Source organism: Leiobunum rupestre, chromosome 3 (assembly GCF_980474605.1).
Source record: "Leiobunum rupestre chromosome 3, qqLeiRupe1.1.hap1, whole genome shotgun sequence".
NCBI classification, from domain to species: domain Eukaryota; kingdom Metazoa; phylum Arthropoda; class Arachnida; order Opiliones; family Sclerosomatidae; genus Leiobunum; species Leiobunum rupestre.
In genome coordinates, this window is record NC_143386.1 from 20,644,025 (window position 1) to 20,716,113 (window position 72,089).

At 34.9% G+C, this 72,089-nt stretch overlaps 1 protein-coding gene across 1 annotated transcript; it reads left to right on the forward strand.

The window, feature by feature from the left end:
• Positions 1-23,688: 23,688 nt before the first annotated feature.
• Positions 23,689-45,931, forward strand: LOC149949780 (putative glutamate receptor). The gene is made up of 8 exons (XM_090169501.1): positions 23,689-23,830; positions 36,449-36,545; positions 38,158-38,248; positions 39,237-39,398; positions 39,463-39,616; positions 40,617-40,837; positions 42,379-42,677; positions 45,607-45,931. Exons 1-8 carry the CDS (start codon positions 23,689-23,691, stop codon positions 45,827-45,829), a joined length of 1,389 nt encoding a protein of 462 aa, XP_090025627.1. The 3' UTR covers positions 45,830-45,931.
• Positions 45,932-72,089: the final 26,158 nt, after the last annotated feature.

Consider the following 72,089-nt stretch of genomic DNA (forward strand, 5'->3'; position numbering starts at 1 on the left):
TTCGTTCCGAGAAGAGTCATCAGTCGACGTTAAAACATTGAGCTTCTATTGAATGGAAACCATACAAACTACTTAAGGAATATTTGTGAGATTATACACTTGTTTAAAACAGACAACGTAGCAGAAAAAACCTCGGAAGATACACATTCACCTCACATTGTCTAATCCGGTTACTTAAAAACTGCTAGCGTTATCTAAATGTGTTAACTGATCTGCTATTCCAATTTAAATACGTAAGTCGAAGAGCTATTTGCGGCAGTTTTTAGAACAAGATTATTTTTAATTTTAGGGTGAAATAAACGTAACGTTAACTTTCTGATTTAATGTAAATTTTATTATTATTCAGACTACTGGAAATCAGCTAATTGTGTAAACTGTAGATGGTTATAATATTCGGTAAATCTGATTTGGATAGTTTTGTAAAAATATAGGTGTTACCAGACCGAATAACAGTGAACCTATCGTGGTTGAAAGCGCTACTGTGGGCTAACCATTGCAACAGCGTTAAATCTAGGAGCAACAAACACAGCACCCCACACAAGGAGAACGCAACCCGTCAAAAGTCATGGATTTTCTTGTGCTGCCGTCGGAAGGGGAAAATTCAGAAATTGTCTTCCCCCCGCCCGTAAAACGTTCAGCGTAAAGGCTCGTGACGCTCGTCGAATGAAATTCGTACACAACCCTTCGTTAGCGTGTTTAAAGGCTAGCTGCGTTCTCCTTGTGTTTGTTGCTCCTAGGTTAAATTAACTAAAGCATAAGCATAGCAAATAGAAGAAAAAAAGCAGAATGAAGCTTCTAAATGCGGATAGATGGGCGATCAAATTGAATCTCTTTATTTAACGTGTGAGTAACTTTAACAACATTTCCCAAATTAAATTGATCAAAATCTTCTCACAAACCAAAGTATATTTTCAAATAAAATGCCAACGATACGACCTTAATATAATAGTAACCTAATTTAACCTTAACCTAACCTAACCTAACTTAAAGCCCACTAAATTAATCTAACCGTAACCTAACTTAAAGTAAACCAATTTCACCTTAACTTAACCCTAACTTAAAGTAAACCAATTTCACCTTAACTTAACCCTAACCTAAAGTAAACTCTTTTCACCTTAAATTAACCCAAACTTAACCTAACCTAACTAAAAGTAAACGTTTTTAACCGTCCCATACACGAACTAAAACAGAGCGAAGAATTAAGCTGAGCAGAGACCAGGTAAAAGAAATTCCAAATCTGCCTGACGTAATCGTATAATTCAATTCAAATTAAAATACAGCGCTAACAATTTATATTACGCGATAATATAGTGAACCACCTGGTACCAGTAAAACCACTTAAAAATGTAAAGTTTACTTTCCTATGTGGTCCGAAATAGCCAAAGATATAAGCCTCTCGCCCAAGTCACGGATTGAGGTCACTCTCAAATAATTCTATTTTAAAAAAGGTATTGGCGAAAAATGATTAATTAGCTAGTTTATTCTTTAAATTGAAACCCTGTGAATGTTAAGAACCAGAGTCTGACACTAGATGGGGCTATACTGCACGGATGATATTCAGTCCGATCAGAGGAAAATATGAATGAAACCTCAATTGTTAAATAATTCCTACCTATATTAAAATAATAATTTATGAAAATAAATAAAAAGTCCAACTTTCTACCTCAAGCCAGTTTCTGACAATGTTGTCCGTTTTACACCAACATTGGCTATTTTTAATCTAAATAACAAACGCAAGTACGTTATTAAAGCCACTTTTCCACGTACCCTCGTTTTGCCTCGTTTCGATCTCGCTGCGTTCTTAGCGTTTGGAAATCTTTCTGTTCACACGTTTGATTTCCAGTGAGTTTTGAAGAAAATTGGGCACGCGTAGTGTAGAAATATAATTAGAAGTTCGTCTGCTCACGCATTTGAGTTACGTTTCAAAACATTATAATTAAAAACTAATGCGCCCAGAAGAATTTAGTTGTATTGTTTAAACAAATAGACAAAAATTTGCGAGACATTTTCTTCTAAAAAGGCATACAAATTTCATTAGGCAAAAAAAATCACGATTAACGATTTTTGTAAAATAAAAAAGGCTCATGGTTCGCAAAAACCGACTCGATGACGTCTCCAATCGCTGCCAAAATGGTCAACGAAGGGATCTGAAACGCTGGGACGCGCAACGGTAATTGTTCACACGACGGGATACAAACGTTGCGGGAGCATTCGCAACGTTGCAGAGGGTATTTGTGAACGCGGCTTTCGCTTGTTGTACATACGCGTTTTTTTTACCAAACCCAAACCATTGGCAAAGAGTTAATTAAAATTAAATGACTTCGAATACCATCGCATTGAACCACTTAACTTTTCCTTAATTCTAGTTAAATCATAGGAAATTGTTGAAAACAATATTTATTAAGTCTAGTGTAGTGATTTCAATCTTAGCAACTCTTATTCTTTAACTTAACCCGCGGGTTAAAAGCCGCCGAAGCCCCGCCCTCAGATTCAATAAAAATGTACATGATGCCTTCTAAGTTAAAATAAAATTAAATTGAAATTGAATCGAGTCTATTTATCAAAATTGCCAAGAGCCATTCTTTACAAATCGAGTGTCACCTTGGACGAATAACTACAAACCTAAGCAAAATCCCCGGTTCCACAATTTGCATCGCCCGTCAGCGCTCCTGCCGAGAGAATGGCGAAATATTTATATGCAAATACAAAACACATGTCAGATGACCCGCATTCCGTCGTCTGCTCTGCTTTTTTTTAACAGAAGTGAGGCTTTGGGAATTTTAATAGGCTGTAGATTATTAAGTAATAATTGTATTGGAATAAAAATGAGAAGGTTTAAAGCAACTATCGGCTCTATCATTGCCACCTGTATTATGACAAGGTCCCTGTTATTAGAGATGGCCCTGAATCTAACCGAATCTTCGAAAAAAATGACTTTCGTGGAGAGCGTGGAGCCATCTATTAAAGGGAACGGAAGCTAAAATTCAAAATAGCGAAATAATAACGTCGTCAGAGAGCCATTATAGAGTATTATATTTAGAACACTTTTACTCTACTTAGTGAACTTTAACCTAAATTATATAGCCCATATAAAATATATTGTAAACAATTACTATAATTGAAGTTATTGACAAATTTACAAACGAGTCAATCAACGCGAAGCATACTTTTATGTCCCGCCTTTTGAGTCAAAATGTAGCTTCAGCGTTTTGTTTTGATTTCGACGCTAGCGACATCTGTTGAAAAAAGAACTACTTAACCTAGAGCCGACACTTGCTTTAAATAGATTATAAATTTAAAAATGCCTAGTCAAAATGGAAATAAAGGTGTAAGCTTTAACGACAGTGACGAGCTAAGAACGCTAGGTCTAACGTCGTCCGCTTATATTGGGGAAGTGTTTAATATTTGGATAGAAATCTTTCCAATACTGGACACTACGGCGCTACAAGCGGCGCTGTCATAAAAGCACCAAGCGCGCCATTAGGTTTCAGGTCCGGTAATTATTCGTCCAAGGTGTCACTATAATCTTTATACCTAGTATCAATTACAGCTCATACTCTTCGAGCACGAGGGGGATTAGGAGCGAAGCTTCAAATAAATAAACACATTCCTCGTAAATCATTTCTTTTCTCGGTGTCGCAGATACCGAGATAATTTACCACTTCAGAGAGTGACTGAACGATGCACTCTCTAACTCAAATTCTTATGGTAATCGCTATGGAATCATTATGTAATCCATTCTAATCGCTAATTCCTAATCACTGTTAATGTTCGTTAATTACATTTATAGTTTTACAGAAAAATATTGCCTTTAGCATATCAGTGAAACCAAAAGCAACATATGACCCAAAAGTGTGTCAGAACGGTATAGTAGTTAATGAGAGTTTGTCGCAAAGTAAAAAAGGGAAACGAAGGGGGGTCGGAAAGTACGTCATCAAAATCGAAGATAGAAAATCGCGCCAGACTATAGACTAAATAGAAAGTTGCTAACTATATTCCAACTAGTAGATTATGTAGTCTATAGTGTGACTAGGTCTCACTAGAAAATTTAATAGGCGCGAAGGTACAGCTGACACACTTTTGGGTCTTATGCTACTTTTGGTGAAACGGATAGTAGATCAATTTTACTTAACATGGAGTTTCAATTTATCCCATTTCTACAAAACATAAATTGTATCTGTTTTTGAAAAATTACCGTAGATGACGCCACAATATGATATTGAATTGTGTCAAGTTAGGAACGATTACTTTTTCGATTACATAATTACCGTTCTATAAGTTGCTTACAGTGTGAGAAAGTGCCTATCATCAATATTACAAAATGTCTGGAAGCGAATGATAAATAAGCAAAGGTGACAGACAAGATTCCTGGGAAATTCGACAGTTAGTTTACTGAATATCAACTAGGCGACAGACCCGGATATCGGAATATAGTTTTCTCGGTAATATTTTATGACCAATTAACTAAGGTCAAGAAATACGCCTATTATATATTAGGTATCGTATAAATAATCGATAATTTTCCTATCAATCATATTATAGCAGGTTTGAAGGTTAAATTTAAAGTGGTTTAAAGGTTAAATTTAAAGGTCACTAATTAAATATTTCAGTCGTAATAGTCGCTCTGACCACGGACCATCTACCCCAAGAGGGACATGTATCATTGGTAGTTATTTCCTTTTTTTATATCTCGAATGTGATGCGGCTTATTTAAGAAAGCGCCATCTCACGGCAAGTAGAGGCAGTGTTGAAGGTACAAAGACGTGAACGCGCGACAATAAAAAATGTACTGTAGAAGCTGGCTCGTGCATTGTTTTTATTTTTATTTTATTGAATGTCATACTTTTTAAAGCTCTTATTTGGTTACACTTTTGCACTATAGGTAGTGCCTTCGTAAAAGGGCCATATTTTGGAGAACTGTTCAATATAATATCTTAAGTAACATTTTGAAAGGGAAGTCAAGTAATAATAACGAGGCGGTATACCGTTTAAAAAATACCAAATATTTATACCATCACTAAAACATTACGTTTAGCACTTTTAGGTTATGGGTAATGATTTCAAAACATGTGTTTAAGAATTCAGCTACCTTTACATTTCTGCCTATGTATACAAAAATAAATCCCACGTTTATTTGAATGTAAGATTCGATAAACTATTATTATTATAAAGGAAAATGAATAGTTTATCGCTGGCCCTACATACATTATATCATAAGTAACTCGCGAATTCTACGCAGAAGGAGTTGTTCCGAGTTTTCACCTAGTGCCACAAATTGGCGCCTAGGAGCAACAAACACAAGGAGAACGCATCTAGTCTTTAAACACGCTAACGCAGAGTTGTGTACAAATTTCATTTAACTAGCCTTAACGCTGAACGTTTTCCGGAAAGGGGGAAGACAATTTCTGATTTTTCCCCTTCCGATGGCAGCAGGCGCTAAAGGGTCTAACCCAGCGGTTCCCAAAAGGTGTTCCGCGGAACCCTGGGGTTCCGTGCAAGGGTCACAGGAGTTCCGAAAATTCGCAGCGCGGCCATCTTTGTTTGTGTCAAGAGTCTCTTAAGATAAGTAAAAAAAATAGTTGGGGTTCAAAAATGGGAACCGCTGGTCTAACCAATGAAAAATTTACACCAGAAAATGCACGACTTTTGATGGGTTGCGTTCTCCTTGTGTGGGGTGCTGTGTTTGTTGCTCGTAGGTATCTGATGGTAGTTATTTTCGTATTTGAGATTTGAACGGGTTTTCTATTGTATTTATCGTCCGCAAACTAACCTGACGATAACTTTGCCGAAGAAGGAAGTAAAGAGTGATGAATTTCCTGTTCGATCACTTCTGAATATGTTACTTATATCTAATATTTTACTTACGCTACTATGTAAAGGTCGGGAAATACCATGCAGTAAAATTGAAACGCAAGTGTAACCGTTTAATACGGCAAGCGTTATCAATTATTTCTGAATTGATTTCCAATATAATATTTCGCATAAGATCCCACTCGGCCGCAACCCTGTCCTTTCTGGTAACACCTGAGAATTGGTAAGCATTCACATCTATAGTCAGTGTATTTGCGATACAGTGTCTGTCTTTTCAAGAGCACCAATATTAATAAAGTTAGGAATTATAGGAATTAGGCGTTCTTGTAATATTCTTTACACGTAATTTTATCAGAGCAATAAGAAGCTGAAAACCTTAACGTTTAGTTAAATCTGTTTCATAATTGTAATGTCCAATACGAATTAAGTTATCATTTACAATTCGTTATTTATAGGAAAGTTCTGGATTTGGAGAAGGTATGTTTACAATATGGGTAGTTTTTTCGTTCATCCCCGACGAAAATGATGGATCGAAATTTAGGTCTAAAATATATCCAAAATTGGATTGATCAAAATTCGACTTTGATCGAAATTTAGATCTAAAATATATCCAAAACTGGATTGATCCAAATTCGACTTTGATCGAAATTTAGATCTAAAATATATCCAAAACTGAATTGATCCAAATTCGACTTTGATCGAAATTTAGATCTAAAATATATCTAAAACTGAATTGATCCAAATTCGACTTTGATCGAAATTTAGATCTAAAATATATCCAAAACTGGATTGATCCAAATTCGACTTTGATCGAAATTTAGATCTAAAATATATCCAAAACTGGATTGATCCAAATTCGACTTTGATCGAAATTTAGATCTAAAATATATCCAAAACTGGATTGATCCAAATTCGACTTTGATCGAATTTTATATCCTAAAAGGTATTATATTTGATCCAATTATGATAAATAAAATTCATCTTCATTCAGATTTGATTATAATTATTTGATCCAAGCAGAATGGGATGTTTCTTGATTCTAGTTGGACCCAAATTTGTACATTAGATCAAGTCATTTTCGCAAGGATTGGTTAAAACATTAGTATTCAAATTCCAATTCAAATATTTTTTATTTTCAAATTAGCAATAATAAGGGGTTAGAGGGCCAAGTCTTCTTGAGACGTATAGCCCTCTTTTACGGGTACTTTTTATAATAATCAACAATTATCCAAACATTTTAGTATAATAAACTGACAAATTCAACGATTACCAGTACACTATAGAGGTTTTTATTAAAAACAATTTAAAACCACGTTACATGTTTCGGCTTATGGCGTATACGCCGCCGTTGTCAAACGCTTGAAGTCTAATGAGTGAAAATTCCAAGCGCGCGACACCATTTCGACTATGACACAATTTAAAAAACACAAAGGGGGGGGGGGGATTTGACGCCACAGTTCATCAATCAAAACAGCAAAAAAAAAACAGCAAACAATTCCAAGTCTTTAAAATATCCGCACTCGGTCCTAGATCTCTATTAACTAGTTTTTTCCTATTTTTATAAATATTAAAAGATTCCATTATATTCAAATAGAAAGGGTTTTTAGACCTAATTAATAATTTGGTATCGTCCCATTTGATAGTGTGATTCGGATTGTCAAACACATGTTCCGCTAGGGCAGCTTTCGCCACTTCATTTTTATTTACCCTGGATTGGTGTTCTTTTAGTCTGATCGCCAAACGTCGTCGAGTTTGTCCGATATAAGAAATACTGCAGTCACATGATATTTCGTATACCCCACAGGAGTCTAATAAGCTACGTTTGTCCTTTAAATTACTTAAAACATTACCGATTTTATTCACTGGCTTAAATGCTATGTCACACTTAGCCTCACGATAAATTATATTACTAATCTTAGCGGACACTCCAGGGTAATAGGGTAAAACCACTCTAAACGACGTCACTGTTTTTTGAGAGACTAAAGTAGTACACTCCTTTAGTAGTAATTTATTATTAAATTTGGAACGGGCTCTATCGATAATATCAGTAACAAACCCCCTATCCGCCGCTATTTGTTTTAAATAGCCTAATTCGTCGGAAAGCGATTTATCTGTATTACACACTTTAATAGCCCTGTACACAAAGGCATATAACGAGGATATTTTTTAGCTTTTTGGGTGCGCTGACAGTAATGGTTGCCCACCAGAAAAATGGTCGAAATTAGATCGGACCATCAATGAAGAAATCAGGGAAGTGAAAGTCAAACACTTAGACCACTTCAACAATAAACTGAAATGGCTCGGCCGCAAGAAGTTGGAAGCAATAAAAGGGGACAACTTGGGACCGAGGCTGTCTAATCTGGACAACCCTAAGATTATCAATTTGTCTGAGTTAGTTTTAACGAAGGAAGAAGAAAATGCCTTAGAGTTAGGACTGAACTTTGCCCTTAACTCCAACAAAACGGAGATTTTGGACCTTGTTGTACCTATAGAGAGCATCCTACACGATACTAGATTCAAGAATTTAAATAGAGACAAAATAAAGAATGAGGTTTCCGTAGCCTTAGCAGAATCCAAGACCGATCTTGAGAAAGTGAACCTTAAACATAAGGAATGGGAAAGAATTCTAAGAGGTCTAAGACGCCGGGAGGACGTCGTGATATGTAAGTCATACAAGGGAAATGTCACAGTAGTTTTGAATAAAGCAGACTATTCAAAGGGGGTCCGGAATTTATTGAACATGGACACTTACAAGGTAATTAAGCGGAACCCTATCGATAAGATACACAACGAAGTAAAAAGAAAAATCAAAGAGTGTGTTTCCATAACCCCGGAGATTCTGAAACAATTAATTCCCACGTATTACGCTCTCCCATGTTTTTACGCTTTACCTAAAATCCACAAAGAGGATTTTAGGGACAACATCAAATTTAGACCCATTACGTCAACACATCCCATTTCAAAATTTTTTGTGAAACAATTTCAACCACTCATCGAAAATCACCAATGGAGCGTACGAAACTCAGAAGAGTTTGCGGAGAAGATTAAAACTTTTGAATTCAAACCCAATGACCAACTGATCTCGTAAGACGTGGTTTCACTGTTCACTAGCATTCCAGTTGACCAAGCCTTAAACGCACTAGAAATTAGTTTGATAAAAAACGAGTGTCCTACGAATGAAGGTTATGACTTCCTGAAGCTAACCAGACTTTGCATGAGCTCCCTATATTTCTCGTTTGAAGGTTGCTTTTACCAACAGGTCCATGGTCTCGCTATGGACTCTCCTTTGTCACCTATCCTGTGTGAAATCTTCATGATGAAATTGGAAACCGATTTTTTCAGTACGTTGTATGTGGACCTACGCCTGTGGATTAGGTATGTGGACGATACGTTTATAGTATGGGCCGGTAATGAAGAAAACTTTAACTCGTTTGTGAAAAATCTTAATAATTTTAATTCAGTTATTAAGTTTACTGTGGAACTCGGTTCTGATAATAAAACGAGTTTACCGTTCCTGGACACTAAGGTAGTACTTGGTGACAATAATGCAAATATCTCTGTTTACAGAAAACCTTTCTCGGTTTGTGTTCCCCCACATAGTATGTCAGCGCACCCAAAAATCCAAAAAAATATCTTCGTTATATGCCTTTGTGTACAGGGCTATTAAAGTGTGTAATACAGATAAATCGCTTTCCGACGAATTAGGCTATTTAAAACAAATAGCGGCGGATAGGGGGTTTGTTACTGATATTATCGATAGAGCCCGTTCCAAATTTAATAATAAATTACTACTAAAGGAGTGTACAACTTTAGTCTCTCAAAAAACAGTGACGTCGTTTAGAGTGGTTTTACCCTATTACCCTGGAGTGTCCGCTAAGATTAGTAATATAATTTCTCGTGAGGCTAAGTGTGGCATAGCATTTAAGCCAGTGAATAAAATCGGTAATGTTTTAAGTAATTTAAAGGACAAACGTAGCTTATTAGACTCCTGTGGGGTATACGAAATATCATGTGACTGCAGTATTTCTTATATCGGACAAACTCGACGACGTTTGGCTATCAGACTAAAAGAACACCAATCCAGGGTAAATAAAAATGAAGTGGCGAAAGCCGCCCTAGCGGAACATGTGTTTGAAAACCCGAATCACACTATCAAATGGGACGATACCAAATTATTAATTAGGTCTAAAAACCCTTTCTATTTGAATATTATGCAATCTTTTAATATTTATAAAAATAGGAAAAACCAGTTAATAGAGATCTAGGACCGAGTGCGGATATTTTAAAGACTTGGAATTGTTTGCTGTTTTTTTTTTGCTGTTTTGATTGATGAACTGTGGCGAAAATCCCCCCCCCCTTTGTGTTTTTTAAATTGTGTCATAGTCGAAATGGTGTCGCGCGCTTGGAATTTTCACTCATTAGACTTCAAGCGTTTGACAACGGCGGCGTATACGCCATAAGCCGAAACATGTAACGTGGTTTTAAATTGTTTTTAATAAAAAACCTCTATAGTGTACTGGTAATCGTTGAATTTGTCAGTTTATTATTAATTACACTAGTTTTTGGAGTTCGTTATTCTATTATTTTAGTATATTATATAAAAAAATTATTTTTTTTTATTAAAAATAGGAAAAACTACATTGAAGAAAACTTTTTTCCGTATGACTTTTAAACATTATATTTGAGATTCATCTTGAAACATAGAGGTTTTAAAGAACTTTTTGACTGCAGGGTACGAAATTATTTTCCAGCATAGAAAATTGAATTGAATTTTTTTACTGTTTCACTCTGCAGGGGTTTTATTTTAATTTCTGACCTAGTTACTGTGTTAACAATATTTATTTCAACAATTACTTACGTTCTGTAAGATTTTTATGTATGCAATTCAAGCATGAATAATGGTAGACTTGGTCTATATTTAAAGGTTTGCTTTTATCGTAAAATGGTTTTAATGGGGACCACCAATTTAGGTTAAAAATGCTTTTTAAAGTACGCTCTTGTAAGATTTGAATAATCTCTATATTATTATAAGAGGTATTTCCCCAAGCGATTATCCCATTTTTTGCTCTAAGCCCAATGGTTCTCGAGGTAATATTAATATGATCTTGAAGACATGGTTCAAGGTCCTACAATTTTCCGAATATTAAAATCTCTCACCACGATGAGATTGTCTATAGTCCAGGGAAAATAAAATAAAAAAACCCTGAACCTTGAATAAATTAGGAGGCAGCTGAATTTTGGTAGGCTGGTAGTATAAGACTATTTAAGCAAAACCTGAAAAGTCCCCATGATTCCGAGTGCCGCTCCCCCTTTTACGCCCCCCTCAAGTTGGGAAATCATCGATTTTGATGTATACACTAATTTCGGAACGGCACTAGATAGAGAGATAAAAGAGCATTCGTTTTAAAGGTCATAGCCAGTGCTACCATTTATTATTACATGAAAAAACTGCATCTCTAACGGTTTGGCGGGAAAAATTAATATACAGGGTGTTAACTAGAAAACCATAAAGAGTCAATTACTCAAAACTAGTTTTATGTAAGAATTTGAAATTTTTAGGTTGCATAGAGCGTGCAGGAGGACAAATGACAATGGAAATTTCAATGACCTTGAACCAGGTCTTAAAGGTCACTCAAAATGTATCTCGAGAACCATTAGGATTAGAAGAATGGTTCTAATTAGAAATGCGTTCCACGTCTTATTTTAAGTCTAAACAGCTTTGACCCGATCTGGGGGCCTATTCTTGTCTCGGTTACGACATAACGATTCCGCCTTATCACTTCGCCATACCGACATTCGAGATAACGACATTCGCTTGGAACCTTATTCTTGTCCCCCTGTCGCTATCAGAAATGTCGTAAAAACGAAAATACCGCCAGGCGAGTTGTGACGGTAAAATCCGGTGACGCGCCCCTCTAATCGTCCAATAAGAATCGCGCTTATTTATTTCTGTCGGCTGCTGTAATATTTTGGCGTTTGTTTACGTTTTCGCAGTTGTCATTTTTGTTCTTCGTTGGTAGTTTTTTTTAAAATAACATTGAGTCGCGCCACAAAATTCTGCGGAAATCTAAAGGTTTTAATTTTAGAATACATGGAGGCTAATGAACGTTTCGTTAGCCGTAAGTTTGATGCAAACTGTACAAACGAAGCGTACAGTACACCGCGATGTGCATTAGTCTTGTCCAAAGGCTTAATGCTTGTGGTGGACCGTACTGGAGGTGCAGTAATTTTTTTGGAATAGAAATACTATTACTTCTAATACTTATGCCATGCATAAATGTTCCAGAGTTTGGCTGACTGGAACTTCCCAAACTAGAACTAAGACAACTGAGGAAGGTCGAGCAAATGTTGGGCAGCTCTCGTTTATTGAGCGGCCTAGGGGGTACATTTGGCCACTACGAAGTACCAGAAGCTGGTTTTGGGGTAAGTATTCTTTCATGAATACATTTCATGCTAACATTTCTTGATTTTAACAACAGATAATTGAAGGAAATGGATGCGGCATTGGCTACTTTAGATCAACGTCCCGCAGCTTCTTCAACAATGGCTCCTCCATATTCAGTCACTATCGCCCATTCTTCTCCCACTGGCTCCCATTCCTGCAGATCTCCAAGATTTAATCATAGTTTACCAGTAGCGTCTGTGAGTTCTAACAATGAATATAAAGCCCCAGGAATGGAAGGTGTAGCTCCGTCTAGTGGAACTTTTGCACCTCTCGTTTTCAAAGAGAGACCTGGTTGCGGTAACCGTTTCCAGTTACTCTGATTTGCTTTGCCGGAAGTTTCTAGCTCGGCCAAAACACGCGGCTAATAATATCAATCCTTCCATTCCTGGGGCTTTATATTCTTTGGTTCTAATCACTCCCAAGGTAAAAATATTTCTCCAGCTGCACGAGGTAAGTAGAAAATCATTTACTTTAAAAATATTTAAAATTTGGAAAAGATAATTTGGCTTAAACCGTTTAAAGGTCGCAACCAACAAAGGCAACAGGGTCATATGCGAGGGCTCAACAATTTCTTGAGAAAATAAATTCAAATCTTGATAAGCAAACTAAGATAATGGAAGATCAGTTGGAAACTTGGTGCCATATAGCTAGTTCTCAAAGGAGAATTTGTATTGTAAAAACTATTTGAGTTTCATATGCTTAGTTTTAAAACAAAGTAAGTGAAAAATTCAAATTTTTTATTTTGAAGAATCTTTTACAATTTCACTAATAAAGTTTTGAAAAGAAAAATAGTTGTTTTTCTGTTACCTATACACCCTCATACTTACCTTTATATTGAGAAGTTAATACTCAAAACTTACCTTAGGAATGATCTCTAGAGTTCTTGGTTGCTAGGTAACTTTTTTCAAAGATATCTTGAAACCATTGATGCCTTGTATATGTGGGCATCATGAGTACGCCCAGGACACTTGGCTTTGACATTCAAAATTACCAAATCACAATCGCAAAGCTATAAAAACTACCAAATCACAATCGCAAAGCTATAAAAACTATTTAAATTTTTGAATGTACATGTATATTATTTATATATATAAATAAAGCTTACCAATTGCACGTTTAAGGAATGGTTTTCTTTCCTGTTAATGTACAAATGTTCACGATAATTTGAATCTCGTGAATTTGGAGCAACATTTGCAATGTGCGTATAATCTATTGCAGCAATGGCCCCCGGGAAATCTGGTCTTCTCCATAAATCTATACGCATTGTTAAATTAATTTTTATCTGCTATGAGAAGATTTGATAATTACCTCAACTTTGTGGCTTCCCTTTACTCAGTGGAAATTTTATCCATTTTGGCATTAAAATGCTATTTATTGCATCGGTTTCTTGATGCAGACAGCGACTGACCATTGCCTGACTGACATCAAGAAACAAATCTTGGCCAACTGCTTTCTGGTAAGCATAAAATCTAACAGCCACTAACGCCTAATGAACCATATAATTATTAAAACGCTAATAATTACGAAATTTAATTCTTAAATTCATGGCTCACCTTTGAATCTACAGGGAGATCCGTAACTCTTACGTTAGACGCGTTTGACTCTAACGTCGCTTTTAGATGCTCACAAATCTCTATTACTAAATACTTATCTAGGTGAAATAAACTTCTAAACTAATTTTCCGAAAGTTCAAAAGCTTTTGATCTATCTCTTAGAACTCTCTCCCACCCAAAACTCTTCGTTTCTGCCATTTCTGACAGACGCCAAAACTCAAAACATGCGAGCTGTAAAGCAGCCATTTTGAAAATACCGCGATTCGAAGCGAAAAATGACGTCATAACGACAAAGAAACGCGATTCCGACATCCCCAGCCCTGTCGTTATAATTCGCTGGCGATACGGCGATGTCGAAGTGAGTTTTGGAGACAAGAATACGGTTTTCGCCGGTCGATGTCGTTATGGCGATATTTTATCGATTCCGCCATAACGACATGCGTATCGCCAAGACAAGAATAGGCCCCCTGATTTGAACAAGGAGAAGCCGAGAAACGTTAGACCAAAAACAAAAGGTCCTGTGTGGTATTCTAATCAAGATATGGCTTTTAAGGGCTTAAAAATCGAAAACTACCAGATCTAAGGGATGAAAGTTATCGTTACACACTAAACCGAGTGGAGGAGTTTGAAATTTTCAAATTAGGATTATTATTATTTACATTAGTTCAAGGTCATTCCAAATTAATCTCGAGAACCATTATGATAAGTAGAATGGTTCCAATTAGATAAATGCGCGCCAGTGGTGGATTAACTACCACTTGGGCCCCTAGGCTTAGCTTTATTTGGGCCCCCCTTGACCTTGGGAAACTTGTCGCGGTGGGTTGATTTATCCTCCGGGCCACTGCATAATCCGCCACTGATGCGCGCTTATGTCAAATTACCTTTACCCGGGTAAATAAAACTCCAAAATAAGCGTTAATTGATTAAAGATGTACCGATTATTTTTATTAAGTTTTAAACACAAGATAAACTAAATTTAAATAAATAAGCAACTAATAAACGTAAGAATAATTTACAAATATTTTGATTAATAAAAAAACTAAAGATTAACTTTCAATTAATAATGAAGTGTTCAAAAATACCTCCCATTGGCTACTACGCATGCTTGAGCTCGTGTGACAACCGAGTTCATCGTATTCTCCAGAATTTCTTCGGTGACATCGACAAATTCTTGACCAGTTCCTTCACGAAGAGTTTCATCGTTTATGGAGTGATATAAACTTTTTCTTAAAACAATCCAATGATGTTAATTCTGGAGAACAAGGCGGCCATTTAAGTGGTCCGTTTTTGTCGATCCATTTATTGCGAATATGCAAATCAAGGTACTCTTTCGATGTTCGATTTCTATGTCGTGCGGCGTTATATTGATACCAGACTATAGGATATTCTTTTTTTTTTGAGGTTCTCTAAAAATTCCACTACCTCATTTTGCAATAAAGGTAGGTAGATCACTCCATTCATCCTTAAAATGAAAACTGGACCAGCCACTCGGTGGTTTAATATTCCAGCCTATACGTTTAGGCTAAACGTATCTGGGTGTGAGGTCGGCATTTTGAAGCGGGGGTTCTGGCTATCCCAATAATGCGTGTTGAGGACGTTGACTATTCCATCCCGAGAAAAAATGGTCTCATCGGACCCATGAAACTGAAGGTCTACTGCTATTTGATCTAGCAACCAGTTACTGTGATACAAACGGGCGTTTTCATCGGCAGCCTTAAGTCCTTGATGAAGATGGACGTGGTAGGAGTGCGCGTGGTTTCTCTTGATAATTTCCGAAACGTAAACATTCGAAAATCCCAATCCCGCCTGAGCTTCTCTGGTACTACGTCGGGGATATGCATTAAAATACTCTAAGACATCGACGTTTAACATTGTAAGTTGCCTGCTTGGTTTTGTGGTCATACGTTACCATTGACACTTAAAACCCCTCACAATTCGTAAAATACTTGTGTGAGATGGTAGAAGGTTTGGAGAGTTCCGTCGGTACGACTTTAATCAATTAACTAATATTTTGGAGTTTTATTTACCCCGGGTAAAAGGTAGTTGGACTTAAAAAGCCTTGGCGTGCATTTATCTAATTGGAACCATTCTTCAAATCATAATGGTTCTCCAGATAAAATTGGAATGACCTTGAACTAATCCTAATTTTCAAATTTCGAACTCTCTCACTCGGTTTAAGGTGTAACGATAATTTTCATCCCTTAGATGTGGTGGTTTTCGATTTTTAAGCCCTTAAATGCCATATCTTGATTAGAATACCACACAGGACCTTTTGTTTTTGGTCTAACATTTCTCGGCTTCTCCTTGTTCAAATCAGATCGGGTCAAAGCTGTTTAGACTTAAAATAAGACGTGGAACGCATTTCTAATTAGAACTATTCTTCTATTCCTAATGGTTCTCGAGATACATTTTGAGTGACCTTGAAGACCTGGTTCAAGGTCTTTGAAATTTTCAAATTCTTACATAAAACTAGTTTTGAGTAATTGACTCTTTATGGCTTTCTAGTTAACACCCTGTATATTAATTTTTCCCGCCAAACCGTTAGAGATACAGTTTTTTCATGTAATAATAAATAGTAGCATTGGCTATGACCTTTAAAACGAATGCTCATTTATCTCTCTATCTAGTGCCGTTCCGAAATTAGTGTATACATCAAAATCGATGATTTCCCAACTTGAGGGGGGCGTAAAAGGGGGAGCGGCGCTCGGAATCATGGGGACTTTTCAGATTTTGCTTAACTAGTCATATACTAGCAGCCTACCAAAATTCAGCTGTCTCCTAATTTATTCAAGGTTCAATCCTATTTTCCCTGGACTACTAGCAAATTTCGATAATGTAACATGACTTGTTTTGAAGTTATTAGCGCTTTCTTGCAATTTTCCCTTTCACAACCTTTGTGATTTTATTCTCGACCCTCGCGGTTGATTCTCGACCCTCGCGGTTGATTCTCGACCCTCGCGGTTGACTCTCGACCCTCGCGGTTGATTCTCGACTCTCGCGGTTGACTCTCGACCCTCGCGGTTGATTCTCGACCCTCGCGGTTGATTCTCGACCCTCGCGGTTGACTCTCGACCCTCGCGGTTGACTCTCGACCCTCGCGGTTGATTCTCGACTCTCGCGGTTGACTCTCGACCCTCGCGGTTGATTCTCGACCCTCGCGGTTGATTCTCGACCCTCGCGGTTGACTCTCGACCCTCGCGGTTGACTCTCGACCCTCGCGGTTGACTCTCGACCCTCGCGGTTGACTCTCGACCCTCGCGGTTGATTCTCGACCATCGCGGTTGATTCTCGACCCTCGCGGTTGACTCTCGACCCTCGCGGTTGACTCTCGACCCTCGCGGTTGACTCTCGACCCTCGCGGTTGACTCTCGACCCTCGCGGTTGACTCTCGACCATCGCGGTTGATTCTCGACCATCGCGGTTGATTCTCGACCATCGCGGTTGATTCTCGACCCTCGCGGTTGACTCTCGACCCTCGCGGTTGACTCTCGACCCTCGCGGTTGACTCTCGACCCTCGCGGTTGATTCTCGACCCTCGCGGTTGATTCTCGACCCTCGCGGTTGACTCTCGACCCTCGCGGTTGACTCTCGACCCTCGCGGTTGACTCTCGACCCTCGCGGTTGATTCTCGACCATCGCGGTTGATTCTCGACCCTCGCGGTTGACTCTCGACCCTCGCGGTTGACTCTCGACCCTCGCGGTTGACTCTCGACTCTCGGGGTTGATTCTCATTTAGTTTCATTTTTGGCCACACGGCTTTGTTAGCGCAGCGGCGCTTTCAGTTGTTTTAAGTGACGCTTAAAGCGTGAAAAAATCCTTTCAACTACAATTATTTACAAATTACTTTTTAATAGCTATAGTAGCACCTTCACGTTGTTGGATATTTATACGACAGTGAAAATAAAATGATTGAACAAAATCATGCCAATTGTAACTACCAATAGTAGTAACTACCACTGCTCAAGCTCACAAGGTTATGTTTTGTTTCAAAAATTCGAATGTTACTTAGCGCTTTGCAATAGATGCAATTTAATTACCCACGAAAAGAAACTATAGATAGAAATCTCGATATAATACAGATATTATTTCATTTAATTGAATATGGAATATAACCCTTAGCCCAAATTTTTAGAAATACCGAACAGACAACAGAAATTACATAAGAGAGCTTTTGGAAACCCTTTCCAACGCTTTGAACGGTCATTTACTAGAGCTGCAAAACCATTTATATAACCAAGAAGATATTTCTTCCAATCCGTATGTTTTCCCAGTTATCCGTTCAGTTGCAGTAGGAAGACCACCTTAAAATATTACAAGGGATCTGTGGCGTAGCGAGAAATTCGTCAAGGGGGGGGGGGGGGTTGAAGTATGTGAATGTTAAGAGGGGGTCGAGAAGGGGGTGGAAATTTAGTACAGTCAAAGGTAGGCGGTCTGGACCCGGAAACCGCCCTTGTCTACGCCACTGCAAGGGATCAAATTTCGTGGTGCCGTGATTATTTGGGGCTGTCGTGGTCACGGACTGCGGCTGTTGTTGACGCGAATGTTCGTACCATCTATAGGCGTCGTCTTGAATATGGAATGTTGGATGAAGAAATTGAAATTAAATAATTCAGACGAAAGGAAATCGGAATTATACTTAATTTTGAAGCGGAATAGACTGAAAGTTGGTTATTTTACCATTTCCGTATCCCTTTAACACTGGGTTTTTAACCCCTCCCCTCCCTTCGTTTCAGGCAGGGTTTTAAAAAACCCACGTTTTTTTTTCAAATTCCAATTCCACGGGGAGGGTTGACATTTTTGTCCACCTTTTAGTACATATGTAGTAGTACTTTCTCGAGAGGTCCGATATTACCTAAATTTTCCTACAGGATTTGTAATCTCAAACTGATTGCGAGATTTTTAAGGTGATTTTGACATTTTCAAACTGATTTCCAGATCTTGAAGTTGATTTCGAGATTTTAAATGTGATTTCAAGATTTTGAAATTTTAATAATAATATCAGAAATCTTAATTTTAAATTCGACATTTTCACGCAGATTTCGGGAGTTTGAAGTATTTTCCTGGAATTTGAAGCAGATTTCGGGATTTTGACTATGAGTTTCTGTATTTTGGGGGTTTTCACACTGATATCGAGAATTTTAAAGAGAAACCCCTTGCGAAAAGGTTTATTTTGTTATTTTAAAAGTGTTAGTATCGAGGTAGAGTCGTTTTTGTTCTGAGACGTGAGCTGCCAGGTTTCAGAGTAAACTGATTTTTGAATAACCCCTTAAGGGAAAATAACCTCAACGCGTTCTTTATGGAAGACCCCAGTCATCATTTCAGAAAGAATTTGCTTACTAGCGCCAAAAAAATGTAAAGCCATAGGAGGGAGCGGCCAACGCTGGAAGTGTTTGCGTTCCACACCATATATACCCGAGGTTCTATTCCCTTTAAATAGTTATATTAATAATAAATAATACGTTTTTTTACAACCTGTATCTCGGTACAGGTGAAATGAAACCGCGTGGGAGGGTTGTGGCTAGCCCTGCCACAACTAACCGCTAGCGTCCCTACACTATCTGCTACAGGCCCGTACACAGCCGCCAAAACTCGGGGGCGCTCAAATTCTTTTTGGGGGTGCCAATGCCTTGAGTCATTTTTATCTCCCCACCTATGAAATTAGTAAATTGGGGATGCTCAAGTACTCATTTGGGGTCGCTGAGCATCCCCTGGCGCCCCCCCATGTACGAGCCTGATCTGCTACCTTAAAACCTCCAGAAGTTTTAATGGTAAAGAAAAACTGAAGCACTCGGGAGAAATCTCTTTAATGGACGGGAAAAGCAAAGACTATATACGCTTCGCTTACTAGACAGGCGTGTTCCTAGGAAAAACCTGTTAACACCTCTGTAGCACTGTAAAAGCTGGGGTAATATTTTGACCCGCGGCTAGAGGCGCCTCCAGTAACACAGCTCAAGCTACGGGGAAATTTTGACCAGCGCCCAGATGGAGCCACAATCGGTATGCAAGTTGAGCCATAGAACGCGCCTGTCTAGTAAGCGAAGCGTATATATAGTCTTTGGGGAAAAGTACTTGCAAACTCAACGCCGAAGGAGTGGTTCTCAGATTTTCATCCAGTGCTAACCACTATGTCACCCCGCCTCTCAAACATGCGCGGAGAGTTTAATTTGTACGAAAACGGTATATGGTAGAAGGCTGCGGTTTGTTTAAGTATAATTGGATACATAGGTATTAGACCAGGTTTCGAGTATTAAGATTTTTCATTTTTTTAAATTAATTAATATTAACACTGTGGAATTTGGTTAACGTTTCGCGTACTAGAATCGCTCGAAATCTTCCTTTTGTATCGCGTGTTAAGCTTTCAGTTCTACTAAAGGCAACCATAGCTAGTTTTATTCCTTACAGCCGAAATGTTTTGGAGTAGAAAATTAATATTTAACTTCCGGTTGCAAAACATTTTGCGAGTACAGTATTAGTCAATACAGTGTAAATCTAAAAATGTATTACCCAAAATTGGAGTACATGGGGAACTCTATGAATGAAGTGTACCGAATAAAGCACTAGATGGTCACAGCGTTTCAAGTTAAAAAAAAAACAAGCAAACATTCCTTAGCCTCACGCTGCATTGAAAAAAAAAAGAAAGACATGGTTGCCTTTAGTATGGCTGAAAGCTTGACACCAAATTTTAAAGGGACATTTAGAGCGATTCTAGTATGCCAAACGGTAACCAAATTCGCCAGTGTTAATGTTAAATAATTTAAAAATGAAAAATCAAAATACTCCGAAACCTGGTCTAATATCTATTTATCCAAACCGCAGTCTTCTACCGGGTTTTTTGTTTTTTAAAGTTGTCCGTAAAAATGGAAAAAATTGTGTTTTTGAGCTGTGCGCCCATTTGAGATGCTTTGTAACCATAACTAACTTTACTCTGAAACCTATATTTTTGTTTCCATTCCAGAAAACAAACGGCCTCTCCTTAATTCGAACGTCTATAAACTATTTTCGCAATAATCAAATATTATTTTACCTCATAATCTGTATTTATTATAAACACTATTTTCCATAACAAAAATATATTTGTTTATTTTTTTATTTAAACTTGAATATCTCTAACAGATTAATTCTGGGCACCAGCAACTGTAATTAAATTTTCTGAATTGCACAAATATTTATCGATATCACAGTATCCATATGTAAATATATCTGATCTATTTAAATGCACTTGGTGTCCAATCGTTTTAGCATTGGTTTTGTAACAATTACGCTGGCTTAATTTCTTCGAAGGCAATCTAAGCCCGTAACTTCCCTGGAAGCTCTCTCTCGAAATTGTAAAATTCGTCCATTGAAAAAAAGGCAGATTTAATTGTATTTACCCGCCCATAAACCCCAAATCAAAAGTGGTGCGGCTACAAACAAACATTTGGAGGAGGGGGCGCATAGTATTGGGTTTTCGTTATTTAAAGGAAAATTCCAGGTTGGGTAAAACTTGGGTCTATTTGAAAGATCATGTTCAAAAATATCAGTCGTAAAATTAATTTCTAAACGAGCAAAATTTACCTGCCAAGCGAGCTGCCATTTTCTTTCGCCTTCCCTCCGCAGACCGCACGCGGAGCAAGCGCGCGCAGGGAACAGAGCGCTGTTATAGCGCGAACAGCGCGTGATTAAAGTCCTAAAACGTCATCGCGGAACAAAATGGCAGATCGCTTGGCGGGTAAATTTGGCTCGTTTAAAAATTAATATCTCGTCATTAAAAAAAGATACAATTTTACGACGGATATTTTTGTGATTATTTAAACATGATCTTTCAAATAAATCAAAATCTTACCCAACCTGAACTTTTCCTTTAAACAGAAATGCAAAAATTAAAATTAGCCTGTTCACGAGGCTCTGAGGTTTAAATGGTTTTGCAATTTGGTAGTTGTCGCATTATACTCTTCCTTTAGATATTTCAATTTTAGCATGTTTTACGAAAACAAATATGTGGCTAAGAGACAGCCCACTGAGAAAGGGAAATCCGCCTGCCTATCGAGATCGAGACGAAACGAAAAATCAAGGTCATAAGGTAGAGACGATAGAAAGTAGAATAGTCTACTTTTATAACAAGGGGTGGTAATATACGCAACCAGGAATTCATACCTCTAACTTGGAATGGTTATCTCGCCCGATTTCCGTCTCTATCTAGGGGACCGTTTTTTTTTTCCCATCATTTTGACGTCAGAGCATTCGTGTTTTCTCATACGATTTTCAATGGTATTAAATCCTAGTTTCAGATAATTTCATCCCCCTGTGTCGAAAATGGGTTCAAACATCTTTTTGCTTTTCCCTTCGCTATCCCCGTATTGATAGCGACGGTCACCTCGTCATTCGGACTTCGCGGTTCTCAAGGGCATTGTCACTGCTGACAATTTTGACAGCGCTAACAATGCCGGACTTAATCCTTCCACATGGAGAGGTCGGGAGAGCGAGCTGACCCGTGGCTATCAATGGTGGGGTTTCAAACCCTAAATTTCGAAATGGCCGGGGAGTCGAACAACCAAAAACTACAGTTGTAAAAACGGGAGGTTGCGCGGGGTAAAAACTCCTAAAGAGGGGAGACGCGTGCGAAGGGGCGATTTTTTTTTCTCATACACGTCACTGAAAACGGTCCCCGAGATCTTACCATAGTAGTTAACACTCTCTGCCATAGATGGCACTATAATACAATTTTAAACTATCCAATCAGGGAAGATAATTTTGTATTTTAAATCCTGACAAAACCGTTCTCCACTAAAAACTGAAAACTTTCAACCAATCGTTGAAAATCAAAATTATGACGTCATGTTGCTATCAGAGTGCCATGTATTCCAAGTTAGAGGTATGAATTCCTGACGCAACGGAATGAAACGTGCTTCCGTCGTTATTTAAAGCTGATTTAGCGATTTTCAAAGCTATTTTGAGCGTGATTTCGGGATTTTGGAAGCGATTTCGAGATTTTGCTATTAACATTATGATTTCGATATTTTCAACGTGTTTTCGTGATTTTATGTTGATTTTCCCAATCGTAAAATCATTAAGAAAAATTTTGTGATTTTGAAGTTGATTTCAATATTTCTAAAATTAACTTTTTGAACCTTAACGATTACTTTTTTGATCGTATGTTATAATAGTATTGAAACGACGTTTAAAATTATGTTTTTTTTAAAGTTTTTCGCTATATGATATGCTTTTTTTATCTTTAAATAAACGCATTCACATATTGCTAACAGGGAAATATGCAAAAAGGGGCGAAATACCCATCCGACGTACCTTCCTATTAAATAATGTTTGAGGTAGATGGCGACACTATAAAGTTTATGAAAAATAAACTTTTTTAAAACGTTATTTATTAATTACTAAATTATAGTACTTTAAATTCTTATTAAAAATATATAATTTTTGTAATTTAAATTAACTATTAATTTTAACAGTAGTTAACACTCTCTGCCATAGATGGCACTATAATACAATTTTAAACTATCCAATCAGGGAAGATAATTTTGTATTTTAAATCCTGACAAAACCGTTCTCCACTAAAAACTGAAAACTTTCAACCAATCATTGAAAATCAAAATTATGACGTCATGTTGCTATCAGAGTGCCATCTATTAACAAATAACGCCATCGCCACGTTACCTCGGATGAATTTTACCCCTTTAAAGTGGTCTCTGCCCCTAGGGGCAGAGACAATTTTTAAGCTTAAAAATTGTAAATCGATCTATAGGAATAACTTATGGGGACCCATTAAAAGTTCTCGTTCAAACGTCGAAATGAGGACATAAGTTATTTCCAAATTCGATTGATTATTTGATAATCTCTAGAAAAAAAATCAGTTTTTTTTTTAAAAACAAAGCCGTGTGGCCAAAAATGAAACTAAATGAGAATCAACCGCAAGAGTTGAGAGTCAACCGCGAGAGTCGAGGGTCAACCGCGAGAGTCGAGAGTCAACCGCGAGTCGAGGGTCAACCGCGAGAGTCGAGAATCAACCACGTCAACCGCGAGAGCAGAAGTATTAGTTAAATTACACCCATTGGAATTCGCTTCAAGTCCGCGAAGGTATGCGTTCATTTTAAATGCTTCGATGGATACTTATCTGGTAAGATACTTCTGTTTCTATGCATGAGCAAGTAGATATTGGTTACTTAAAGCTAGATAAATGATATACTATCCAGTTTTGTTCAACCTCAAATAAATCCCGTAACTCTGCCACTACTACTTTAAAAAATAGAGTTATTCAAACTCAAAGCAAGGTTATTCTACTTTTAGAAAGCTGGATTACGACTCTCAACCAGTAACAGAAACGTTTGTCCCACAATAAGCAGGCTTTCTTCTAACCTCCCCTCCTCCAAATGGGTGAAGGATAGGTATTTTATATTGATTTGTCAACAGCGTCCTCTGTAGCACACCACAGTAGCTTGTGAAAATATAAGAGTAAAATGGTGGGTTCGACTAATTATGTAAATATACTAATAATATTTATTTTCTTTTTCACTTAAATATTTTAGTGAAATACATAAATATTTGTAAGCCATTATAGCTTTCTTTACACAAAGCAATTAAGTCGATTACCTCGCTGGCACCTAGATAGTAAAAACTATCAAAGATGTAAAAAGCATGTGTGACATATCGACGCTTTTCGTAAGCTTCCGTAATAAAACCTCCTAAAAGTTGAATAACCCTGGTTAAATTCGTGCACTGTACCTGAAAATTGAAATGTTTTCTAGATCCAGCAGAGGCAATTACACCCAAAATCAATTTTTCGCCATGTATAAGAACCTAATTTAGGTCCTTGAAGTTTTTCCAAATAAATCTCGTGTTGAGTGGTTCACGTTGAAAACCAACAGCTGCTACGAAACATATGCAATCCTTTTTTCTTTCAAAAACCCTGTTTTGGAATAATACCGAAAACTAGCCTTTAAAGGCCACTGTATTAATCGATCAACGGCAAACATTATCTGGAGAATCCCAGCGTTACTTAATCCAAAAATGTATTCGGGTTAACAGATATTACGTTGCCGCCTCTATGTAGCCTTGGTTTTCATGAATCTGGGAAGATAAAGATTTCAATCGAACCGGAGTGTTTTAACTCTTCCCGCCATAAAGGGGAAAGATTATAGAGGCAAGGGAGAAGGGGAGTGGTTTTTAAAGCGGGAATCACAAGGAGAACAGGATTCTGCCCACGTATTCTCTGTTCTTGCTTAAACACTTAAACACACATACTCAAACCAAAAGGTCTAATCGTGGAACTCATTTCACTTGACCCAATGGTTTTCATTTCCCACGATCTAAATGACGGCTGATTTTAAACAGTAAACAGTATTTAGTAATCAGCTAGGCTAATACCCAAGGCACCACCTTGGGCCTATGTCATCAAGCGACTTTTAAAAGCCATTAATTCAGGTGGCCGGGTTACAATGCGTAGGAGGGTGGTGGCAAGCCCTTCACACTCAATTTTCCCATATTTGTATGGCTATAAAGTTGTTTGTACAGATATATCAACTCCTCTAGAGCAAGTAATAACTTAAGTTTAAAGCTCTCAGTTGTGTAATTTATATGTAATATTCGCCACCGAAAACTATCGCTATATGCCCTCTTCGTTTCGCCATCGAAACCTAGATAGGTAGCGGCTAAAGCAGACGCTATTAGTTTTTCCTCATCGTTATTCGTAAATATGACTTTATAAATAATGATACTTGCATTTTAATCTAATATTTGCATCGTTTGCTTGTATTTTGTTAAGTTTATTTAAGAAAAAACGTTCTTATGAATTTTTAATTTGTCGGTAGCAGAATACTTACTAATCACAGAGCGTAAAGTTTCACGGGAGTATCATAAATAAACAATAAAAGTTAATGGTATTATGTAAATTATACTAATATGTTAAAAATAAACTAGGTCAATTCTTTCCAAATCTCGGTAAAATGGAAAGTAAATAAATAATAATCAGCTAGGCTAATAACCAAGGCCATAGTCATCATGCGACTTTCTATGCCTTTAAATTAGGTGGCCGGGTTACACTGCGTAGGAAGCTTAGGTGGTGCAAGCCCTTCATACCACGCGAGTCAACAGTTCCCTACACCTCAACAAGTTTTAATGAAATTGGAACCCGAAGAACTCGAGGGATAACCCCTTTAACCAGGAAATTTTGGATGAGCTCGCCTAGGTACACGAGCCTCTACAGAGTCTACACCCTAAAATGGAATGCGTTCTAGAAAATCCTAAATTCCTCTTGATACTAGAATGTGTGCTAGAAAATCCTAAACTCCTCTCGAGACTGTAGAATGCGTGCTAGAAAATCCTAAATTCTTCGCGAGACTCTAGAATGCGTTCTAGAAAATGCGGAAATCCTCTCGAGACTGTAGAATGCGTGCTAGAAAATCCTAAATTCCTCTCGAGACTCTAGAATGCGTGCTAGAAAATCCTAAATTCTTCGCGAGACTCTAGAATGCGTTCTAGAAAATCCGGAATTCCTCTCGAGACTGTAGAATGCGTGCTAGAAAATCCTAAATTCTTCGCGAGACTCTAGAATGCGTTCTAGAAAATCCGGAATTCCTCTCGAGACTGTAGAATGCGCGCTAGAAATTCCTAAATTCCTCTCGGGACTCTAGAATGCGCGCTAGATAATCCGGAATTCCTCTCGAGACTCTAGAATGCGTGCTAGAAAATCCTAAATTCTTCGCGAGACTCTAGAATGCGTTCTAGAAAATCCGGAATTCCTCTCGAGACTGTAGAATGCGCGCTAGAAATTCCTAAATTCCTCTCGGGACTCTAGAATGCGCGCTAGATAATCCGGAATTCCTCTCGAGACTCTAGAATGCGTGCTAGAAAATCCTAAATTCTTCGCGAGACTCTAGAATGCGTGCTAGAAAATCCGGAATTCCTCTCGAGACTGTAGAATGCGTGCTAGAAAATCCTAAATTCCTCTCGAGACTCTAGAATGCGTGCTAGAAAATCCTAAATTCTTCGCGAGACTCTAGAATGCGTGCTAGAAAATCCTAAATTCCTCTCGAGACTGTAGAATGCGTGCTAGAAAATCCCAAATTCTTCGCGAGACTCTAGAATGCGTTCTAGAAAATCCGGAATTCCTCTCGAGACTGTAGAATGCGTGCTAGAAAATCCTAAATTCCTCTCGAGACTCTAGAATGCGTGCTAGAAAATCCTAAATTCCTCTCGAGACTCTAGAATGCGTGCTAGAAAATCCTAAATTCTTCGCGAGACTCTAGAATGCGTTCTAGAAAATCCGGAATTCCTCTCGAGACTGTAGAATGCGTGCTAGAAAATCCTAAATTCTTCGCGAGACTCTAGAATGCGTGCTAGAAAATCCTAAATTCCTCTCGAGACTGTAGAATGCGCGCTAGAAATTCCTAAATTCCTCTCGGGACTCTAGAATGCGCGCTAGATAATCCGGAATTCCTCTCGAGACTCTAGAATGCGTGCTAGAAAATCCTAAATTCTTCGCGAGACTCTAGAATGCGTTCTAGAAAATCCGGAATTCCTCTCGAGACTCTAGAATGCGTGCTAGAAAATCCTAAATTCCTCTCGAGACTGTAGAATGCGCGCTAGAAATTCCTAAATTCCTCTCGGGACTCTAGAATGCGCGCTAGATAATCCTAAATTTATCTCGAGACTCTAGAAAATGCGCAAGAAAATCCTCCATTCCTATCGAGATAATCTAGAACGCGCACTAGAAAATTTCACATTCCTCTCGAGAATGTAGAACGCGCACAATAAAATCCTAAATTCATCTTGAGAATCTAGAACGCGCGCTAGAAAATCTAAAAATAATTTGGCGACTATACCAAGCGCACTAGAAAATCGGGCATTCCTCTGACAACTCTAGTAACCGCGCTAAGCCTTGTAACACTCAAATCCAGTGACGTTAATTGCTAATTCAATAAAAAATGTACAGGAGAAAAAATCGTTCAATGTGAAAGTTTATTTTGTGTCATCAAAAAAAAATCATTACATCCAGATGATACCTTTATTCGAAATGTGGTATTGACCGTTTCTGAAGACAAAATTTCTGCTACTTCTTAATGTTAGCGCATTGATTTACCTTTCACCGATTCTATTAAAATGTTAATAAGCATTGAATCTTTGAGTGGGCTGTTCGTTACTAATATCTTTCTAGCACAAGCAACGTAATAAACCATAAGTAGGGCAGTTAACGATTTATGTTTTAAATGATAGTCTGTTACAGAGTGATTGCGTAATCGGAAGTTTCGGAAGAGGGAATTCGTAACTTCCTACTATTCCCTTCAGTGGGGAAAATACTGTCAGGTTAAACTTATGGCGATCAGTGTGAGAGAAGACGCATTTGCGTCTATAAATTGAAATATAACTACGTCTAAAAATCAAAATATAACTACGTCTATAAATCGAAATTCAACTACGTTTAAAAATCGAAATATAAGTACGTCTAAAAAAATCAAAATATAACTACGTCTAAAAATCAAAATATAACTTAGTCTCAAAATCGAAATATATAACTACGTCTAAAAATCGAAATATATTTACATCTAAAAATCAAAATATAACTACGTCTAAAAATCAAAATATAAGTACGTCTAAAAATCGAAATATATTTACATCTAAAAATAAAATATAACTACGTCTCAAAATTGAAATATCTTTATGTCTAAAAAAAACAAATTATAGCTACGTCTAAAAATCGAAATATATTTACGTCTAAAAATCGAAATATATTTACGTCTAAAAATCGAAATATATTTACGTCTAAAAATTGAAATATATTTACGTCTAAAAATTGAAATATATTTATATCTAAAAATAAAAATATAACTACGTCTAAAAATCTAAACATATTTATGTCTAAAAAAATCAAATTATAACTACGTCTAAAAATCGAAATATATTTACGTCTAAAAATCGAAATATATTTACGTCTAAAAATCGAAATATATTTATATCTAAAAATAAAAATATAACTACGTCTAAAAATCGAAACATATTTATGTCTAAAAAATCAAATTATAACTACGTCTAAAAATCGAAATATAACTACGTTTAAAAGCGAACCTAGTGTTTATAATAGTCAATTTAAGTTTTAATTTCAAGAGCATTTCATTGGTGATAAATACGAGTAAAAAACGTGTAGGTCTCAAATCCCAAAATAACTACCTTCAGAAATGCAACGTCTACATTTTTTGAGCAAGTAATAGCACATTTTATATTTCGATTCAAGCGAGGTACAGATTTATATAGTCTTTGGCGAAATATCATTAAAAAAAATTGGCATTGTAGGAAGTCATACTTTCTTATTACGCTACTTATGATAATAGCCGATGTCTTTCCTTTTAAAGTTAGCTGTGGTCCATATTTCGCTAAATAATAGCATTCGTATGACATGTTAAGCTAGAGTTTAAATTATGACCCGACTGGTGTAATAGCATTTTGCGAAAGCCTGGCTTGGAGTAAATAATTTGAACATTATGGGACGAATGATATTTATTCGGATCGAATAAAAAAAATATGAGACTTATTCACACGAGCTGGAATTTTTCTGAGTTCGTTAATACAAATTATTAATACAATTAACAGAATTTATACAAATTATTAATACAATTAACATATAATTTATATGAATTATTAATACAATTAGCATAGAATTTATACAAATTATTAAAACAATTAACATAGAATTTATACAAATTAATAATACAATTAACATAGAATTTATACAAATTATTAAACAATGAACATATAATTTATACAAATTATTAATACAATGAACATATAATTTATACAAATTATTAATACAATTAACATATAATTTATATAAATTATTAATACAATTAGCATAGAATTTATACAAATTATTAATACAATTAACATATAATTTATACAAATTAATAATACAATTAACATAGAATTTATACAAATTATTAAACAATGAACATATAATTTATACAAATTATTAATACAATGAACATATAATTTATACAAATTATTAATACAATTAACATATAATTTATATAAATTATTAATACAATTAGCATAGAATTTATACAAATTATTAAAACAATTAACATAGAATTTATACAAATTATTAAAACAATTAACATAGAATTTATACAAATTATTAAAACAATTAACATAGAATTTATACAAATTATTAAAACAATTAACATAGAATTTATACAAATTATTAAAACAATTAACATAGAATTTATACAAATTATTAAAACAATTAACATAGAATTTATACAAATTATTAAAACAATTAACATAGAATTTATACAAATTATTAAAACAATTAACATAGAATTTATACAAATTATTAAAACAATTAACATAGAATTTATACAAATTATTAAAACAATTAACATAGAATTTATACAAATTAATAATACAATTAACATAGAATTTATACAAATTATTAAACAATGAATATATAATTTATACAAATTATTAATACAATGAACATATAATTTATACAAATTATTAATACAATTAACATATAATTTATACAAATTAATAATACAATTAACATAGAATTTATACAAATTATTAAACAATGAACATATAATTTATACAAATTATTAATACAATTAACATATAATTTATACAAATTATTAATACAATTAACATATAATTTATATAAATTATTAATACAATTAGCATAGAATTTATACAAATTATTAAAACAATTAACATAGAATTTATACAAATTAATAATACAATTAACATTAAATTTATACAAATTATTAAACAATGAACATATAATTTATACAAATTATTAATACAATGAACATATAATTTATACAAATTATTAATACAATTAACATATAATTTATACAAATTAATAATACAATTAACATAGAATTTATACAAATTATTAAACAATGAACATATAATTTATACAAATTATTAATACAATGAACATATAATTTATACAAATTATTAATACAATTAACATATAATTTATATAAATTATTAATACAATTAGCATAGAATTTATACAAATTATTAAAACAATTAACATAGAATTTATACAAATTATTAAAACAATTAACATAGAATTTATACAAATTATTAAAACAATTAACATAGAATTTATACAAATTAATAATACAATTAACATAGAATTTATACAAATTATTAAACAATGAACATATAATTTCTACAAATTATTAATACAATGAACATATAATTTATACAAATTATTAATACAATTAACATATAATTTATACAAATTAATAATACAATTAACATAGAATTTATACAAATTATTAAACAATGAACATATAATTTATACAAATTATTAATACAATGAACATATAATTTATACAAATTATTAATACAATTAACATATAATTTATATAAATTATTAATACAATTAGCATAGAATTTATACAAATTATTAAAACAATTAACATAGAATTTATACAAATTAATAATACAATTAACATAGAATTTATACAAATTATTAAACAATGAACATATAATTTATACAAATTATTAATACAATGAACATATAATTTATACAAATTATTAATACAATTAACATATAATTTATACAAATTAATAATACAATTAACATAGAATTTATACAAATTATTAAACAATGAACATATAATTTATACAAATTATTAATACAATGAACATATAATTTATACAAATTATTAATACAATTAACATATAATTTATATAAATTATACAAATTATTAATACAATTAACATATAATTTATATAAATTATTAATACAATTAGCATAGAATTTATACAAATTATTAAAACAATTAACATAGAATTTATACAAATTATTAAAACAATTAACATAGAATTTATACAAATTATTAAAACAATTAACATAGAATTTATACAAATTATTAAAACAATTAACATAGAATTTATACAAATTATTAAAACAATTAACATAGAATTTATACAAATTAATAATACAATTAACATAGAATTTATACAAATTATTAAACAATGAACATATAATTTATACAAATTATTAATACAATGAACATATAATTTATACAAATTATTAATACAATTAACATATAATTTATACAAATTAATAATACAATTAACATAGAATTTATACAAATTATTAAACAATGAACATATAATTTATACAAATTATTAATACAATGAACATATAATTTATACAAATTATTAATACAATTAACATATAATTTATATAAATTATTAATACAATTAGCATAGAATTTATACAAATTATTAAAACAATTAACATAGAATTTATACAAATTAATAATACAATTAACATAGAATTTATACAAATTATTAAACAATGAACATATAATTTATACAAATTATTAATACAATGAACATATAATTTATACAAATTATTAATACAATTAACATATAATTTATACAAATTAATAATACAATTAACATAGAATTTATACAAATTATTAAACAATGAACATATAATTTATACAAATTATTAATACAATGAACATATAATTTATACAAATTATTAATACAATTAACATATAATTTATATAAATTATTAATACAATTAGCATAGAATTTATACAAATTATTAAAACAATTAACATATAATTTATACAAATTATTAAAACAATTAACATAGAATTTATACAAATTATTAAAACAATTAACATAGAATTTATACAAATTATTAAAACAATTAACATAGAATTTATACAAATTATTAAAACAATTAACATAGAATTTATACAAATTAATAATACAATTAACATAGAATTTATACAAATTATTAAACAATGAACATATAATTTATACAAATTATTAATACAATGAACATATAATTTATACAAATTATTAATACAATTAACATATAATTTATACAAATTAATAATACAATTAACATAGAATTTATACAAATTATTAAACAATGAACATATAATTTATACAAATTATTAATACAATGAACATATAATTTATACCAATTATTAATACAATTAACATATAATTTATATAAATTATTAATACAATTAGCATAGAATTTATACAAATTATTAAAACAATTAACATAGAATTTATACAAATTAATAATACAATTAACATAGAATTTATACAAATTATTAAACAATGAACATATAATTTATACAAATTATTAATACAATGAACATATAATTTATACAAATTATTAATACAATTAACATATAATTTATACAAATTAATAATACAATTAACATAGAATTTATACAAATTATTAAACAATGAACATATAATTTATACAAATTATTAATACAATGAACATATAATTTATACAAATTATTAATACAATTAACATATAATTTATATAAATTATTAATACAATTAGCATAGAATTTATACAAATTATTAAAACAATTAACATAGAATTTATACAAATTATTAAAACAATTAACATAGAATTTATACAAATTATTAAAACAATTAACATAGAATTTATACAAATTATTAAAACAATTAACATAGAATTTATACAAATTATTAAAACAATTAACATAGAATTTATACAAATTATTAAAACAATTAACATAGAATTTATACAAATTATTAAAACAATTAACATAGAATTTATACAAATTATTAAAACAATTAACATAGAATTTATACAAATTATTAAAACAATTAACATAGAATTTATACAAATTATTAAAACAATTAACATAGAATTTATACAAATTATTAAAACAATTAACATAGAATTTATACAAATTATTAAAACAATTAACATAGAATTTATACAAATTATTAAAACAATTAACATAGAATTTATACAAATTATTAAAACAATTAACATAGAATTTATACAAATTATTAAAACAATTAACATAGAATTTATACAAATTATTAAAACAATTAACATAGAATTTGAACCCAATTGGAAAGAAAACCAAGCTTAGCAACCAAAAATGTTTGCTAGTGTGAATAGGGCTTAACCATATCTACATACGATGATGGGTACACGAAGTTGGTTAATAGAGTGGCTCGATTTGAATAATATTTACTCGTAATTTTTGTATTATAGAATTAATGATGCTTACTGGGAACAGTCTTTGGTGTGGGCTCTCCTTGGAAAAAAACCACAACATTTAGTATCCCGACATTACATTGTCGTAAGTCTAAAATGCAACGTCTCCAACTGAGATCATAATCAAGCGAAGACCTTTCATAAATAACGATGTCAAACTCGTCAAACGTGCGAATAGTTGGGATAAACGTAAGTCCAAATCATTTTATAACAAAAATTTTATCTTTACTATACCTTTAAGATGGGGAATTTATAAATACTACTAGGAGTTACTAATTAAAAGACTAATAAATGCAAAAATGATTTTATTTTGAATTGTTATTTGTGTTATCCTAGTGCCCCCAATGACCAACGGACCAAGTTAATCAGATCGCCGTAATGCTCAGTTATCTGAAGATAATCAGTTTTGTCAGATCAGGTTCATATTCTCCTCACCCATTAATCTGATTTCCAATTTTATTTGATTCCTTATCCCAAGTAAACAACCTTAAGTAATGAAAGCAATTTAATCGGGGGAATTTGTGATTTGGAGGAAACTGAAATATTATCAAATTCTCGCTTTCGCCAGTTACTATGAATTAAGATAAGTCTCAGGTGTCAACTCTATCGGTGTTAATTTCGACCCATATCAATTAATCTTATAATATTTCAACGTAAATGCAGATAATCTGATAATATTCGAACGTAAATGCAGATAATCTGATAATATTCGAACGTAAATGCAGATAATCTGATAATATTCGAACGTAAATGCAGAAAATCTAATAATATTCGAACGTAAATGCAGAAAATCGGATAATATTCGAACGTAAAGGCAGATAATCTGATAATATTCGAACGTAAATGCAGATAATCTGATAATATTCGAACGTAAATGCAGTTAATCTGATAATATTCGAACGTAAATGCAGATAATCTGATAATAGAGTTGTATCGCTCTGTAGCTTTAGGCTATGGCCACCATTTTGAGGGCAGTTTTTTATCTATAGGAAAACACATGGGTAACGTCGACATACGTCACGCCGATATCACTCTATATTCGAACGTAAATGCAGATAATCTGAAAATATTTGAACGTAAATGCAGATAATCTGATATCTGATTTAAGGCTAACTTTTTTAACGCCTTAAAACCACAAGATGCATCAAAGTCAATTACACTTTACAGATCAAAGCACTAGATACAGTACCTTAATTGATTTTTAGTTTTTACGACTGTGTTTTAATTAAAGTAAGAGGAAATCATTTCAGAGTTAAAGAATAGTGCTACATAAAGCATAGAAAGGTGTTACAATGGATATATAGTTAAAATATTATAATTTTTGCCGAAATCTAGCACAAACCTTTCAAAACAAAATTTTAGAGTGGAGACTTGGTGACATCTAGGAGCAACAAACACAGCACCCCACACAAGGAGAACGCAACCCGTCAAAAGTCGTGCATTTTCTTGGGTACAATTTTCATTGGTTAGACGCTTTAGCGCCTGCTGCCGTCGGAAGGGGAAAATTCGGAAAATTGTCTTCCCCCTTTCCGTAAAACGTTCAGCGTAAAGGCTCGTCCAATGAAATTTTTACACAACACTGCGTTAGCGTGTTTTAAGGCTAGATGCTTTCTGCTTGTGTTTGTTGCTCCTATAGGTGACATCCTGCGGGGTCTGGAATTGTCACTACGCCACTGACTGATTGCGTTTATGAAGTACGGATATTGTATTCTGTTTTAATTGGAGTGGTATTTTATTCTGCTAAGGTACGGCCATGGTCGATTTGGCCCACGGATAAGGATACTCTACTCATACAAGACTTACAAGGAGAGTTCTTTGATTTCATACCTATTTTGTCAAAATCAGCCGGATACTTTTCCTTATTAAGCGGAATTTTGCCAGTGCTGTTACAAGAAATTATTCCACGATTGAAGCTAAAGTAAGAAAAATCACTTATGATCAGAACAACTATAAGCAACATAATAAAAATAAGAAAGACACTTCGTATTCTCCTGACGTAAAGTTGGCCTATTTCGCCAATGACTTTATAAATCATTACGCAGCTAAAGTTTGTGAAGTCTTTAGACGTTACAGGACTGAGAAATCGCCATCTATTAGAAAGATAAACACCCCAGCAAACACAAAGACCCTTTAAATGTAAGAAAAATATCCAAAACTCCCCAATAAACCCCATCCAAAATTATTACAGGAATATATCTGGAATATCCAAAACCCCTGAACAGATTCACACGTCCTAAGGACATCCGTAATACATCCAAATTCCGTGTTCCAGATATGCCTCCACGAAAAACATCCGTAATACATCCAAATTTCGTGTTCCAGATATGCCTCCACCAAAAACACCCGTAATACGTCCAAATTCCGTGTTCCAGATATGCCTCCACCAAAAACATCCGTAATACAACCAAATTTTGTGTTCCAGATATGCCTCCACCAAAAACACCCGTAATACGTCCAAATTCCGCGTTCCAGATATGCCTCCACCAAAAATATCCGTAATACATCCAAATTTCGTGTTCCAGATATGCCTCCACCAAAAACACCCGTAATACGTCCAAATTCCGCGTTCCAGATATGCCTCCACCAAAAATATCCGTAATACATCCAAATTCCGTGTTCTAGATATGCCTCCACCAAAAACATCCCTGAGATATCCAAGTATACAATCTCCTCGCAGCAAAAGAAGCCTCGGTTTGATCCCAGCTTGTGCACTGACGACGTGAGTGAAAACTCGGAGTAACAAATCTGTGGCAAGGCTAGCCCCGACTCTCTTACGCGGTTTAAATTCCTATGTATCTCTGTTCAAAAGAGCCTCAGGCTTGTTGCAATGCAATTTATAAACATAATAATAAACTGTATCAGATATCTGCTTTTATTTTTTTTTGTTCTCCTGAGACATTCTTGGAACGTACCTAGCGTGAAATTAATACATAAGGGAAATCCAAACAACGTCCATGGAATATAAGAATGTCTTAAAATACTTCTTATCGATACTCTGAGGATCAGAAAAGTAATGAGATTTGGTTACCCGAGGAACTTCCAGTATTGATAATTTCAGTTTTTTTCTATATCGTATGAATGTAACAAGTCTCACCAACCTAGCTCCTGTATCTCTTTGGGACATTTTGTGTTTGCTGGAAAATTACAAAAATGATATTCCAATAGACGTTTCAATAAAACATCATCAAGGAAAAAATGATATTCCAACAGACGTTTCAGTAAAACATCATCAAGGAAATCACCAAGAAGTGATGTTTCCGAGATCCAAGACCCGGCAAGTTATACAGTGCTTTTTGAAATAATAGAAACTCTTCAACTGTTCGGTATGCAACAAGTGTTTATTTTTAACCAAATAGCTTTTTTTGTCATATTAAGGCTTAGCAAAAACACGACGTTCTTTTTACAGGTGAAAAGTTTCCATTATTTCAATAAACACTACTACATAAACAGTAACTTGCAGGTTCTGGCTCTTGGATATATTATTTCTTGTCGTTTTCCTTGAAGACGTTTTACTTAAGCACCTATTGGGCAGATCCAAATTCGAAATTGATCTTTTTTTTTTCTAAAATATGATATATTTGATCCAGTTACTATGGATAAAATTAAACATTACTGCGATTTGATAAAAAATGTTTGGTTCATACCGAATTGGATGTTCCTTAATTCCAGTTGAATCCAAATTCGGACATTGGATCACAAGTGTTATCGAAAATTGAGACGCTTTCAACAGTACAAATCACAACTTCCGAAACTTCTGATAATACAATCAATAGCATTAACCAAAATCGTGTCTTACCAGAAGAAAATAGGGGAAGTACGTATCTGTAGCTTTGAGCCATAGAAGTCGTCGTGTGACCCACGAAAATGCCTTTTTACGCATAATAAACCAAACTGAAAAAGGAGTTCCACTTTTGTTTTGATTCAACTGGGCTATAAACGACGAAAGCAAATACGCCTTAGCTCAATTAGCAGAGAATGAGAAGGACATTATGTTACAATTGTTCTATTTAAGAAAAATTGATTTTTTAAACGATGTATTCATCCGCGATTTCCCGCCAAACCGTTTTGGCGCGAAAATTCGTGAAAAGTGACGCCTTTCCAAAGCTGACTAGAAGCGTACTTCCCAATATTTTCTTCTGGTCTTACTTATTTTATTTATGATACTTATGGTAAAACAGAGAGATTAAGCCCTTACGCTTCATTCGTGTTTGACGGAACAACGAAATTTTGGAAGTTCTCGGTCATAACGCCACGTCAAGTGCTTAACCTCTATATTTTATCGTTGGTTCTCAAAGAAGTGAAAGATATAAAGGTGTTTATTTACGTTGAAGTGTGTCGTTTTGGAAAATCCACCCGGACGCTTTTGGCGTCCAGAACGAAGACGGCAACTGGACTGGATTGATTGGATCCTTGCAAAGAAACGTAAGTTTACACTGAAACCTGCATAAATTTGCTTCGTTCGCAAAACAATGAAATGAAAACCCCGCTAATATATGGCCCCGTAAAAAGACTTTTATCTATAAATAGATTGGGTGTAATTGGCTCACACTTCTGGCGCCAAAATGTTTCAACTTCTTTTTCCAGTACACGGATCAAAGACCGGAATGCACTAAACGTTTACTTTAAACAGCTCTACTTTTTAAAATATAGTAGTGAGATAGCTATGATATTTGTTGGTGGTTGTAGCTGGAATTTCTGGAAATTTCCTTTGGAAATCAATCCGATTTTAAGGAAGGAATACCTGCACTATTCACGCACATAAGCAGAAGTGTAAGAGGATAATATTGTTTGCTAACAAGTGCTAGTTTTCAACTTTTAACCTGGTAGCAGAGTTGTGAAAGTACCTGATCCATCAGAAATATGAAACTATTATAATGCCTTTGAAATAGTGCTTCATTGGGAACTACCCTAATTTTATATTTAAAAATAATTAAGTAACGTAATTTTCGCTATAATATTATTAATAAATAATTACCTCCAGTCTTTCGAAAGATGGCTATGTCTAGAATTAAGTCCACCAGAATTCTAGGAATGGCTCTTACTAAACATTTTAAAAGTCATCTAACAGGCTTACATGAAAAGTAAACTTATGCCTTAACTACACGTGTATTCGTAGTGTTAGTAAATCGAAATAATTACCTATAGCCATGTGGAGCTAATATCATATTCGAAAAGATCAGAGCATCTAGCGATAAAAATGCGCAACTTGAAAACCAATTATCAAGCACTGGTCCTACGACCCGTTACCGTTCTCTATGACGACTATTACGAAAAAATGACTTGCTCTGTAGCCCACCAAAAAATAGATGGTTCTATCTGGAAATATCATCAGTAAACATTTAACACGCAGACGATCTGCAACTGAACACCTATGTGGAAAATATAATAATTAATACGCATACTTTTCTAGGAATCGGACATTGGTTTCGCTCCCGTCATGATGACGCACGAAAGACATTCGGTTGTCAACTACTTCAAACCCATCATGAATACATTGTGGATTATGGTCGGAGGGTGCTCGGATGACGAGAAAACCAGCTTAATGGGGATCGTGATGGTGTTCGAATGGGAAGTTAGTCTTTTTTCAAGCCTTTTTAAACACGAATTGTTCTTGCTATGAACATCTGTTTTTGCAGGTTTGGATGGGTGTATTTCTGGCAATGGCATTTCTGATATTGCTCTCGTCGGACTTCCTATCCCAAAGTCAGGATGGTCATGTGCATTGTCAGTATAAACGGCGCAATATTTTTGAAGCCACGTCTCAATATGCTGCTGCTCTTCTTAACGAAAGTGCGTATGTGTTCAGGTTTCTTTAGATTCGGTCAAAATAACACTGAAATTTCTGAAATCAGAATTCTTCATCGCGTTCTAGTAGCGCTACCGTCAACAAGCAATGCTGGGGTGTATTGTTACTATCCGCGACCAAAAGCTATAATTACGCCCTCTTTCGGTTGCCATCGAAAACGAGATAGGTTGCCTATTCCTTGATTGCTCGTGAGTTTGGCTTTTGTTCGTTGCCATGGTAACGCGTTTAGTAGACCCATTGAGGTAACGTGATTATTTCGCAGGATCGTGTGGCGTTTTGCTTCGTGATCTGTGACGTTAAATTATTGTCATAACGGCCATTTCAAGGCGGGGCTTAGCTACGACGTATGCCTATGACGCTACGAATTAGCAGATTAGCGTTCGGCAGCCAGTAACGTAGGCACTTCTAAATTATGGTGCGCAATTATAGGGTTATCATGGATGAAATTGAAGCTATGAAAGGTTAATATTTGCGTTTGATTAACATTTTACCCTGTTTCGTGTTACTGTCATCGTATGACAATAGCAGCTCCACCTAGACTCGTTCAGTCGCGAAAAGCTATGATCACAGGTAGATAGTTCTTATCCGATTTCTGTCAACTGGATTTAAAACAGGTTTTAAAGTTACAAGTTCAAAACAGATTCGCGCGCTGGTTCGTTAAGCACAGAAAAGAGGGATCTGTAGCAAGCTATGACGAACAAAGCACTAGCTTGTTGGCTTTTGCGATTCAGTAGGGTACACGAAGAAAATAATGTGATTGGTCGATACTATAGCAATGGTAAAAGCCCGTCGGACTCCAGTCTACGCCAACTATTTCATCATCGTGTAGCCTGCTGTAGCCACAATTACCGAATTAATAACACTAGTTCTTTTCTAATTTGAATGAACTATTGAAATATTTTTAACAGCTAATTTTAAACGCGGAACAATGTATTTATGCGCTAGTGTGGTTGTATCGTTGTCAGTTTGAATTATCATTAACAGCTTCTGCCAAGGAACCTGGTTCGAATTTCAAAAGATTTCTTTTCGGAACGTGGCTATTGATCATAATCGTCTTGACCAATTCGTTCAGCGGTCACTTTCGAGCCAGCATGATGATCTCACTACCTCCTCTGCAATATAATTCGGTCTCAGAACTGGCCAAAGTTGCTAGTAAAGTTCAAACGTGGATGTGGAAAGGAACCTACGTCGAGAACTATTTTCGAGTGAGTGGTGAGGGCATATATTTCCGTGAGTAGTAAGGAATTGCCGATTCTTAAATTACTCCTATGGAGAAACCCACAAGGTTTCACCAAGAACCTATTTAGGTCAGGCCCGTCTTAAGACCTTTTGGGGCCCTGGGCTAAATTATATCTTAAGACCAACGGTCAGCCTTTGTTTGTCCGTTGTCTAAATTCAACTACTATTATGTTCAAAAGTATAACATAGGCCTACTGAAAATAAGATTTTTACTGACAGCTAGGAGCAACAAACACAGCACCCCTATAGCTGACAGTGACTCGCTGTTAGGTTTTAGAAATTGTTGGTACCGTATGATACGCGATGTGGCGATGAGTCAAATTATTTTAGACGTAACTAAAAGATACAGAATAGTAAATGAGCATAAATAATATTTAACCAACTAAACCCTAGAGTAGAGGCTGTGGCTGGCCTTTCCGGGGGCCCCAAAACTGGCTGGGAGCCCTGGGCTGTAGCCCATTTAGCCCATGCCTTAAGACGGCCCTGATTTAGGTTACTAAGGAAGTACTAGTCGACCTTTTTACATGTTTGACAGAAATTTTAATTCTAAATGAAACAATAACGCAATCAGTCGAAGACTTTTAAAATAATTTTGATTGACGTGATATTTAATAATCTACCAACTATATTCATGATTAATAATAATAAATCGTTAAATTGAGCTTTAATAAAAGTTTGCACGAACTAAATTACTAGTTAGTTAAATTGAACGTTTCTGTAACTAATTATAAGTGACGGATTGTAGATGGTATAATACAACTGAGAAAATGTAGAGTTTTGTTTCGAAGAGGAATTTAAGTAGTAAGTCGTGAAATGAAGTACGAAGCATTTCTCTTTTTCGATAGTAAATGGCGTATCATTCTATACATTTGCGCATACAGCAGGGCCCCCAGAGGTCTTATAATTCCTTTTAAATCCTATATTTTCAAAAATGTCCTATAAAATCTTATAATTTTTAAATTTTGCCTATTTGAAATCCCGCCACTCAATTGTCAGTTAAATTGCTATATTTAGCTATAGGAAAAATTCCTATACAAAGTCATTCTAGTCTTTATTTTGTTATTGTTAACATGTTTAGCAACCATTATATTTTTGTGATAAAATGGTTAAATAGTTTCTATTTTTTAAGTGAAAATCAAAGATTTATTTCACTAAATATACATTTAGTTTTTAAATTCATAAAGTTAGTAAATGAAATAGCATATAAAGTTCTATAAAATCCTAAAATTTTGAAAAATAGTCCTATAAAGTCCTATATTTTTAGAAATATTATCCTATTTTTCCCATAAAAAAATGAAGGTAGAAAAATTACGTATTCAGATGTTAAAAAAAAAGAGTACAAAAGGTAACGGAACTTCTATTCGAGACAAGGCTTAGTGTCGACTGGGGGCTGACTCTAGTCTAGCACGTCGCTAACGAAATATCCCCTGTAAACCACACCCGTTTCAATGATAATCATCAGTTCCACCATATTCGTGAACCTAATAAATTGAACTTTCATATGTAGTATTCGAAGAATCCGGAAGTAAGCGAAGTGTGGAAACAAATTGAAAGCAACAACCGTTTGTCGCCTTTGACGGAATTATTCACCTTGGAAAGACTGATGTCGATGGGTTCCGGGAAGGTGCTCGTAGTCGGCGAAATGTCCACCATGATGTACTTTGTCGGCAAAAAGTGCGAGGAACATCCTGAAGTTTCTAGCTCAAATTTGTACCTCGCCAAAGAAGCCATTCTCACTCTGTACGGATCTCTGGTCATCAGGAAAGAGTTGGTCAATTCGGAAATTTACAAAAATATCGACGATAGGTATTATTAGAAAATAAGAAATGTTTCTTCTAGAGGGCATGATTTGCTCAGTGAAATTTATCACCGATAGTCAGCGCCATCTGTTCTAAGATGCTGCGGTGAACTAAAAACCCTAAATACTATAGCAGGTTACTCTTAAGGCTATTTTTACACTATCACTGATTTTAGGAGGTTACGCGTCTGGTATTTGACGCAAACTGAATTTGCATACCTAAGGTGCCAGGAAAGACGCGAGAAGTCCTTGTAAAGATTTTTTCTCCAGTAGAATAGAAACCGAGAGTGTATGATAACAGACCGGTTAAGCCAGCACCAGAAAACGTGTACGATAACCGACAGGTTAAGCTAGCATCAGAAAATGTGTACGATAACCGACAGGTTAAGCCAGCACCAGAAAACGTGTACGATAATGAACAGTTTAAGCCAGCACCAGAAAACGTGTACGATAATAAACAGGTTAAGCCAGAACCAGAAAACGTGTACGATAATAAACAGGTTAAGCCAGCACCAGATAACGTGTACGATAATAAACAGGTTAAGCCAGCACCAGATAGCGTGTACGATAATAAACAGGTTAAGCCAGCACCAGATAACGTGTACGATAACCAACAGGTTAAGCCAGCAACAGAAAACGTGTACGATAACCAACAGGTTAAGCCAGCACCAGAAAACGTGTACGATAACCGACAGGTTAAGCCAGCACCAGAAAACGTGTACGATAACCGACAGGTTAAGCCAGCACCAGAAAACGTGTGCGATAACCGACAGGTTAAGCCAGCACCAGAAAACGTGTACGATAATAAACAGGTTAAGCCAGCACCAGAAAACGGGTACGATAATAAACAGGTTAAGTGAGCACCAGAAAACGTGTACGGGAAACTTGTAGGAGGTGCAGGCTGTAACCACAAAGGTACGTCTGCACTCATACAGGTTCCCTTTACACATTTTCAGACGCTGGCTTATCTTGCCTACTGACTCATTAATTATGTCTGATAGCACCTAGATATTTTCAATTGCATCCAAAGCAGATTAACATAATTAACCATCCGCAGATAATAGCTAGATGGTTCGCAGTGATTTGTATAAACTGATAAAAATCAAAACAGTTTTTTAACTGAAATCCTGATTCGTCTGGGCATGGACAGTAAATGAAGAGGACAGGTTTTCGATACCCTTCCACCTAGGAGCAACAAACACAAGGAGAACGCAGCTAGCCTTTAAACACGCTAACGAAGGGTTGTGTACGAATTTCATTGGACGAGCGTCACGAGCCTTTACGATAAACGTTTTACGGGCGGGGGGTGGAAGACAATTTCCGAATTTTCCCCTTTCGAGGAGTCTTGCAAGGTCGTTTGTACCACGTGATCTTAAAATTTCGAAATGGCAATCTAACGCGGTTGATATTGTAACGTAGTTTTTTGCGCTTTATATTTTTGTAATTTGTAATTTTGTTTTTTAATTCAATAAAAACTATCAACTGATATTTAGTATATCATATTTAATCTATAAAAACGTGAAAAAATACCTTTTGGCGTAAAAATGTACTTTGTGTTTATCTTTTTTCTTTTTTTGGAACAGTATCGTCCACTCTTAGCGATACTTGTTTTTTTTTTCAAATAACCTTGGACGACTCCCTTAGTGTGAATGGTTTACGGGGGCTACGAACAAGGCTTTCTACCGATCCTCTAAAATCTACTATCCATGGTCTGGGTTTCTTCGTGAAAAATAGTTTTCAAATAGTACCTTCTATTTCTGTCTGTTGAGGAATATCTGTTTTTTTTTTTTCATACTCTTCACATACGTTATCTTATTAATAAATAACAAACATTTAAAAAATTCTTGTTGTTATCAAAAACAATAACCAATAACCTTAATTGAAAGCACTACTGTCAATATCTGATCTGAATAAATTAGACAGATTAAGCAAACCCTCGATAACGTGTAGTTAAAACATTTAGAATTGTAGATTGTACAGAATAAAGCACTCGTATAAGTTTCGAGGCCTGGCTTAACCTGTCTAATGAGACTGTCACGTTTTTAATTTGTGGAAAATGTGGATTAAAACTTGGAATCACACCTGTGTAGAGTTTGCAAGTTATCTCCCCACTGATTAAAGGGGTTTTTCACCGAGTTCTTTGGTTTCCCCTTTCCACAAAAACTTGTTGAGGTTAATGGTAAAAGTTAGTGTAGGGAGATGTTGGCTCGCGTGGCATTAATAGTTTGCTACCACCCTCCTACGCATTGTAAGCCGGCCACCAGTTTAAGGCATTAAAAGCCGCTTAAGGACTTGGGCCTAAGGTGGCGCCCTTGGGTATTAGCCTAGCTGATTTTTATTAATATTATTATTATTATTATTATTATTATTATTATTATTATTATTAATTAACACTTATTTACAAGGGAAAATACCATTTGCCATCAACTCGGTAACCTATCATAAACTATAATTAATTTTTAATTTGGCACTTATTTCTGAATAACCATAAAATACCGAAATCTCTGAGACAGAGTAAATATTCCACGTAAAAAATGATTTATTTTAGAATATGCGACAGTCATGTAAGTTACCATCCATTAAAAATCAACATTATCACTCAACGACTGGAACGAACCAAATGAATGTTTCCAAAATCACAATCTACAATCAAGTACAACTTAGATATTTTAGGTTTATTTCAAAACGTTATTAGCCTAGTTAATTTCTCACTAGAAGCAGATTAACTATCATTGATACCTCGCCCCCATCCCCTGCCCCGAGGTTTTATTAAGGACCGTCTGATATTGCTCTAGCCTCATCTCGGGCCCTTTAGAAAGTTTCGGGTACTAAGACATACGTCTAGTTAGCCTATTGGTTACCCCACCATTGTTTCCCACGTCAAACACGCCTTTTTCCGCATTGGAGACTGTAAACTTCCCGTATTTTATATTTCAGATTGCAATGGCTGGTGGAAGGTGGTCTGATTGAGGAATTGGCCAAACGCGAGTACCGAAGTTACGAGCGTTGCATCAACAACAGATTGGCATCAGTTCCGAGCGAGAATCCTCTGGGAATGGACGACATGGGACCCATATTTTATGTCTATCTCATTTTGCAAGCTTTGTGTGTATTTACGTTCGCGTTTGAATTATTTAAATTCTCGACAATTTCGTTTTAAAAATGGTGAAGATACTTACCAAAACTTTATTTTTAAAAATTATTTATGTAATATTAAATTTACCACGGATTTCCCTAAGCTACCGTTTCACATATTCTTAACCTAATGCAATCTGAAAAGTAAAATTTTTCAATTAACTGTAAACGGCGAATAAAATGAATTTTTTCGTGCTATGACCACTTTTTCCCAAGTTGAACTTTTATAATTTTGACATATAACGTCGACTAATTAATACAGTATAGTGTTAGAAATTGGGGTTTTTTAAATCCTTTCAAAATATTTAAGTCATCTATTCATGATATAAGCTTTAAAATCTAGCCTCTTAAAGTAAGTGTCTGATCGGCGTCAAGTAGCTCGTTTTTCAACAGATGTCGCTATAGTCGTAATCAAAACAAGTAAGTTAAGCTACATTTTTACCCAAAAGGCGGGTACTTATAGGTACCCCTCGCGTTGATTGGATCGTTTGTAAATTGGTCAATGACATAAAAATTACAGTAATTTTAAACAATATTTTTTACATGGGATATATAGTTTAGTTTAAAGCCCACTAAATAAAGTATAAGTGGTCTAAATATAATACCCTACAATGGTTCTCTGACGACGTTATCATTTGGCTATTTTGAGCTTAACTTCCTTTGCCATTAAAGATGGCACCACGCTCTCCACTAAAGTCGCTTTTTTTCGAAGAATCGGATAGATTCATGGCCATCTTTAATAACAAGGGCCTTTTCATAATACAGAGGGCAATGATAGAGCCGAGTTGCTTTAAAGGCTTCGCTTTAAATCTTTGTTTCCCTTTAAACAGTTTTTAAATATGCCTATAATTTTCGTGAGTTTATTCTTAGAAAAAAACACCAAGACTGTTTGGAAAATAGATTCTCGCACTAATTTCCGGTAAATAGAAGACGGTAACCTCAAATTCGGCCTGTTCAAGGTTGAACTTCGTAGTACCGTCTATTGCGTTATATTTCAAAGTTATAATTAATTAATTAACATAGATGAGATTTAAAAACAGTTGAACTGATTTATTTCTAGTACTACAAGCGAGGCATACCGTTTAGCGAGTCCATGGTAAATATAGAACGGGTAATGCCAAGATTACCACGTTGACACACATAAACGTGCAATTAGATGATTGTTTTGGAGCATAATCCTAAAAATACGCTACAATGAAGCTTAAAAAATAATCTACATTAAATTTTATAGACATTTTTTTAAATGATCAGGAATTCAACAGAAAATTTGCGAAATTCGAAATAGCCGCCGACGATTTACCGGAAATTCGTGCTAGTATCTTACCGCCAAATGTATTAGATATTTTGCCTTTCTTAACCTGCAACTGAGTATATCAACGCTAAAAATCATTTCAACAAAGTCATTCTTCGCATCAAACATTTACTGTAGAACCAATTAAATACAATAATGGAGGTACAATCAAAGAGTATAAAAACTACGTAACCTAGAGATATAATGACGGTCGAAAGCAGTAAAGGAAGTTGTAGCAACCGGGGGGGGGGGGGGGGGAAGGCACTCAGTGAATTTGCACTTCAAATTTCGGTACCGCAGCGCCACTACGGCAGTATTTAGTACAATAAATAATAAAACCGGAGAAAAATGGCAGTTACGGTGTTGCGGAGGTGCTAAATTTGGCATTTTGGATATTTAATTGTCTAATATCTGTCAATTCAAAAAAGTGACAGTAATTGGTTACTGTTTCGTGAATTTTTTAGTTAAAATTTGTGGATTCGTTGTTTCGGTGTTTATTTTCAAAAAGTGAAGAATAAGGCGTTTGTTCTCTAACGTTGCCAAGTCCTAAAGGTAACCAATTCCTTAATGAATTTTCAAGAATTTTGAACTAAATCAAAATGATTGCCACTTAAAACTGCCGTAGTGGCGCTGCGGTACCGAAATTTGAAGTGCAAATTCACTGAGTGACTCCCCCCGGTTGCTACAACTTCCTTTACTGCTTTCGACCGTCATTATATCTCTAGGTTACGTAGTTTTTATACTCTTTGGTACAATTAGACGCGGAATTATGCAAACCAGCATTGTCAATTTGCTATTAATTTACGTTTGAGGGGATTTTACCTTTTTAACCCACTATTAAATACAGTCACGCAATCTTATCCAATTATCGACGAAGATTTACGTGGGTTTAACGAGTTCTAAACAATAAACAATGGCCATAAATAAAAGTAATTTATTTCCTCATACTTGTTGACAAATTACCCATCAACCGGAAGACATAAATGTCACGATAAGAAAACATACTTTAAGCTTCATGTTCCGAAGTCTATCTTATAAGGTTTAGAAATGTATAAAAATTAAAGACCCTTTCGGGGAACACTCAGTACACGAATTTCGAAAGTGAAGAATCACTTCCCGTCGTTATAACGTCGTCTGCTCCGTCGTCTTATCGCCCACTCTCCCAAGCTTAAGGGAAGACAACGGAACAGACAGCGCAATGACGTAGGGAAGGTGAGTATGCGCAAGATGAAGGGAAAAAATTTAACCCACTGATTATTGGAATGGATCTATTTGTTACAAATTGAACACCACCATCTAGTGTCGGTTGTTTATGTGGATTTTCGTCTGCTTAGCAGATGACATTTCCCCAGTTTATTGTAAACGGAAGGCCTAGTTAATCGAAATAATAATAATAATAATAATAATAATAATAATCAGCTAGGCTAATACCCAAGGCACCACCCTAGGCCTAAGTCATCAAGCGACTTTTGAAGCCTTTTAATTTCAGATAATGTAATGTAATGTGTGGAGTGGCGTATTATTACCGTAATATACAAGAAATAACAGGGCCTCTAGCGATAAAAATATGGAACAAATTATCACGCGCAGGTCCTACGCCTCAGTGCGGTTCTACGTACGACATAAAAAATCTGTGATAATTCTAGGATTGACTCTCTGACACACTTATTTTAAAGATAGTTATAAGCTTATGCTATTATCTTTAGAAAAAAGGAATAGAAAATCAAATTTGCTTGTTTCTCTTGTTTTGAATTTTACCTTTTTATTGCACAAGACATAGGCTCCAATAGGCGAAACTATAAAGTAAATTTGATCTTAATCAACTTGTTAAAATGGGACAACTAAATCACGTGACTACCGTATCACAGCCAACTTCGATTCGGTAACTCTTGTTCATAGTTGGCCATGCGACGGTAGATAAAAAATTATTCCTTCTAAATACTGCAGAAAACTAATTAACTTCCACCAGATGTTATAAATAATAATAATGAATCGAAATTTAAACAAAAGAAAACGAATAATAATTCGTTGCCACAAAGTCACGTGATTACCATTTTTCCCGCTCCCCTGGACTTTATAATTTCGCCTATTAGTGTATACGCTTTGAATTTCAATCAAAATTTCAAGCGGCTCCCGAGAGATGGCGTTACTGTTTCAATTTGAATCGTGAATTTCAGTCAGACCTATGCTGTAGATTTGGTTTCTATAAACGAAATGTCATGATTTGTAGAGCGTACGAACAGAAGTTTATAATATATATAGCTTCTGAGGTAAGTATTCATCCAGGCCACAAAAATGTAACATGTAACTTCACAGGCTCGAAATTTATGGCTCTTATACACTGCGTAGGGTAATGTACTAATAGTTGATTTTATAAAATGTCTTTACGCTTGCCCAACTTGTTGAAATGTTGCCCTGGAATAGTTCAGCCAACGCCTAAGAATGAGTTCATAAACTCTTTAGTGGGAGAGAAAACGGATCCACATTTCAACAATATGGCCAAGGTTATTCTATAAAAAGAACTATTAAACAAGACGTACGACGGTCAGAATACACACAATCCTTCTAATGTGTTAAGTTTGTTTGAGCTATTCACAGAAACCTGCAACGCCGGTATCACAACCAATATATATCCACGGCCACACATAATTGTATTTACACTTATTTGTTACTTTTAGTCATACTTTGAAATCATCGAAGATTCCTTCGATCAGTGTCTTTCTTATTTTTAACTTAGATCACACTTATTTGTTACTTGTGGTCATACGTTGCAAGCATCACGTACTGCTCCGATAAGTGTCACACTTATTTGTTACTTCAGGTCATACGTTGTAAGCATCACGTATTTCTCCGATAAGTGTCACACTTATTTATTACTTTAGGTCATACGTTGTAAGCATCGCGTATTTCTCCGATAAGTGTCACACTTATTTGTTACTTTTGGTCATATTAGAACGGCCTCCGGTAAGTGTCACACTTATTTGTTACTTCAGGTCATACGTTGTAAGCATCGCGTATTACTCCGATAAGTGTCACACTTATTTGTTACTTTGGGCCATATTAGAACGGCCTTGAAAAATTCCAGAGATAAATTCGCGTATAGTCTCTATAACCACGCGTTTTTCCAATGTTGGAAGTTGAGGGGGTCCTTTTACGCTGCCCAAAAAACCTTACTTAGATTTAAAATTAAGCAACGTAATTCTATGTGCTATGGAAACCACAGCTATTCAAAAATATAACTTTCATGAAAATCGGATTTAAATTAAGGAACATTATGTCGACTTTCAGGCGGAAATATAAAACCACGAACATTGGGGTCCCGTAAATAACCCCGAAAACTATACTTAAATTTCATATTTACTGATATAACCGAAGTTGTAGTTCCACTGAATCCTAACCTATCCAATAATATTTTTTTTAACGTTACTGGACTTAATTTTTAACAAAATATCTACCACACAAAGCCAAACTACCGAAAACGGTAAATCGGGCAATGTCCATCTTCTTGGGCTCCGATTTGAAAACTTTATGAAAGGCTATCAATGGTAATGTATGTACATTCGGACGAGATATCATTGACTCTTCTAGTTATAACCATTGAAGAGGTATGCGCGACACGGCGGCAACGGCTACACTGTAGAATTGTGTGTAAAAACCATTTTCCCGATGTAAAAGTTTGAGAAACTCACTCACACTCGGACTGATAAAAAATTCCCCTCACACTCACTCAGCTCACTTTCAAAATATCCTTCCGCTCATACGAACTCTATAATTTTGGAAATATCCAAAATTTCGCTCACTCCAGCGCTCACGACAAATTAAATATAGAAAATATTTTTAGTGATCACATTCTATTTCATAACAAAAACATGGACATTTCCATTCTTGCCTTTTTTCAGAAATATGGTCCTCTCATCCCTCACTCTCACTCCAGCTTTAGTTTTAGTTAAAAACACTCATTATGCTCCTCTTCTTTCATTTCTATTTAGCTCATCTAATCTCACTTTTCAGTTCCACATCGATATATATATATATATATATATATATATATATATATATAGAAGTGTGACTACTGCTATGGACGGAATGTCGTTAAGTGTTGTTTGTTTGGCGTCGTCGAAAGCGACTTCACGGTAGATAGAGCTGCGAAAAATAATTTACATAATTGGCGACACCGGGATTCGAACCCAAATTTCTGGCCGCATAATCTCCAAAATTGACGCCTTTACCAAGTAAGCCACGCCGTCCGCTGCACATATCATGCTTGAACTTTTAGCCTTGAACACTTTTATAGTTTGTATTTGGCTAGTTAAGTTGTCGCAATTGTCGTTCCTTTTTCCGCGTTATTTTACGTATTTTTACGGCGTTTAAGGTCAAGTGAACCTCAAACTTCACCTCCCCCCAACCCAGTGGATTTCCACGAAGGGTGACACGGGCGTAGCGGGAAGTTTGAATTACAGTGTGGGGCTAAACGACTTTTACCGATGGCCAGTTTCAGGTCTGTCAGGTAAACAGGGGGCAAAATTTCGACCCCCTTTAATAACAATACGTTAAAGTCAACTCTTTAACTTAGGATGGTACTTTTTATATCAAACGATAGAACGCACAGTGTCGTTAATTTCCGCCCCCTTCAACCAACCCCCTTAAAGGGAGAGTGACTGAAAAAAAAGTTGGTCTCATTCGTTAGAACTCTTTGACGCGCACACAGTACCTTTAATTTCCGCCCCCTCCAACCAACCCCCTTAAAGGGAGAGTGACCTAAAAAAACAAGTTAATAATTTCATGGGTATTTTTTTATGAATTTGCGAATTTACATGACTTTTGGTGCCTAAACTACCCAAATGTTTGATATAAATTTCCTAAAATAAACCCATTTTAATCCCAGTTTAAGAATTTCTTTAAATCATATTTCCACTAATTTCAATAATTTAAAAGAATTGTGTTCGTCGTGTTTTGCTTACCTATTTCACCTTTGATACTTTCCGTCTATCTAACGATAGGAAATCACATTATCTCAACAGCTTTTGTATTTGTTAATTTGGTTTGCCCACCCGGGTATCCTGAGGGTGGGCGGTGGCTACTCTTTAACATAGGATGGTAAATTATATATCAAACGATAGGAAATCACATGGCCTCAACAGCTTTTGTATTGCTTTGCCCACCCACGTATCCTGAGTGTGGGTGGCGCCCAAGTTTTAATCCTTCAACTTAGGATGGAATTTTACATATCTAACGATAGGAAATCACATGGCCTCAACAGCTTTTGTATTGGCTTGCCCACCCGCTTATCCTGAGGGTGGGTGGCGCCCAAGTTTTAATCCTTCAACTAAGGATGGTATTTTATACATCGAACGATAGGAAATCACATGGCCTCAACAGCTTTTGTATTGGTTTGCACACCCGCGTATCCTGAGGGTGGGCGGTGCCCACTCTTTAACATATGATGGTAAATTATATATCAAACAATAGGAAATCACATGGACTCAACAGCTTTTATATCAGTTTTCCCATTCGGGTCTCCTGATGGTGGGCGGAATCCACTCTTTAACTTAAGATGGCCATTTATATATCAAACGAAAAGAAATCACGTAGCCTCAACAGCTTTTGTATTAGTTTGCCTACCTGTGTCTGCTAAGGGTGTATGGGTTTGCCCACTCGAATACACTGATGTGGAACTAATATTACGACCGGGGCCGTCTTGTTTAGATATTATCTCCTCTCTTATAACACTAACGTACACAGTGGCGTAGTTAGCTGGGTTTCCGTGTTAGCCCTAACTTAGGAATAATTTTTTACCTCTCCGAGGGGACAAAGTCCCCTAGGAGGGGTTATACAACGACCGTGTCTGTCTGTGGGTGGGTCTGTGGGTCTGTGGGTCTGTCAGGCCTGCGAACGCGTTCGCATTTTCGGTGCAAAGTGTAATCACTGCGTACGCAGTTTCTCGAGATCTCTGCGTTCGCAGTTGCTAGTAATTAGGGAACAAAGTCGAAAAACCGTGTTTGCAAAACCACCGTGGGACGGTGAGCGTTAACGGATTAATTTGCAATCGGGGTTGGTTTGGTGGTTTTTTTTTCGTCAACGCTCGCCGTCACGACATGTTTAATTCAGTTCGCTATTGTAATGTTTATGTGTAGGGTGGTAATGTTGTGTTATTGTTATGACGTTTGTGGGTGTTGAGTTTGTGGTGTGTATGTACGGATGGTTACTCTCCAACTCTTTCTTATTGACTTTTGGGACGGACCGAGTGCCGAGTGTAATGCTACCTCTCAACATCCAATGGCAGGGTTTCCACCAATTGTTCACGGTATTCGTATTAGTATCAATTTGCGATCGCATCGGGCGGGTTTCGAACCCGAGACCGCCTGTTTGACAGGCGGACGTTCTACCACAGAACCACCGACACTTATTACGTTTAATTGAAAATTAGACCTTCAGCTTTATCGAAAGCGTATTTAATAGAGCATGAAATTTTGGTTTAATTGAAATAGAGCAAGATTTCGTGGAAGATTAAAATTATTGCATCGAAGAAATTCTAATTTAGCGATTTCTCATTTGATTAAAAACAAATGCGTCACCCAGGTTTCGAACCCGGGCCGTTCAGTTAGGCAGTCGAGCGCTCTACCACAGAACCAACGATAACTTCAAGCTATACGGCAAATAAGACACTCATTGTAAGCATAATAGTTAACAAAGTCTTGAATTTTTTTACGAATGAAATTGTGAAGGCCTAATGTGGTTTTTTTACGAAAAAATTATAAAGACTTAATCTTGTTTAATATAATAAGTTGCTTTATTTCAATTTGGTACTTTTGTTTAGTGTTTTTTTTAATAAATGGAGTTAAAGATTTTTTTCTTCTATTATTTGACGTTTTATTTTAATGAATGGAGTTTAAGATTGTTTCTTCTATTATTTGACGTTTTATTTTTGCGGTTGTATATTTGTTTTATCTTTTATTCTTTTAAAATTATTTACTTCTTCCGCAAAATGGTTCATTTTTTGGAGGAACCTTTTTACTTATTTTTTGTGTATTAATGTTTTGAGAACCTTTACGTTTGGGAAAGGATAATTTTTGACGGAACCTTCAAATTGTATACGTCGCATTTTCAAAAAATTTAATGGTCAAATCTTGTTTTAGCGCAGTCGGCAGATAAGATAAAGGGTAGAACCCGTTAGTTTTTTGTAATTTATTTAGTTTTTTCAGTCGTATATTCTTATCTATTAGGTTTAGCGTATTGGTTTTCAAGCTTAATAATTCATTTATTAACAACATGGCGGATAATTGGCCATTCTATCATTAACATCAATAAAAAAACGCCAAGCTAGCACTTTAAAAAGTATATTTTCCTTTTTTTTGCTCATGAGACTCTCACAGCGGGTTATTTTAAATTTTTTCGTTTCGCATACTTTGTGCTCTACCTCAATTTTTTATTATAAAATTACTCATTCACTCTCGTTTGCAAAACGTTTAAGTTAGGCTCCCGCTCCACGATTAACTTGCTATGGCATACCACTCATTTCAAGCTTCACTTACAACACTGAAAAATATTGAGCGGCTCCTCTCAAAATTATCAATTCAATACATCGTGAGAGAGCGTCCACCTTTGTTTTCACTATGTTTTCTTCCAAATTGTATTTCTTTTAAATCAGCTGAAGCCTGCGAAGTTACATGTTTCAAGCGAATAGCATTAGGGGGTTAGGGAAATATACAGGTGTCTTATTTTGCATTTTTCTTAAAATCGCCCACAAATTACTGGTGGGGTTCAATTATTCCTCAATTACCTGCAACGCAGGTTTCTGTACGATGAAGCATGTTTCGAAATGAACGCTGTATAATATCGGGAGTGACAAGTTGGAAGGTGTCAATAATTACCTGGCGCAGTTCTTCGAGGTTCGTAATAGGCGTCTAAACGTGCACCTTGATGAAGCCCCAGATGAAACGTCGAGCGGTGATAGGTTTAGTGATCTTAGAGGCCATCGAACGGGGCCGTTGCTTCCAATCCATCGCTAAAGGAATCCAGCGTTTAAATGAGCTACAAGAGCTTGAGGTTGATGCGGTGGCGCACCGTCATGCTGAAACCACAGCCGGCGGTAGTCGGCCAGAGGAATGTTGTCCAACGCATATGCTACTTCGTTCTGTAAGAGCTCCAAATAGTTCTGCCCGTTAGTTTATTTGGCCAAAAGGGGCCGATCAGTCGATCTCCGATCACCATCCTCAATCGGACTTGATGAAGAGTTGCTCGAACGGATGGAAATGGTAGTTTGGGTTATGCTTTAAATTTGTTTTCTTACAGTGACCTCATATCTTTTTCGAACGATCCCACTTTAATTGTACAATTTCAAATATGATCTACAACTTTATCCTTAAAAAATATTTTATTTTCTAGAAACAAGAAAATATTATTTGAATTTTCTGATAATAACAAATGATAATGTTCCGTACGTCATACGTATACCCTGAAAATTTCAAAACTCTACCAATTATAGTCTTGAGAAAAATGCCCGGCCACCTGAATTAATGGCTTTAAAAGTCGCTTGTTGACTGATTATTATTATTATTATTATTATTATTAAATAGACACCCTGTATTACACCCTTATAATAATTAAATTAATTATACGAGGAATCCTCTATTTATTTAAATATATTTTTATTGATTAAAAATGTATAATAATCGAGTGAACTGAAATTTGCTTAAACTAGTTATTAGTAATTGAATTAATGATATGACGGATGGTACTTCGAAATAAAGTGCGTTTCTTGGAAAGGTATAACCACTCTAATGATTGACGAAACTATTAATGTTCAAATAAGAATTAATTTTATCAATTTGCATTAACTATTACCTTCTCAAACAATTAGTTAAGCATCTCAGTTCTTAGAAAAGATTTCATTTAATTTTAAATGATTTCTTTAGTCTTCAGTAAATTAAATTGAACGTGAATTTCATAATGAGTTTTAAAACTAGGCATCATCTCAAAGAGTCATTAAAGCATCTCAATTCTTAGGAAATGTCATTTGCCAATTAAAAATACAAATGATGACTTTGAATACGGATACATACAGCCTTCGAATTATTAAATAATAACACCGGGCAAGAAATAGGCCTCACATGTAACTGTTTCGCACTAAACCCTTATTCGATTTGCATTCTTCGAATTTATAATAGCTTTTATTTTGCCATGAAATGGTTTTTTCAAGTCTTTTCACAATTTACACAAATTACAAGTTATCCATCTTGAAGTGTTCTGTAAACTGGTGTTAGAAATTGGGGGGCAGTAAGCTATATTCAAATCCTCATTTCAGTTGTTTATTTCGTATGAAACAAATATTTTAGAGATGCTTATCTACTCATAGTATGCAGTCCTAATAATTTACTACATTATAAAATCATAATGTTCGAATACTTAAATAGTGTTACATATTTACTTAAAAATGAAAATATTAATAAAATAATTGGTATTTAGTTAAATCTACGACAAAATATTCGATCAAGCGAGTATGTATCGAATAGATCGATCCAATTCTAATGGTGGATGTGATAAGGTATGTTTCATGGCTGGTTAGAAAAAATACTCTACTTTGATCTTATTCCAACGAAGAAGAAGCTCAAAATGTTGTATATGAAGTTATTGAAATGTATCAATAATAATAAATAATAATCAGCAAGGCGGAGGTCGAAAAATCAACGCCTTTGGTAGTGGTCGTAGGTAATTCAGTGATTTCTAGTATGTGTCTGTCCATAAATGTCATAATATGAAATTTTGCCTGCATATCACGTTACTTGCCGTCAAATATATGCTTTAGTTTTTTACTGAGTCGTAAGGTCTAGTTTAATTTTACAGTGAATTACCGTGAATTGTGGGTAGTAAAAGCTAAGTTAGAGGTTAGGACTATAAATGAGACTCTAATTAAGAGAGCTATTAGTAGAGTTGTTAATTTTCCGTAAAACTTAATGCGGAAAAATTAAAATTGTTTATTCAGGACTAGTCTAGAGGTTTAGTTAATTTAAATTAGTTTTACTTTTGGATTCAACAAAATGGGGCGAAAATGCAGCGAAATTTAAATTTGCGAACAATATTAAGCAAATCATGGAATTAAAACCTTTTTTTTTCGGAAAAATACGGAAAATTTTCCGGTAAAAAGGACTCGGTAATTTTCCAGCGGGAAATTTTCAACGGAAAATTTTCCGATTTACAACTCTAGCTATAAGAATAAAAAGTATGATAATTATCTATTTGAAATAACCTTTTTAGTTTAATGTAAAAATTAAGCTAGACCTTATTACTTCATAAACAATATAAGCCACGCAAGGTCTGGTATATTTGATGGCAAGTAACGTGATATGCAGGTCAAATTTGACTTCCCGACATTTATGAACAAACGCATTTACAGCTAGTCCATGAACAAAATGTCAGTATTTTATACGAAAATTGACTTCGAAAATTGCTTACAACTGTGGTGTGCGAGCTTATGACATTCATTTGAACACATTTTCGCTGCCTCAAATTTAATCATCAGAAAACCCGAACTTTCCTGTACAAATACAATAGCGGGGTACACATTATTTAAAAACCTTTTGGGGTTAACGGTAATAGTTAGTGTAGGGCGCTGTTGGCTCGCGTGGCTTGAAGGGCTTTCCACCACCCTCCTACGCAATTTGACCCGGCCACCGGTAATTGTCTTCACAAGTCGCTAGTTGACTATGTGGTTAGCTGGTTATTATTATTCAATAACACGGTTCAGTATTAAAGCTGCTTCGTTGGAACGCCACAATGGGAAACCTAATTGATACAAGTCACCAATTTTTTACGAATCGGTTAAGTAGTTTTTAGCTGTAGAGAGGTCTACAAGAAAAAAATGATGAAAGATTTTTTAACTATTTTTGGCTATCTACTGCAATTTAACAAAACATCTGACTGCAAAGACTTTAGGATGGGTTTGTCTTGTGAATGCTTCATTATTTGTTTCGCTACTAAGCAACGGGTAGCTACCTTCCCGGACCTTGGAACGAAACTATTCATGTTTCAGTGTAAATTAAATGTTCTAATAATTTTTTTAATTTGTCTTCACCATTACCTTCTCAAACAATTAATTAAGCAACTCAGTTCTTAGGAAAGTTTTCAATTAATTTTTAAATGATTTCTATTGTCTTCAGTAAATTAAATTGAACGTGAATTTTATAATGAAATTTATCTATTAGTGATAACTAGGTATCATCTCAAAGAATCATTACAGCATCTCAATTCTTAGGAAATGCCATTTGCAAATTAAAAATGCAAATGATTTCTTGGGAATTAGACTTTGAATACGGATACATACAGCCATTAAATTGGTAAATAATAAATAACGTCGGGCAAGAAACAGGCCTTAACTGTTTCGAACTAAACTTTAATTTGATTTGCTTTCCTCGAATTTATTTATAATAATAATAATAAAAAGCTTTTAATGGATATTCCAATTCAGATCAATAAAGCTCTGGTTTACAATGGAGTCCGTCACAATTAAATTAAATTAAATTACAAAAAAAGAATAAAACTAAAAACTAAATGTTCAAAGATTCCAAATAACGCTTAATTTCCACTTGAAACATTGTCAGGGAATTAATTTGTTTAACAGTGTTTGGCAGAGAATTCCATAGACGAATGCCACGTATTTTAACACTTTTATCGGTAATATTAGATTCTTTATAAGTTCGTGAAAAATTAGATTGACAGTTACGTGTATTGTAATTATGAGTAATATTTTTAAACATATTAAGGACATACTGTGGCATTTGGTTTTCTTTTATCTTAAACATGAATATGCATAGATTGTATAAATATTTCTTTTTTAAATTCATCCATCCTAATTCATTTCTGGCATCTGTAGCTGACGATCTCTTATTTCTCTTTAAAATATATTTTGCACATTTATTTTGTATTACTTGTAATTTTTTAAGATTTTTTTGAGTGGCTGATTTATAGAACAATGATCCATAGTCAAAAAGTGGCTGAACCAAAGCGTTATGTAAAATAGATTTAGATTTGATATTTAAACAATTATACAGTGGATATATAGAGAAGCCAAAGGCGTTGACGCGTTTTGTTAAGAGTAAAATCAATGTGGTCCTTCCATGACAAATCCTCATCTAGATAAACACCCAAATACTTATAATTTTTGACTCTTTGAATATTTGTTGCGCGTAAAGTTTGAATGGGATCAATGCTGTTTCTTAGTTTCTGAGGGGGAAATAACATAAATGCAGATTTTGACTCGTTGCATATCAAACAATTCTGTTGAAGGGTGGAAATTAGATTCACAAAATGGTTTTTCTAAGTCTTTGCACAATATACACAAATCACAAATAATCCATCTTGAAGTGTTCTGTAAACTGGTGTTAGAAATTGGGGCAGTAAATTATAATCAAATCATCAATTCAGTAAATTGTTTTCTACAAAATATTTTAGCTGTGCTTAAGTATCTACTTATAAATTCCTATTTCAAATTTGAAATTTTATTAAAAATACACTAATTAAATGTATCTGTATTACTAAATCTGTGCGTAAATGCAAAAACTAATATTTGATCTATGGTAATTTTTTCTCAAGTCAGGTAACGTAATTTTTATTTGAGAATCGTGTGATTAAAGTATAAAAAATTCCCTATTTTCAGTGGTTAACAATCCTTTAAAAAGCCTAAGTTTTCCTAAAATATACACTTAATTTAACCAAGAATATATTGGGGCTAAACAGGTGCTATTAGTTTTCATCAAAGTTAATCGTAAATTTTACTTTAAAAATAATGGTACTAGCATTTTAATAGAATTTTGCATGGTTTGCGCATATTTTGATAAGTTTATTTAAGTTAAAACGTTATGCCTTTTTAATTTGCCTGTAGCAGACGCCACGCTACCTAGACTCGTTTCGGTCGCGAATAATTACATATATTGTTGCAGGGCTATGATTTCGCTACAGAAATTAGCCCAAAACAAAAGTTAAGCCTTGGCAGCAATTGCACCGGAAGTTCAGGAAACAAATGGCTGGCGTTAGTAGGGAAGAATTACGCCAAACATTCGTTATAATACATGGATTAGATTTTCCGAGGTACTGATTAAGCCGAGCTAAGGCAATGGTTCGTTATCGGCCGCAAATAATGATCATTTCTAAAAATTAAAACGTAAAGCTAAACAACAAAAGGGAAATCCCGAAGGCACAAAGAGGAATATATTACGGTCTTTACGCTTTAGCCGAGTCTTGCGATTAACCACCTCTACATGATGCGTTAATTAGGGATCGACTAATTGTCGGTGTTTGGGACAAAGCACTCTCAGAACGCGTGCAATTAGATTGTACGATGACGTTAGCAAAGGCAATCATCACTGCCAGATAGCACGAAGTTAAAACCCAACAAAAATTACTGCATTCGGACCAACATTAATCTAAGCCTCTAAGGAATCCAGCGTTCATAAAGTTAGTTCCAACTGCGACGAAAACTTTCCTGACAAACCCACACCTTCGTAAATAAGAACTCAGCATAGAATTTCGTAAAAAGAGTACTAATTACAAATGTCTAAAATGTGGAAAAATAATGAACACACGTTTGACAGAAATTTAAAAAGAATGAACATTAAACCCGATCAGTGTGTCTAAACCAGCGTCCAGTTAATGAAGTTGAAAAAATTTCTCAGTCCAGAGCACACGACGAAGGAGCCTATATAGGATAACTTTTCGACGATTTAAACTTGGAGAGCTTATTCATTGGAGAGCTTACAACAGCTGTTATTAGTGTAACACAGATATCCCGATCAAGAAACAAACACAAAGTCTCAAAAGTCGAAATTAACAAGAAATCGCGTACACAGCTAGAAATAAAGGTTTTATTTTAGACCTCTAAAGTGGTCAATATAAATTCAAATATTTAAGACCATTCAGGGTATTGCCATAGAACACATTTAAACTTTCTACTCTCCAAATTCAGTCCTTTTGTGGATTGTATACCATGGGATCGAATCCCATTCATCCGAACGTACCATTGAACAAAATTCCAATCGACCGAAAACCGCGTATTCAAAAACTAGTCTCAAAATTAGTCCATATAAATTTTTTCTTAGTTAGTGTAGGGAACTATTAGCGTAGCATAAAGTGCTTGGCACCACTCTCCTACGCATTGTAACTACGTGCGAAAATATTAGGCTTTGAACATCCTGTTATTATTTTCTTTCTTTTCCTGGTGTCTTCTTATGGCAGAGCTCAGGTTAACATTGGTAGAACCGAGGGTTCCGTCACTTCAAGGAATCATGTACAGGCAGGCCCTGATTCCTTGATTCCTAATCGCAGTAATCTAGTTGGGAATCATAAATTTTTCAGAATCAAAAAATCGTCTTTGAATCATGGAATCATAAGGGAGTCAATTTCGAATCACGGAATCATAGTCGAATTAACTTCGAATCCAGGAATCACCTCTAGAATCAGGAATCATCCCCGAATTGTGGAATCGTACGGTTTCATACCTAAATCATGGAATCACTTAATCACTTAATCAGTGCGAAATCATAGAATCAGAGTAGAATCGCGGATTCAAAGTGGAATCACGGAATCTTCATGGAATCACGAATCTTTGGAATCAACAAGAATCAGCTCTAAGCTTCCTTGATCCCGAATCTTGTACACATTTTTCTTAAGTGACGGACCCCTCGGGTAGAACTATAGGTAGCACTTTATTTCGTGTTTTTCATTTTTGAGTGAGGCAGAATACACGACGACGCAATACGATATTTGGACAAAATAAAAATACATTCCTTTTTAGGCTTACTATTTTATCTATGTAATTGCAAAACTTAAACTATAACACCGACGAAATATTGGCCATGACCTGTTCACCTCCCTTAAACAATCCTGAATAAATTACGTTACTTGAGGTCACAATTAGAACGCCCAATTGAGAAAAAAACCACTCTTTACAACTCTTAACTTAGCCTAACTTAAGTTAAAGTAACCTAAAACTATCTACCTTTACCCGAACCTAATTAACCAAACCTAAAACAACCCTAAACTAAAATAACCCTACCTTAAATTAACCTAACCCTAACCTAACCCTAACATAACCCTATCCTAAACTAACACTACCTAACCTAAACTAACCCTACCTAATCCTTACGTAAAGTAACCTAACCCTAAACCTAAGCTAACACTACCTAATCCTTACCTAAAGTTACCTAACCCTAACCTAGAATAAACCTACCTAACCCATCCCTAAACTTACCTAAACTAACCCTTACCACAACCCTAACCTAAATTAAACGAAACACTACCCTAGCAATGTATTCGCTAATTTCAACGACTCCGGAAAAGAAACCTGATGATATAATCGCGACCACCGAAATAGGGAGCCGTTGCTAAGTTAGTCGCTTCTACTCTGTCAATGTCAAGGTCAGTGTGATTCAACCAGGATCAACCTTCTTAATAATTACTTTTATTTTGTCGTATGAATGAGTCATTTGTGTTGTTACTGTACTGTCTTTATCACTAATGTCAGATATTACGTAGATACAGCTAAAACGTTATACTACTTTCAAATCAAAACCTCCCCAACCAAACTTTGGCGATTTTTTTCGGATTTTAGGATTTAAAGGGAGTTAATGATTTGTATACAACTAATGGCTCTTTACCTGTATACTTAACGGATATTTTACTTTTATCAGTTAGCTATTCTTGAATTAAATTAAATATCAATTCAATTTAATTGTATTTTAATATTTTAAGAACTTACTTTTTGCCATTTTTTATTCCTCCATTGAAATACATTCTGGGGTTTAAATCAATGACTTTTTAAAATCATAATCTAAATCATGATTTAAATCAGTCAACCCTGAATTTACCCCTATCTTAAAAATAAAGCGTCTTATTAAAGGGATTAAACTCTGCGACTTTTTCGGTCACCAGATGGTGTAAGGACTCCCCCAGTATTGATTGTGTAGTGTCTCAGCAGAGGTGAGTAAAACCCTGCACACTTCAAAACCTCAATTTCAAAATAATTTAATTAGATTGCAAATAAGCAAATTAAAAAATAACAATTGTTAACTTTTTATAACTGTTAAAACTGAAATAAATTAAATAAAAATAATATATAAGTCGCTATAAGTATCGATAACGATGCCTTAAGTGTGACTTTAAACGCTAGTTTTAAATAATGTTTAGTAAATAATTAATAGTCTAAATAGGTACAGATCTCCGAATAGATTTAAAGCTATTACTTATTTAACAAAATAAAATAAACGTCATGTTTACCTATATTTTTGGGAGGATCTACGATTTGGAATTTAGGGTTCATACCTCTTAAAAAGGTGCATAACTGAATTAAACCCCTCCAATCCAGCGTACGCAAAATAAAGTTGCTTAACCCCTCTAATCAGGGAAATTTGTTTGCCGTGTAAAACCCCAATTTCAGACATAGTTTTAAAGGGAATAATTTACGGGAATGAGTGTATAGCCCGGGGCTAATTCGGATAATCAGAACTTCGAATAGACGCTGTTAAAATTGAGTAATTACAGCGAACGTCCTTTTCAATGTCAAAAACTTTCGAAATTTCTAATCTCAATGCGTTTAAATTTTACCCTAGGGATTTCCGATGGAAAGACGTTATTGCGTTTTCTTGAAACACTCGGAACGCCCGCGGCCTGACAAGAAAAACAGATCTCGTTTGCCTGAGAATTTAAAACTCGGGAACCGAATAGGTTTTGCCTAAAAACAGTTCCCAGCCAAACTTTGTTTACAATGCGAAATAAATATTATTATTCTCAGAAGTCTATGATAAATATCTTTATAGACCTATCTAGACCTTAAAAATGAAAAGTGTAACTTCATGACCAAAACCTAGTAAATGCCCTTTTTTAAATTCGAGATTATTAAGTTTATTCATTTTGATTTACATTTCTGGTTATGGTAATATAAATGGTGCTTACCGGTGTATCACATTGTCGAATGCTTTTGGGATGTTGAAATTTTTACAGTACCTGTACTGTATATTTAATTTTACCACTACCTCGAGCTTTTCCAAATTTACATCCATTTTAGCTTTAGTCCCATTCGACCGAAATCCCATTCGACCGAAGGCGGTTTTTGAGGTGTCCCATTCGACCGAATTCCGCCGAAACGTGCGGTTTTTATGTGTCCCATTCGACCGAACGCTGCTATATAAATTGGCTTTTGCTATGTTTTCAATTTAGTTACTGAAGTCGTTTGCAATGGAGCGGAAAATAAAATGGAATGAGCATGAATTATATTTTTATCTTCACCTAGTCAAGAAGAGTAACTGAACCAAAACTGAAATAGTAAACTTAACCAACTCTAACCTAACCTAACCTAACCTAACCTAAACATGGATCTTCGATAGTACATACCTTATAAATAAAATACCAAATCACCCCGCCAATTGGGCTACATTTTAAAACTCTTTCGGTCGAATGGGATTCGGTCGAATGGGATTTCGGTCGAATGGGAATAAACGCCATTTTACACCGACTAAATATGTGAAATATAAAAATTAGCACTGTGTAATAATTTTAAATGATTTTAATGAATAGTACATCGAGATTATTATTACTCTAGAATTAGGCAGTTGATATTTTTTCCAAAACCTAATTGTTTAAAGATACGATGTTTTTAGTCTAAGGAACTTAATGATACACTCAATTTTTTTTTTAAAAAACATTGATTCAGTAATATTAGCAGTATAAATGCTTTTGATATTACAAATTTTTACTAAAATCCGTAAATTTCCAAAACGATTCCTAATTTGCTAAAACATTTACCAATATTATATTGTTGATTTTTTCAAAAGTACATTTTTGAAGTTACGATGAATTTAATCTCAGGCAACTGAAAGTTGGTACACGTACAGCCGAATTTCAAATCTTAGATTCAACAATAATATTTTAAAGAAGGATACTTATATCAAAGAGATTATACACTTCTGATAATATATATTTATTTGATATACCAAATTTGCCAAAAAGATTGCTAATTTGTCAAATAATGATAAATTTCCCAAAAAGATTCCTTATTTGTCAAAAACATTCCTTATTGACCAAAAACATTCCTTATTTGCCAAAAAATTCCAAATTTCCCAAAAAAGAATCCTTATTTGCCAAAAAGATTCCTTATTTGTCAAAAAATTTAAATTTTCCCAAAAAAGAATCCTTATTTGCCAAAAAGATTCCTTATTTGTCAAAAAATTTCAAATTTCCCAAAAAAGAATCCTTATTTGCCAAAAAATTCCAAATTTCCCAAATAAGAATCCTTATTTGCCAAAAAGATTCCTTGTTTGTCGAAAATTTCCTAACTTCCCAAAAGATTCCTTATTTGCCCAAAAATTCCTAATTTCCCAAACAGATTATTAATTTGCCAAAACTATTCCTAATTTGGCAAAAATATTATTAATTTACCAAAAATATCCCAAATTTTCCCAAAATATTCTTTATGTTCCAAAAAAGATTACTAATTTACCAAAATTACATAGTTGATTTTCCCTAAAACGTATATATTTCAAAATACGACGTTTTTAGTCTCAGGTAACGCGAAGTCGATGCACGTATTTAATAAATACACCCAAAATTAAAACGGGGATTCTCGGGAAAACGTTATAAAGCAGAGCTCGCGACGGCAGGTAGGTGTAGGCCTGGAACAGCGCATTGAAGGCTGACTCGTTCGCCGAGAATGAACTGAGTCACTTTCTTTAGCGCTTTATCTTCTGGAAATCGTAGGAAAAACCCCGGATAGTAGCTACTAAAAGAACTCCGCTGAATAAACAGAGAAGAGCTTTTGTGACGGCGTTTGACCTTCATTAAAAAACCATTATTATTTTGTTATTTTCTTTCTTCGGTTGCGTGCGAAGATTTCCAAGCGTCTGTAGATGACAAAAATCATGGCTTGGAAAAATTTATATTTCCATTAAACATTTCGTCAGCGAAAGGGGAGAAAAACTCATTTAATATTTTAAAGAGATGAAGAGGGAGTTTTGATAAGTTTTAGTTTATTTTGCGCAACGCCTTTTGATAAAAGTTGAGTTCTCAATTTCCAAGAAGTTGAACAGCGTAGGAGAGATCTTGGTTTTCTTCTGGAGCATCTTCCGTTTTCAAATTGAGACTACGTTTCCGGTGTTGTTATTTTGATTACAGGGATGCCAGACACGCGGATTTTAACTTGAAATCCCTAAAAGGGTGGACAAGAATGGGCTTTCGTTTTGCCATGGAAACCAAAAATGTTTTTCATAACTTAAAAACTGATTTTCTCTATGAAAATTAACATGGGAAAATCGAACAATATTTTTCAAAAAATTAAAAAAGGTTTATCAATTAGATACATAATTCAGATCATGGCTAAATCTGGTACATTTGGACCAATATACGTCAATTTTGGTAAATATGAGAAAATATACATATATTGGGTAAAATACGCACCTCTTTAAGTGAAAATTAAAAGAGTTTTATAGTGTACAAAAAATCGTTGTTATTTCTAAATAATTACTAGAACTAAATACGAGTAATCAGTTTTTAAGTTGTAAAAAACATTTTTGATTGCCATGGCAAAACGAAAGCCCATTCTTGTCCACCCTTTTAGGGATTTTCAAGTTACATGAAGGTCTACTTACCACCGAGTTTGAACCAAATCGGAGATAACCACCGCGGGTAGTCTCCTTGTAAGTAATTTATTTTAGTCATGCAAAATGACACTACACTTTGATCTTTATAAAATGAATAAGACTTTATTAAATTACCAAAACCATTTTTATAGGAAGTTTTATTTTTTTAATGCGAAAAATACCACACTTCGATCTTAACCAAACGTAAAAATTCAAACAACGGTTTCATACGTTGCCGTCTATTTTTTACACAAGAATTGAAGTTTTTAAAAACGTATGTCACAGAAAAAAAAACCAATACAGCTGTATCAATGTATTCCTAAAAGTGGAACAGGTTTTCGCGAGAGACAAAACACACAAAAATACCTTAGGTAAATCAGCTTGGGATATAAATATAATAATGCATACAAGCTCCAAAATAATTAATTTAATCAAAACTAATGGATATTATTTAACGATTCGGTTACTCTTACTTTCTTCGGGAATATTTAAAGGATAAAATTTCCCTTGACGTGTGTTTACTTAAAGATTTAAAATGTAAAAAATGCATAGCATAGGGATATTTCCCTATTATTAAACATTATTTTGCCGATGAAATAGTATTGGACAATCAATACACATAATAATAATAATAATAAGCTAGGCTAATACCCAAGGCACCCCCTTAGGCCTAAGTCATCAAGCGACTTTTATAGCCATTAATTCAGGTGGCCGGGTTACGTGAGGGTCTTCACCGGGCGCACTCAGTGGCGGTTTTTATGCATAGGCAGTATCATAAGCCTATCATAAGGACCCCATAAGTAAAGGTCTAGCAAACAGCCCTATGCTTATGGCATTGTCCATGCGAGAAGAAAATTAACGTACGACGATAGGGCAGTTGCGACATCTTCGTTTTCAAAATTTCTATATCTAAAATAGTGTTGTAAGTCGGAAAATTTCCCGCTCGGAAAAATTTCCGGAAAATGACCGAGGCCTTTTTTGCGGAAAATTTTCCGTATTTTTCCGAAAAAAATAAAAAATGTTTTCATTCCATGATTAGTCTAATATATTGTTTGCAAATTGAAATAAAGCGGTATTTTCGCCTCATTTTTTCGAATCTGAAAGTAAAACTGAACCTCTAGACTAGTTTAAACTGATTAACAATGTAACGCTATTAATGTTTTGTAGTATGTTTACTGATATTAGACATTTTATATCGATAAAAAGTTAAAAGCATTAAAAACCCTCAAAAGGTAATTTATGTTTCAAATTTTTACCTCTCCGAGGGGACAAAGTCCCCTAGGAGGGATTATACAACCACCGTGTCTGTCTGTGGGTCTGTGGGTCTGTCAGGCCTGCGAACGCGTTCGCATTTTCGGTGCAAAGTGTAATCACTGCGTACGCAGTTTCTCAAAGGGTTGGCAAAACCACCGTGTGACGGTGAGCGATAACGGATGCATTTGCGGTTTGGTTTGGATGGTGTTTTTCCGCTCACCGTCGTGACGGTTTGGTGTATTACGTTTTTGTAATGTTTATGCGTAGGTTATTTTGTTGTGTTTGTGTTCTGATGGTTGTGCATGTTGAGGCTGTTGTGTTTATATGGGCGTTTTCTCTCCAACTTCTTCTTAATGACTTTGGGACGGACCGAGTGCTGAGTGTAATGCTACCTCTCACCGTCCAATGGCAGGGATTCCACCAGTTGTACACGGTATTCGTCTTAGTATCAATTTGCGAGCGCATCGGGCGGGATTTGAACCCGAGACCTCCTGATTGACAGGCGGACGTTCTACCACAGAACCACCGACACTTGTTACGTATTTTTGAAAATTAGACCTTCAGCTTTATCGGAAGCGTATTTAATAGAGTACGAAATTTTATTTTAATTGAAATAGAATTGAAATTGAAATTATTGCATCGAAGAAATTCTAATTTAGCGTTTCTCTATTGATTAAAAACAAATGCGCCACCCAGGTTTCGAACCCAGACCATTCGGCTTGGCAGTCGAGCGCTCTACCACAGAACCACCGATAGCTGCTTAGATTCACTGAAATTAAGACAGGCATCGTAAGCATAATAGGTAATAAAGTCTTTTTTTATTAATGAATTTATGAAGGCCTAATCTGGTTTTTTTTAAAGGTTAAATCTTGTTTTAGCGCAGTCAGCCGAGATTAGAGGGTTAAAGGGTAGACCCTGTGGGTGGTCCACTTTGTTAGTTTTTTTTGTTATTTAACGACCTATATATAGTTGTGTTAATTCAAAGGAGATAATTTAACGTTAATTGCTTTAAGAGCTGGCGGTTAGTCAAGTGGCTCTATGTGCTTTGTTGATGGTAAGGTTTTTGCTTCTTGTAAATATATTTGGTGTGGATATTTGGATATCTACGATTTCTAACGCAGTCAAAGATTTCCTGGGTGTGCGAGTCATTATATGATATTGGAAATTGGATGGCATTGGTCTTTTTCATGCGGTATGTGTCACAACGTCAACTGGAAGTCTACGAGCGTTGAAATAAAATGAGCGTTAAAGATGCGGCAAGTATTTCGTAAGAGAGAAAAATACAAATACCATCTGTAGATATGTCTTTCATTAAAATTTGCTTGGTATTATATTCAACTGATAAACATGTACTGTAATAAGGGTTACATTCAATTGTGCATTGTTTTAGTAGGTCTAACTCGCTGTTGTAACTACTTAATTTATAATATTCTGAATAAATTAAACTCGATTGTTTCGTCTCAATTATTTAAATTAAAATTAAAATTTTATACCGGGCAGGGTTTGAACCGATAATACGTTTTTCGTAAATAACTCTGAATTGCGGAGATATCTTTGGGGGTCGTATCGAGAAATTAATACCACTAGGGACCATACTTCCGAGGAGAGGTATATTTTGGCTGGCCAACTTGTTATTTTTCCGATTTCCGGAAACGTTTCTGAAAAATTTTCCGCATTTTATTTTTAACACTAATCTAAAATATTATCTTATTCGGTTTGATAAATGACACAAAACGCGTCTAAATCTCAAATTTGAAAAAATAATACCTTCAGAAACACAACTCTTATTGCTAATAGCCAGTTTTAGGTTCTGATGAATCATTTTGCAAAGATAAATGTTAATTTTAAGTTTTAAAGCGATAAAATTGCGAATAAGCCTTGGCTACGGTGCTAAGGGCTCGCGGCGGAGATTTCTCCCGCGTTGTTCCAAGTTTAAAAACTTTCGCGCGTGGCTTTTACGCATTCATAATGCATTTCGCGAAATTTATTTAAGAAATGCGTAGTTGAGAACGTAGCCACTAGGAGGTGCAGATGTTGAATACATACATCTTAATAACGGGTATGTGATCCTAAAAAATTTGGCCTAGACCAAAATATTTTGATGCCAAATTTACTAAATCTTTCTGGAATAAAACTGTTTTGGATCAAAGATTGATCCACAAATATTTGACACTTTTCAGATTTGATTGAATCCAATATTAATTCTATGTCCAAAATTGTATAGTAAAGGACGATATTAGGAACTGTTACAATGTGGCCTCGCGTTTTAAGAACTTTGCATATTTGCCTATAGGGCCTCGTAACCCGTAAAGGCTAAAGCCGTTACCAAGAATATATTTATTTATACTCAGGGAGAATGAATATGTCGATTGTCGAGACTATCGACGGACACGTTGAGGCCCTAACCCCGTCACGCTAAGGGGGGGGGGGGGGGAGAAAAAAGGAGGCGGTCTTATTTTTTGCGTCCTCGCAGCAGCGTTCATCGCGTCGAAAAACGTAATTTTTAAGAACCAATGAGATTGAAATATTATTTGATTTTATTAAAGCGGAGGAGCATACCGGGGGCCCCAACGGGTGGAATTGGAGAAACGCTCAAAATAATCTCGACATATTCATTCTCCCTGACTATAAATAAATACATTCTTGCCGCTGCTGCCGGCACTCTTTTTGTCCCAAACGGGAGCTTGCGTAGGTACATGATTCTAACAATTAGCAATAGCCGGATGAAAATGAATACTTCAAATAAAAATAATTAAAAACACTCTTTGCACAATAAATTGATTTTACTCTTTAAAAACGAAATCCCTCACATGCTCTATCAGTATGTTCCATCCCTCAAGCATGGATGAAGGATATGACTGGAAGGCGATACAGTCATAAGGATACGCGACTCTATAGGAAATTTAGCAGACTGGATTTTGAAGCGCCGCCTGTGAGCCAGCGCTGGTACTGCGAAAATAAATAAATATAAATTATATATCGTTTTTTCCCGATCGACTAGAGCTTTAAAATGGCCGACGGTGGAGAAAGTTTTAGTTGGAATTCGCAAAGTTGCGCGGCCTATAAATGTGAAAATTCGAGGGCAAATAGTCCAGAATTATCATTTTTTCGATTTCCTAAGGATAGAGAAAGGTAATTATCATAAAATTCGTCCGTCGAAATATCATTAAACCGTACATTTTATACACTCATAATGTAGATGTCAGAAATGGATTGAGAATACTGGAAGGTTAGATTTTTTAGAGCGGTCAGACTTGAACAAAACTGGTGTCGTTTTATGTGCAAATCATTTTGAAGAAAATGTCTTTGCAGATGTCAAAAAGAGGTTAGTGTTAAAATTACATATTTTAAGTACGTAACCTTTATTGAAAATGAAAAATTTTACAGGAATAGTTTGTTAAAAAACGCTGTACCAACTATTTTCCAAAAACTACCAGAAATTGTCCTGTTTGAAAGTCAGCCACTTAGTGAATCTGGATCAGCCAATGATATTTCTGAAGATTTAAGGGAGATTGATGAAAGAGAATGCAAGTCCCCAAATGCCGATGATTCTATGGTGATTAATGAAAATCAATCTGAGAATGCAAATGTTGAACTACTGGAAGTGAATGAAGTCAATTTAGAAAATTTTAATTCTAATGTTAATTACCAACGAAAATTTGTAAAAGCTAGACGATTGCTTAACACTCAATATAATGTAAACCAAAATCTCACTAAGAAAGTTTGTAAACTGGAGAGAGAGCTCAAATTGGATCCAATTGACATTCATTTTTCAAATTTACCTGAAAAGGGCAAACTCTTTTTGAAAATGCAATTACGGCTTAATAACAAGTCTGCTAGGGGTAGGAGATTTTCAAATTATGAAAAACAAATGTGTCTTGCATTACATTTTCAAGGGCCCAAAGTATACAGACAGCTACGTAAAATGTTTCACTTACCAGCACCTCGAACCCTTAACTCTTGGCTTGAAAACTTACCTTGCAGAACCGGATTTCAAAAAGATATTATTGATTTACTGAAATTAAAAGTTGAAACTATGACTGAAGAAGAAAAATTAACAGTTGTTACAGTTGATGAAATGTCGTTAAAAGAAGCCCTTCAATATGACACGAAAAATGATG

What these genes read in the sequence shown, in the direction of transcription:
- LOC149949780 (XM_090169501.1), top strand. Translation starts at nt 23,689, where the DNA reads ATGAAACTAAATGAGAATCAACCGCAAGAGTTGAGAGTCAACCGCGAG. An exon ending in TTGGATCCTTGCAAAGAAAC is followed by an intron (nt 38,249 to 39,236) that starts GTAAGTTTACAC and finishes ATACTTTTCTAG; the next exon opens with GAATCGGACATTGGTTTCGC. An exon ending in TGCTGCTCTTCTTAACGAAA is followed by an intron (nt 39,617 to 40,616) that starts GTGCGTATGTGT and finishes TATCATTAACAG; the next exon opens with CTTCTGCCAAGGAACCTGGT.